Raw genomic sequence first — 71,685 nt, forward strand, 5'->3', positions numbered from 1 at the left:
CCTCCTGAACACCTACGGCACCCAATGTCACAGGAGGCCAAAAAGATCATCAAGGACAACAACCACCTGAGCCACTGCTTGTTCACCCCGCTACCATCCAGAAGACGAGGTCAGTACAGGTGCATCAAAGCTGGGGCAGAGAGACTGAAAAATAGCTTTTTTTTCTCAAGGCCATCAGACTGTTAAACAGCCATCACTAACACAGTGAAGCTGCTGCCTACATACAGACTTGAACTCATTGGCCACTTTAATAAATGGAACACTAGTCACTTTAATAATGCCACTTTAATAATGTTTACATATCGTGCATTACTCATCGCATATGTATATACTGTATTGTATACCGTCTATTGCATCTTGCCTATGCCGCTTGGTCATTGCTCATCCATATATTTATATGTATATATTCTTATTCCATTCCTTTACTTATATTTGTGTGTATTAGGTAGTTGTTGGGGAATTGTTAGATAACTTGTTCGATATTGCTGCACTGTCGGAACTAGAAGCACAAGCATTTCGCTGCACTCGCAATAACATCTGCTAACCATGTGTATGTGACCAATAACATTTGATTTAATTTGATACCGGTACCCCCTGTATATAGCTTCGTTATTGTTATTTTATTGTGTTACTTTTTTTTACTTTAGTTTATTTAGTAAATCTTTTCTTAACTCTTATTTTCTTAAAACTGCATTGTTGGTTAAGGGCTTGTAAGTAAACATTTCATGGTAAAGCCTACACCTGTTGTATTCGGCACATGGGACAAATTAACATTTGATTTGATTTTGATTTGACCTCTTGCTATCTTTTACCTCTTTCTGGTATCTAATACCAGGGTATCCCTAGGTATCCCTAGGGTATCTCTAGGTATCTCTAGTGTATCTCGTTGACCGATTGGATATCTCATACAGGTATCTCAAACCTAGGGTATCTTTGAGCGTCTAGGGTGAGCGTTCAGCACCATGCGGAGGTGTCTGATACCTGTCCCCACTCTGGGTGATGAGTCTCCTGCACGTCTCCATCTGCACGTCCAGGCCTCGCTTCATGGAACACATCTCCATGTACTCGTGCAGGTGTCGGTTCATGTCACTCTTAGCAGTGGCCAGCTCCAACTGTGGAGACGTAACGTGAGACAATCCATACTGTAAGTTTGCTGTCTGGTTTTGAAGTGTCACCACAAACATGTTGGAGTGATGAGGGGCAGGATCTTTGCAAGCGCAAAACCAAAAGGCTGCAGTCGTTTGCATAAATCTTTTTTTTCCTAGTTTGTTGTCTTCTTTTAGGTCGATTGTATTTGTACTTCCTATCGTTGCCACGGGGAACAGAGAAACTAGCAAATGAGCAAGCAAGAGGAGAGCCTCTGGAAAGACTACACTACCTTCAATTTGTTACTTCAATGCATCTTATCTACATAGGAACTCATTTCAACAGTGATTCATGTAAGCACATGGAATGGCTGACTTGTTCGTTTCCATCATCTATCATCACGTCTATGTATTTACGGCTCTGTTTACATCTCTGCAGGCTTATAAATAGCCTTATCCTGCAGCAAAGTCCTCATATTGTACAATCTGCAGGGGGACAACTGTGGTACTTAAGAGAAGGGCTTTTGTATGTTTGGGTGTGTCTCACCTCGATCTGGTCGATTGTCTCCTGATACTCCTTCTCTCTAGTCTGGAAGAGGGACTCTGTGTCCTTTATCACCTTCTCTATGGACTCCTCCTGCTGCTGCGTGGTGTGTGTGTGTGTGTGTGTGCGTGTGAGGGAGAGAAACACATTGTTTTGTGCTTATTTGCCTAATATACATGAGATAAAAGGAATGTCAATCAGTATATGGAAATGTAATATACTGCCAATCCATTGCATAAGTACAGCTCAATTCCAAAGTGTCTCTATTGCCCTGCCTCTCTCTCTGTGTGTGTGTGTGTGTGTGCTTGCTACCAGCTTATCTAATTTACACTGTGATCCACGGATCAGGACATGTCAATGTCACAGTCATACATGCAATGTTTAAAGTAGGACAGAGACACATAGACAAGGCAGCCCAACCATAAGAATAATTAATAAGCAGGAAGTACAGTGAAACACACCCTTTAACACAGTTCTGGGATCAGCGTACCTAGCCAGCTCCTAACATTAACCATTACAGTGGTAAATACAAAACTCAAAATCAGCCAGTGGCTAGTGGCAGGTATAGTGGCCTACCTCTCCCTGGGTCTCCACTGCTCCCAGAGTGTATCCTGGAAAATCCTCCCACAGCAGCAGAGTCTCCTCAGTCTCCTCCCAGGCCAAGCTGTCACAGTCGTCCTCAAACTCACACTCCCTCCTGCAATAGTATGGCTTACTAGTTATACATATATTTACATACTGAACAAAAATATAAACTCAACATGTAACGTGTTGGTCCCATGTTTCACCGGCTGAAATAAAAGATCCCAGAAATGTTCCATACGCACAAAAAGCTTATTTCTCTGATTTTTCCTGCCCGTGAGAATTTCTCCTTTGTCAATATAATCCATCCACCTGACAGGTGTGGCATATCAAGAAGCTGATCAAACAGCATGATCATTACATAGGTGCACCTTGTGCTGGGGACAATAAAAGGCCAGTCTAAAATGTGCAGTTCTGTCAAACAACACAATGCCACAGATGTCTCATGTTTTGAGGGAGCGTGCAATTGGCATGCTGACTGCAGGAACGTCCACCAGAGCTGTTGCCAGAGAATTGAATGTTAATTTCTCTACCGTAAGCCCCCTGCAACATCGTTTTCGAGAACTTGGCATTACATCCATCCGGCCTCACAACCGCAGACCACGTGTAACCACGCCAGCCAAGGCCCTCCACATCCGGCTTCTTCACCTGTGGGATGGTCTGAGATCAGACACCCAAACGGCTGATGAAACTGTGGGTTTTCACAACCAAAGAATTTCTGCACAAACTATCAGAAACCGCCTCAGGGAAGCTCATCTGTGTGCTCGTCATCCTCATCAGGGCCTTAACCTGACTGCAGTTCGGCGTTGAAACCAACTTCAGTGGGCAAATGCTCACCTATGATGGCAACTGGCAGGCTGGAGAAGTGTGCCCTTCATTGATGAATCCCGGTTTCAACTGTACTGGGCAGATGGCAGACAGCGTGTATGGCGCTGTGTGGGCGAGCGGTTTGCTGATGCGACAGTTTTCAACAGAGTGCCCCATGGTGGCAGTGGGGTTATGGTATGGACAGGCATAAGCTAAGGACAACGAATGCAATTGTATTTTATTGCTGGCAATTTCAATGCACAGAGATACCGTGACGAGATCCTCAGGCCCGTTGTCGTGCCATTCATCCGCCGCCATCACCTCATATTCTGTACATATTTCCTGGAAGCTGAAAATGTCCCAGTTCTTCCATGTCCTGCATACTCACCAGACATGTCAACCATTGAACAAGTTTTGGATGCTCTGGATCGACGTGTACGACAGCGTCTTCCAGTTTCACCAATATCGAGCATCTTCACACAGCCATTGAAGAGGAGTGGGACAACATGCCACAGACCACGATCAACAGTCTGATCAACTTAATGTGAATGACATGTGTTGGGCTGCATGAGGTAAATGGTGGTCACACCAGATACTGACTGGTTTTCTGATCCACACCCCTACCTATTTTTTTTAAGGTATCTGTGACCAACAGATGCATATCTGTATTCCCAGTCATGTGAAATCCATAGATTAGGGCCTAATTAATTTATTTCAATTGACTGATTTCCTTATGAACTGTAACTCAGTAAAATCTTTCAAATTGTTGCGTGTTGCGTTTATATTTTTGTTCAGTGTAGTTTACTGGCCGACTCTGGTCCGCTCATTGCTTACAAGTGACAGACTAGTCCTGGTGATGAGCAGTGTGCAAGCTTTTAATCCAGACCAACTCTAACAGTCCTGATTCAAATAATCATGGTCTGAAATTTAGAGTGTCTCCCCAGTTGTGGTGATTGAGACTTTATCAGACCTCGATTACTGACCATTTCCACATAGTTAGGACTCACAGCTGGTTCAGCATCCTCTGCATCTCCTCGTTGATCTGATTGGCTGACGTGCTACATGACTCCTCATCATTGCCCCTCTCGCTCTCAGAGATGCTGATTGGTTCATCCCCATCACCGCCTTTAACCGACTGGGCCGCCTGCTTTCGGGGCCGGCGAGTCAGAGTGGAAGGAGGTGTGGCCATCTGCTAGATAAAGGTGGAATAACAGTGTAATAGCAGTGTAATAAAGGTGTAATTAACATGAGTTGACCTAGAAGATATGAGTGGACTTGCTTTCACAGAATGGGTCATGCTGTAATTATACCAATCGACGATTGCTCCAACAGATCTAGAATCCGACACTTAACCATTATGGTGGTAAACGCTAAACTGATCTCATATCAGTGTCTTGGGGCTACCTAACATATAGTATAGTTAGTTGTATATAAGCAGTCCTGACCTGGAAGATCTGGATCATGTCTTCACAGTTCCTCTGCTGGGCCACATCACACAGGCGAGCCGTGATGTCGATGCGTCTACAGATGTCCATGTCCACCTTCATGGCCTTCTCCTGGATCTTACTGTCCAGATCTGACAGGTTCTGATAGAGAGAAGGAGAGGAGAGTGAGTGACCATCGCAATAGGAAATATGTGTTCCCAAATCTTATTTGTATTTTAAAATACATTTTTGAAGTAAACCGCACCAATGTGTTACAATTAGAGATGTTCTACGATTTTATAACTCAAAAGTGAGTATGGCAAAATTCCTATTCTAAGCCAACTCTCATGGGACTACTTTTGAGGTATACAAATCTCAACAACTTGAGTGAGCTATTCCAACGTTGCTATGAGGGACTTACGTTGCTCATTAGGCCTTTGAAGAGGACCAGCTCAGCTTTCAGCTGTTTCACCCTGAGAGCCAGCTCATCCTGACACACCTCACTCTCCTGGAGATCCTGTGCACGCACACGCACACGCACACGCACACACACACACACACAAAGTATGACATAACATAACTGATTAAGTATGCATAATAAATAGAATGGGTGGTGTATTGCATAGTTAATTTGTAGTTCTTTCCAGCTCAAGTTACACAATACACTATCTCTCTACTACTGCTTTCCAATCAACCCAGCTGATCTGAGGTGGAATCATAATGTTAGTGTGATGGGAAATTTAAAAATGGGGTAACCTGCAGTTCAAACGATAACAAAGCAGTCGCCCTCCAGCTTTTTAGGTACACAGCTTAGGGATGGGGGGTTCGGAGAAATGCAATCACTATCAAATTCATAGACGGTGCTATGGACACAAGGACTCGCCATCCATGAGTTCAAAATGATAGTTTTACCATGTTTTAAAGCTACACTATACAGTGTTTGTTAAAAATGACATTGTTTACCAACAATGGAGTAAAACCCACTTCTATTTTGGGTTCTGAGGGGGTTTGACTGTTGAACTAAGCTCACGAGGCATTTACATATGTTTTGTTTTTCAAGAATCAATGGCTATATGTAATTTATTAAAACATGTATGCGTAACCGATGTGAAATGGCTAGCTAGTTAGCGGTGGTGCGCGCTAATAGCGTTTCAAACAGTGAGATCACTCGCTCTGAGGCCTTGAAGTAGTGGTTCCCCTTGCAGAGGCCGAGGCTTTTGTGGCGCGATGGGTAACGATGCTTCGTTGGTTCGAGCCCGGGGCGAGGGGACGGACAAAAGTTAAACTGTTACATTGATGCTGTTGACCCGGATCACTGGTTGCTGTGGAAAAGGAGGAGATCAAAAGGGGGGTGAGTGTAATCGATGTGAAATGGCTAGCTAGTTAGCGGTGGTGCGCGCTAATAGCGTTTCAATCGGTGACGTCACTCGCTCTGATGGGTAACGATGCTTCGTGGGTGACTGTTGTCGGTGTGTGCAGAGGGTCCCTGGTTCGGGGACGGACGAAAGTTAAACTGTTACATATGTTGCCCTTTATCATTGACACAGCTAAGGGCTTACCTCCTCCAGCTCAGCCACTTTCTTTATCATTGACACAGCTAAGGGCTTACCTCCTCCAGCTCAGCCACTTTCTTTATCATTGTCACAGCTAAGGGCTTACCTCTTCCTGCTCAGCCACTTTCTTTATCATTGTCACAGCTAAGGGCTTACCTCCTCCAGCTCAGCCACTTTCTTTATCATTGACACAGCTAAGGGCTTACCTCCTCCAGCTCAGCCACTTTCTTTATCATTGACACAGCTAAGGGCTTACCTCCTCCAGCTCAGCCACTTTCTTTATCATTGTCACAGCTAAGGGCTTACCTCTTCCTGCTCAGCCACTTTCTTTATCATTGTCACAGCTAAGGGCTTACCTCCTCCAGCTCAGCCACTTTCTTTATCATTGACACAGCTAAGGGCTTACCTCCTCCAGCTCAGCCACTTTCTTTATCATTGACACAGCTAAGGGCTTACCTCCTCCAGCTCAGCCACTTTCTTTATCATTGACACAGCTAAGGGCTTACCTCTTCCTGCTCAGCCACTTTCTTTATCATTGACACAGATAAGGGCTTACCTCTTCCTGCTCAGCCACTTTCTTTATCATTGTCACAGCTAAGGGCTTACCTCTTCCTGCTCAGCCACTTTCTTTATCATTGTCACAGCTAAGGGCTTACCTCCTCCAGCTCAGCCACTTTCTTTATCATTGACACAGCTAAGGGCTTACCTCTTCCTGCTCAGCCACTTTCTTTATCATTGACACAGCTAAGGGCTTACCTCTTCCTGCTCAGCCACTTTCTTTATCATTGACACAGCTAAGGGCTTACCTCCTCCAGCTCAGCCACTTTCTCCTGGAGGTCCACTCTGAATGTATATTCTTCCTCCCATCTGTTGAAACACACACACACACACACACACACACACACAGTGATCATATAGATGAGAATGGAGATGGATGAGGAAGTCATCACCACAACATCGCACTATCATCACTGTCTCTTCTGGGCAGACAACTTCCAATTACACACCCGCTTTTAGCAGTTCAATACCACAATCACCATTATTGTCTATTTAGGCTATTCTAGTACCTCAATTTTCCCGACCATCTGTGACTGAGTGTAGATAACGTTGTCAAAGGCAACAATGTCTCACAAATAGTATGATAGTAACACTGGATCAAATCCCCAAGCTGACAAGGTAAAAATATGTCATTCTGCCCCTGAACAAGGCAGTTAACCCACTGTTCCCCGGTAGGTCGTCATTGTAAATAAGAATTTGTTCTTAACCGACTTGCCTAGTTAAATAAAGGTTAAATAAAAATGTATGTAAAAAAGTTACAAATAACAGATAGAGGCAGATGGCCTAATACCATCTCCTATAGGCTACAGTGTTGTGCTCATGCGGTTCAATTAACCAATAAGGCCCGAGGGTGTGTGGTATATGGCCAATATACCACGGCTAAGGGCTGTTCTTCTGCACGATGCATCGCAGAGTGCCTGGATACAGCCATTAGCCGTGGTATATTGGCCATGCATCACAAACCCCAGAGGTGCCTTATTGCTATTATAAACTAGTTACCAACCGTGGAGGCTACTGAGGGAAGGACGGCTCATAATAAGGGCTGGAACAACGCAAATGGAATGGCATCAAACACCATGGAAACCATGTGTTTGGTGTATTTGATACCGTTCCACTGATTCCGCTCCAGTCATTACCACGAGCCCGTTCTCCCCAATTAAGCTGCCACCAACCTCCTGTATTACCAAAATAACTAGACCAGTAAAAATAAATGTTTTGTCATATCCTTGGTATACGGTCTGATATACCACAGCTGTGAGCCAATCAGCATGAACCACCCAGTTCATTCTAAAGTTTGATGGAGTTTGTATATCCACGTTGTGTGCCTAATCTCCTTTACTCAGCTGTGTTACGGAACAGGACACCACGTAGTATGCACATAGAGCACCCTGCTGCAACACTTACTGAAGGTGAAGTGGCCTAACCCAGGAGGGTGCATGTGCCATAGTCCACGTTGCTTATACACACTGTTATCAGTCTGCTCAAGTGGGGATGCAGTGTATAGCCCTACAGTAGCCTGTTGTTAACAGTATACGTGGGTAGCCTATGCTTTAAATTCAACCTGGTCTCATAGCGTTTTGTATTATTCCGTACGTAAATCTGAGACACTCCATTTAGTATGATATGTTATGTTTCATATGGTATGTATTAAATTGTGGATGTCCATCACCCATTTCATATAATATGTTATGAATTACAAAACGCACTATATGCTACGAATTTGCAAAACTTATGATATGTTAACCTTTGGGGAGACGATCGCATTATACGCCCACCCATCCACCCAGACCAACCAGTCTTTTATCCCACAGGCCATAAACTTTCTGAATCTGCACATAAAATGAAATAATATATTTTTATTGCTGCATTTTGACACAATTAATTTAACCCTAGTAAAAATTCCCTGTCAGTTAGGATCACCACTTTATTTTAAGAATGTGAAATGTCAAAATAATAGTAGAGAGAATTATTTATTTCAGCTTTTATTTCTTTCATCACATTCCCAGCGGGTCAGAAGTTTACATACACTCAATTAGTATTTGGAAGCAATGCCTTTAAATTGTTTAACTTGGGTCAAACATTTTGGGTAGCCTTCCACAAGCTTCCCACGATAAGTTGTGTGAATTTTGGCCCATTCCTCCTGACAGAGCAGGTGTAACTGAGTCAGGTTTGTAGGCCTCCTTGCTCGCAAACGCTTTTTCAATTCTGCCCACTAATCGTCTATAGGATTGAGGTCACTCCAATACCTTGACTTTGTTGTCCTCAAGTAATTTTGCCACAACTTTGGAAGTATGCTTTGGGTCATTGTCTATTTGGAAGACCAATTTGCAACTAAGCTTTAACTTCCTGACTGATGTCTTGAGATGTTGCTTCAATATATCCACATCATTTTCCTACCTCATGATAACATCTATTTTGTGAAGTGCACCACCCCCTCCTGCAGCAAAGCACCCCCACGACATGATGCTGCCACTCCCATACTTCATGGTTGGGATGGTGTCCTTCGTCTTGCAAGCATCTCCCCCTTTTTCCTCCAAACATAACGATGGTCATTATGACCAAACAGTTCTATTTTTTGTTTCATCAGACCAGAGGACATTGCTCCAAAAATTACAATCTTTGTCCCCAAGTGCAGTTGCAAACCGTAGTCTGGCTTTTTTTATTGCGGTTTTGGAGCAGTGGCTTCTTCCTTGCTGAGCTGCCTTTCAGGTTATGTCGATTTAGGATCGTTTTACTGTGGATATAGATACTTTTGTACCTGTTTCCTCCAGCATCTTCACAAGGTCCTTTGCTGTTGTTCTGGGATTGATTTGCACTTTTTGCACTAAAGTACGTTCATCTCTAGGAGACAGAACGTGTCTCATTCCTGAGTGGTATGAGGGCTGCATGGTCCCATGGTGTTTATACTTGCGTACTATTGTTTGTAAAGATGAATGTGGTACCTTCAGGCATTTGGAAATTGCTCCCAAGAACAACCCAGACTTGTGGAGGTCTACAATGTTTTTTCTGAGGTCTTGGCTGATTTCTTTTGATTTTCCCACGATGTCAAGCAAAGAGGCACTGAGTTTGAAGGTAGGCCTTGAAATACATCCACAGGTACACCTCCAATTGACTCAAATGTTGTCAATTAGCCTATCAGAAGCTTCTAAAGCCATGACATCATTTTCTGTAATTTTCCAAGATGTTTAAAGGCACAGTCAACTTAGTGAATGTAATCTTCTGACCCACTGGAATTGTGATACAGTGAATTATAAGCGAAATAATCTGTCTGTAAACAATTTTTGGAAATTTGTGGAGTGGTTGAAAAACTAGTTTTAATGACTCCAACCTAAGTATATGTAAACTTCCGACTTCAACTGTATATGGTTGTCACTGTTTTTAATGTTGTTGTTTTATATTGTTGAACCCTGACTGCACAACAAATTTCCCAATTTGGACAATAAAGATAACTTGAACTTGAACCCTACTTTCGGTTTTGTATAAGTTGAATGTAAAATGAAGTTGCATTCTATTCTAGCTTCACACAGCACCCTGGAGACTTATTACACAAAAACTAATTGTATGTTATTGTATTGTTATGAGACAGTTGTTTTTCATGCGATCTACGGCAGATGATTGGAAATGTTCCCATGTTGAACAATTTGACCTTCTCAATAAAAGAGAATTAGAGGAAGGTGTTTCAGCTGGCAAGGCATAGAGGCTGGTGAACAGAGAGTTGACGTTGCCCTGTTGCCATTAACATTCAGACAGTGGGTTATAGGCTGTAGTGAAGGTTACTGGTGTCATTTAGTGATGTCGGCATCTTCTCACAGACGCTGCAGAAGGTGAGTGCTCGCATGCGATGGGTAGAGGGGGTGAGAGAGAGAGAGAGAGAGAGCGAAAGAGAAAGGAACAGGGAGTTTGTGTGTGGAAGAGAGAAATAGAGTGGGAGAGGGTTCAAGTGAGAAAAAGAGAGCAAGAGAGGGAGTGACAGAGAGAGTGTGAGGGAGGAAGAGAAAGTGGGAACAAGAAAAAGAGAGAATAATGTGAACAGCCGCTAGCGGCCCCACTAGCGGTCACAGGTTTCAGTTCAGTGCTGCATTGCAGGTGGTGAGACGAAACGCAGATGGGCGGAGGAGGGAGAGGGAGAGAGAGAGAGAGAGAGAGAGAGGCCATGTGAGAGAGAAAAAAACATTGTACTGCTGACTTCTCCCCAGCCAATTCAGCCCTCTCTAGATAATGTCCTATTGGATAAGAGATTGGCCAGTGCTGTTCTTTTAAACGCTGTGATTAACCATGTTTGAACTATGATCCCCAACCAGCCTATAGTGAAGCCCTTGTAATGGCATATCACTTGGGAAGTACAGGGGCAATTTGAAGACAAGAAGTAGAGTGGCTAAAACACTTCAAGGTTTACAGAGTAACCAGAAGCCTACTTATGGAGGATGATGATGCCTCTTCATTTCAACTCAGTTCTAAGATAGTAGTACTTTGGCAGCATGATCATAAGCTGGACAACCATAAAGCCTGTAATATAGCGCTGCCTTATGTTTCAAGATGCGTATGCAAATCATGTAGACCTTGCATGATGATGTAATGTTATTTTCTTGTGTTCTGGGGTGTAATTTGGTATGAAGAAAGCAAAAACACACTATGGTTGATTAGGCTCAAATCAGGCTACTGTTAGACAAGACTTTGGCAGAAGGGCACAGATGTTATGGTATCTGTAACTATAAAAAGGATCCCTGATTAGTAGAATCCGGTGTGTAATTAGAGCTGGGGGGGAGCCTGCACAACCCCTTCACTCTCCAGGAGGAGGGTTGGCCAATCCTGGGGTATAGAGACAATAAATGACATGACACATCAGGCCTACAGTTGACAATAACATAGGCTTAAAGCCCCAGGCCTTTAACTATAATGGTTAGACCGCTTCATACATACCTGCGTTTATACTCATCCCTCTCTCGTTTCACCTTGCCCAACACGTTGTACAGGGCCCGTATCTCAGGGGTGATGGTGTCGATTTGTACACCTACTCCGTCCGTTTGGGCACAAGGCACACCCGTGCATGTTATGCGCGAATCTCTCCCCGCGCCAAATCTGCGGTCGTGGTTGTAGGACCAAACCGTGCCGGGAAGGAACCGGGGAGGCGGGTTAGTAGACATACCAGTCCCAAAACGGAAATATTTCTCGTTAATGTTGGATATCGTCTCGCAAGGATCGGTAGGGGTTAATAAAGGACTGATAGAAATATGTGGAGTGAGTTGGTTGGAATTGAGGTTGCAATTCGAGTCAGTCAGAGTCGAGTTCCTAAATACTGATTTGCTGTTGGACTCAATGACGGGAGTTGTAGGCCTGTTGAGTGATGGAGAGAGAAGGCCTCCGGGCAGGTATGCAGAATTATTGACGTTCTGGAGGGGGATATGTCCGGGTCTAACTGCGATGGACCCTACGAAACCAGTCTGGACTCCCATTTCCTTAGTCAATGGCTTTTTCCTGTGTCCTTCTCCTGAATTGTCCTCATTATTTTCCAAAGCCTGCTGAAGCTGTTTCTCCAAAGCTTTATTCCGACGCTCCAGCTCATGAACTTTAGCCAAAAAGCAGCGGAAGCGCAAATTCAGGGTCTTGAGAACACTGATGTTGGAGCCCAAGTCATTACGCAGGGCCATCGCTGCGGGGGGCGGCGGCGCACGGTGCATGTTGTTCAGGTGCAGATACCCGAGTCCCGAAGGTGGCAGCGCACTAAATTCCAGGCCAGATAGCCCATCTTGTCCAAAGCCAGTGTGCTCACCCAAGATGAAGCCTGAGTCAGGTGCACCGTATGAGTCTAGGCCTGTCATGGAAGAATCCGAATTGCTGCCCATCTGGTTATGCTGCTGTTGCTGAACCAGGTACGCGTTCTCCCCCAATAACGGATTCATGCTTGCGTATGAAAATCTGAAATGTTCGAAATCCGGCATGAAAACAGACTTCTCAATTTAGCTTGAAAGCTAACTCCTGATGCAAATGATGGCCTTACTTGCTCTATCCCTAATAGCCTTGCCCTGTGAAGAGTTAGCATATGCGTCCTACCAGGACAGAATAAGATAACTGAACAAAATAAAATAATTTATAGGCTATAGGTAAAAGGTGCTATTGAACAAGTAGAATATTCCACGTCCTAAAATTACACCCGTCAGTGACTGAAAAAGCCGCAGCAATCAAGCGATGAAGGCTACCTGGCTGGCCGCAGAGCAACTACTAACTTTGGCGTAGGGATGGATGTCTGCCGAAGTAACAGTACAGTCAAGACCATGGCCAGACAGAAATAAACAAGCTACTGCGGGTTTTAACTACCGCCATGACTAGTGTAAACGCGCAATCACCTACTGCTTGGCTTGAGTAAATTCTCGACACGTTTCATTAATGTCACATTGTGTGTTTATTTTACCCTACACGTGAGTAATATCAATGGCATTATTGTCTGTAAGTCTAACTATGTCACCATTATTTCAATCAAAGATGGCTCACGGTTTAGGAGTTTTACGGCACCCTCAGCATCCCTTGGGGACGTCAGAGAGAGCCCATAATAACGTTGCCTGTAAGGTTCTCTGCTCATATTGTCTAAAAGCTATGGGCTACTGGCTTACTGAAACGTTTGGACTGTTCTTTGTGCAAAAGTAGGCCTACACCTAGTTGAAATGTATGCTACACATGCTCCATTACACAATTTCCTGTTGTTTGATCGAGGAGGGCTGAAATATGGTAAAATACATTTGATTTTATTTGACACATACATAAAAACAATAGAGAACATACTAAAAATAAAAGTTGAATGTTGTCCATTGGATCAGTGGAGAGAAGAGTGTGACTTGCTGACAGGCCACGCCCTCTTAGTGTGGATAGATGTTGCTGTTGGTCATGAATTCCTGACACATCTTGTGTAGATTCCCCCCCCCCCCCAGCACCTGATCTATGTCAATCTCTGGCCTGCCATTCACTGAAATGTCAGAGGGAATGACATATTTACTAACATCACAAGATCCTCTTCCAATAGCATTTTGAACATGTATCGTGTCCTCCCCCCCCCACAGGAATCTATCTACCCATTAAAATCAGACTGATGTGTCGTGGTGCAACTGGAAGTGGCATTCACAGTGGCAATGGAGGATGTTGCTCTTTTCTCAATGGGGGTTTTCACAGTACTGGTAGAATGGTCGGGTGTATACTGACTTGTAATTGAGGAGAATGGTGTTATCTCAAAAGTTCTGGTGGTCTTCGTTGTAGTAGAATTGTCAGGGCTAAACAGACTTGAATTTATGGATGTTGGTATCATCTCAGTTGGAGCATAGGGAAGGGCATAAATCAAAGATGTAGTTGGTCTCTTCTCAATAGTTGCTACGTTACCATGGTCCTGTCCTGAGCGAGTGAAAGGACAGACACAATCAACTTAAAGAGATTGTTTTCTACAGAAAGCCCTGTGAAGTAAACAATGCATAGAATGTGTTTGCCACGCTTCTCTAAAAACATCCCAAAATGCCTTGTCGATACTTAAATCAGACTTCTATTGCCACAATATCACTCCAGAAGATCTGTGTTCATCTACGTTCATGGAACATAACGTTTCCCAAAGATTTTTAGTATATGTCTTTACTCCCAAGCCATACATAGTTTACTTCATTAGGGCTTTCTGTAGAGCCTGTATTTTAAACAAATCGTCTGTATTTTAAATAAGTTAGAACACAAACCAATTAGGATTGCAGTAAAAACCCAGAAAGCTATCCCTTTAAGTAGTAGTTAAAGGGAGCATCCAGCCAGGACGGGTTGTGCCGGCTCAGCGCTCCTGGTCTCCAGTACGTCTCCTCGGTCCAGGATATCCTGCGCCGGCTCTACGCACTGTATCGCCAGTACGCCTTCACAGCCCTGTGCGTCCTGTGCCAGCGCCCCGCACCTGTCGAGCTAAAGTGAGCATCCAGCCAGGACGCGTTGTGCAAGCTCTACGCTCCAGACCTCCAATGTGCCTCCACAGTCCAGTACGTCCTGTGCCTGCTCCCCGGACTCGCCCTGAGATGTGTGTCACCAGCCCGGTACCACCAATGCCGGCACCACGCATCAGGCCTCCAGTGCGCCTCCACAGTCCAGAGCTTCCGGCCACAGTTCCCGGTCCAGAGCTTCCGGCGACAGTTTTCCCAGTCCAGAGCTTCCAGCGACAGTTCCCAGTCCAGAGGTTCCGGCGACAGTTCCCAGCCCAGAGCTTCCGGCGACAGTTCCCAGCCCAGAGCCTCCAACAACGGTACACAGTCCAGAACCTCCAACGACGGTCCACAGTCCGGAACCTCCAACGACGGTCCACAGTCCGGAGCCTCCAACGACGGTCCACAGTCCAGAGCCTCCAACGACGGTCCACAGGTCTACGGTCTACGGCCTTCTCAAGACGGACAGTCAGGTCAACCACGGGCACGTTGGGGGTGGGGACATGGAAGGCCATGCCGGTCAGCTTCGTGTGGGTCAGAAGGTTCAGTTAAATCTACATTCTGGGATAATAAAACAATGACAGCCCTGCCACTTGTTTTGATATACAGCTGAGGGAAGGGGCTATAATAATTTTTTTCATGCTTTCGAATGTTGAGACTCGCCCTTAGTGAAAAGGACTATACAAATCCCATCCATTATCACTATGGTCATAAAACCTCCATTACGAAACCAATGGTCCTGGATTGGTTCTTACCCATTCAGCTCGGGGATAACCTTGCTCACCGCCTTAGCGGCGCCGGTGGAGGCAGGGATAATGTTCTGGCTGGCACCACGTCCGTCTCTCCACAGCTTACCGGAGGGCCCGTCAACAGTCTCTTCTGAGTGGCTGTGACGGAGTGAACTGTGTTCTGGGGTAGGAAACAAGTGATATGGATGCTAGTCTATGCAGGGTTTTGTTCATTAGGCACCAAAAGGAAGAAAACAGGAAGTTAAAATCTGAAATTTACCATATTTTCTTTTTCTGTTGTGAGCTCCGATAAACATGACTCGGGACTCGTGCAGAGCAGAAGCATGAGGGTTGTTAGAATGTACATTAATCGAGATCTCAATGTCAGCATCAGTGCTGACCCACTTTTATCACTACATTCCAGTCCGTGTGATAATTGTGTTTTTTTTAACACAATTATCATCCGTTCTTACCATGAGACCCTCAATGATGCCAAAGTTGTCGTTGATAACCTTGGCGATGGGAGCCAGGCAGTTAGTTGTACAGGAGGCGTTGCTGTGAGGACTTGACATCATTATCAACATAATCTATTTCCTCCCACTAGGAAAAACCCAACATCATTTCAACTGTATCGTCAGCAGCACCAGGTCACTCCTCCACCCACCTTTGACCCACATTAAATCCTGCCTTTCCGAAGTAAAATAGTTTCCCATGTTACCTAATCTGAATTGTTTTCTTACCTCAAGGAGTTATGCAACTTCCATAGAATTTGAAGATAAGGCTTATGGAAAGTAAACAATGCTTAGAATGAGAGTACATGTTTCTTTACAAAACCCTTGTTGAAAACAGTTATTTTCCAAAATCTGTCAAACACAGGACCTTGTTTAGTGATATTGTCCCAAAGTTTAATTGAAGTGTGTGAGCAATTGTAGGATGTGTTTAGGGCATGTCTCATACTCGCATTCTCTGTAAGACTGGGGGATGATTTTTGTCCTGCTGGAACTGAGTGTGCGCGTCTGTCTGTTTCAGCAATTGTTTGTACATGTGACATGTCACCCTGAGGCAGGAACGTTTGTACATGTCACACTGCTCCTTTAAAATAATGTCATGGGTGGAGGGGGAGGGGCTTACCTGACAACCTTCAGGGAGTTATCGTAATGATGGTGGTTGACGCCCATCACGAACATGGGGGCATCGGCGCTGGGGGCGGAGATGATGACTCTCTTGGTACCTCCTTGCAGGTGAGCCTGTGGGGGTGATGGGTGGGGTGAGAGGTCAACGGGTATGTTTGTGTAACAACAAATACACAGCATCAAGGCTGCCTTGCTTGGTTCAGTCGCATGCAGCTGATGCAAAATCGTCAGTCTGTAGGGAAAAAATGAAGGAATCAATGTAAACAATTTACAGCATAAAAATACATGCTCACAGCATAAAAACACAATGCTCACTTGCTGCTCACCCACAACCTTATAGCCATGAAGTCTTATATATATATAAATATATATCCACCAAATTCAAGTATAGACCATTGTCAATATGACCTACTGCTAGTGAAGAGGTACTTACAGAGGCCTTGTCGATGGTGGTGAACACACCGGTAGATTCCACAACGTAGTCAGCTCCAGCCTCGCCCCACTTGATATGGGAAGGGTCCCTCCTGAAGATGGCAAAGAGGTAGAAGTTAGGATTATACCATAAAACTAGTGTTAGAATTACAGAGAAAAGGGAAAAGGAACAACACTTACTCATGGAAAACTGGGATGTGGAGGTTGCCAATGATCAGCGTGTCATTCTCTTGCCTCACTTCACTGTGTTTCCAAACACCGTGGGTGGAGTGATATTTGAACATGTCGACCTATGGAACAGTGGTAGAGAGCTGGTCAGTGATATTACATACAATCTTTAGGGAGGTGTTGAATATGTGTACAGTAAACTTGTGCACCTGAGATATTTATTGTTAAACCGAAACAGACCTGACCCACTCAAGGTCTGACTTCAGTAAAACAGGTTAATATTTCTCAATTTATTTCAATTTCCATACCTTTTATATACTGCTTTATATTTGTCAGTATATAAAGCTGTAGCCTATATAAAGTTCTCAACACTTTTGTCCAAGTCGATGAAGGGGTCTTAGATGGCAACGATATTGACCTCTCCGCACTTGACGGTGGCACGGGTCACCAGGCGTCCAATACGCCCAAATCTGTGAAGCGAAATCAGATAGTTTTACGATTAATCCCCATGTATCCATATGAACATACCAGCAGGTGGCAGCAGCCCTATACTGACAACTCTACAAGGCCTGCCAACCTTGACTGATAACAATTACTTGACATTTGCAGCCCAGAGCCTTTGTTTATGCCTAATATGGTTGGGTTTGTGCAGCGCGCTGACCCATAGAACAGACAAGTGCGGGTTGAGGACACAAATTGTAGAAGCAGGGAAGGGACAAGGCTGGTCAGTGTAACATTTGTCGTTTACCTATCCAGTAGTCTGATGTCAAGATTAATCCACGCTCCACACTATTAGTTGTGCATATCTAGCTCCCTCAACCCCAAAATAATGGAAAAGAGGAGTACCGTAAATGACATGGTGCGCATCTTGGGTAACAGGGACTTCAACAGAAGACCACTTAATGTATGAAAATAGTTCAGGAACATGGAGTGTAATTCCCCTTTAAATGCCCAGTTGCAGCATAACTTGGGGGGGTAAAGTTCAGCGGAATACATACTGTATGTACGGTATGCACCATTCCCTTTACTGTTTAACTCGAGCAGACTACTGATAGGCCCACATTAGTCAAATACTGTCAACGCTGGAGACTTAAGTTGTCACCACTCACAAACGGTTGAGACACGTCTAGACTATTCGCCATACTGCAGGCTCTTGTAGACAGCTAGTGAAACGATATAGAGAGAGCTAGATAGACCAATCAAGTCCGCCGACAGTGGAAGATCAAATCTTTGTGATTGAGGAGTCGGTGTGACGATCGTTGTTCGAACAGAACATATTGGAGCGTTGCCCAGTGACACCAAGCAGACAAACCCCCACCTAAAATGAGTCCTGCACACAAGGGTCAATGTATGGCCCAGCAAAATAGTCAAAGTATGTCAGAAAGGAGTCCGTGTACAGTATGTCAGAAACAGTGGAGGCTGCCGAGGGGAGGACGGCTCATAATGGCTGGAACGGAGACGAATGGAATAAAACTGTGAAACCAGGTATCTGATACAATTCCATCTCTTCCGTCCCAGCCATTACCACGAGTCCGCTCTCCACAATTAAGGTGCCACCAACCTCCTGTGGTCAGAAACAACACAGGGCGAAAAACAAGTGTTTGGTAACAGTTTGGTCAAAGTCATTTTGTTCTGCGCCCACTTTCCCAAAAGCTTTAAGATGCTAAGTTCATTGTTAGAACCATAGGATCCTATGGTTCTATGATTAACTTAGCCTTAAGATGCTTTTGGGAAACCTGGCCCAGGTCAATAAAGTTTAGTCCTAACTATACTCCACAAACCATTTTTCAATGGGTCAACAAGATTGGCTTTGCCGGAACTGTGAACAGTCAGCATGATCAATTAGTCAGTCATTACGAGACACATCATTTAGTTGTCATGCCGAGGTTGATCGCAGGAGTGAAATATCAAACTGCAAGGCACAGCGTTTGGTCTTTCAAGTAGGTACAGTTAAACATTCGGGTTGATTTGGGGAAAGGGCCTATGCAAACTTGAATCTTCGTGTGGCTCTGCAGTGACAGCTGCAGATTGGTCAAATAAAGGTTAGAGGGGTATGATTGGTCTGACAGCTCCTCCAAACAAGTCTCAGTGTGACCTCTGAACTTTGGCTGAGAAGCTTAGCAGGATATTATTAGATGGATAGAATAAAGGAATGTGACAGCTGAGGAGAGATACAAGAGTGTTGCAGAGAGGCGTTTGGAAAGAAGTAGAGAATGGTATTGGTACAGACCAGGGTCTTATTCATTAGGGCACAAGGTGACAAAAACAATTTGCAATGGAAAATTAAAAGCAGCATCTTATTGGACAAGTTCAGGTAAACCCTTCTCATTTCGTCCTGTTTCTAGTGAAAACTGTACAACCCAGGCTTGTGAACTTAAGAGCAAGCACCTATGGTATGTACAGTACAGAAGTGCAATGCAACCCAGGATCTGTCCTGTGATCCGATCCTGTCAATAGCCATTCCTTATGTTCTCTTTAAGATGTGCAATTTTAAATATACCATTTTAAATATGCCATATAAAAAAAAATGCCCCTTGACAGAAGCAGACACACCTCCAACTAAAAAAGGAGTCCTACACACAAGGGTCAATGTACGGCCCAGCAGTTTGGTCAGGCGTATGAACTTGATAGCAAGCACCTATGGAACGTACAGCACAGAAGTGCAATGCAACCCAGGGTATTATCTTGTCACTCGATCCTGTCAAGTCTGTCCTTCTGTTCTTTTGAAAGTAAATCATTTTAAAGGTTAATTTGCACAACAAAAAAAGCAACTTCACCATTTTTCCTGATATGGTCTAAGACCTCTGAAAGTAAAAAATTTAAAAAATACAAAAAAGAATTTAACTTAACTTGTTTTACTTTAACTGTACTTGGTTATATTATGTATGAGGCAACATTTTAATAAGTAACTAAAATCCTCTAGGTACCTCACTACATTAAGCATCACTGATTAACAGTCACTATAGAAAGAAACTAGCTGTGATAGATGCGGATCTATTTTGTGACATCTATAGAATCCCCAATAATTGTACAATCATTTCAAAGAGCCCATTTAAAATGTTTTGCTCCCCTAAAATATTCAACTATGCATGCCAGGTCATTTATTCTCTCATCTACACCAATTGTAGCCTACATCTATACAAATTGCAGTCATACAAGACAGCTATTCAAAATGCCAGGTAGGACTTCACCTGCCAAAGTGCAAATTGCCACATGTAATCAACGCATAATTGTATAATTAAATGTCAAGTTGGCTACGAAGGCATAAAGAGCTAAAGAAAAAATTAACAATTGTAAAAACATTTTTTTTTATTTTTTTTTTTTTATTTTTTTTTTTTTTTTACAATTGTGCGTTGCTCTGTCCACAATGTTGGCAAGGTGTGTTCGCAATTTATGTTCCTATAGGATACATGGACACGCCCCCGCGTGAACACAAACTCAAGTGCGCACGCCCCTTCAGAATGTCGAGTCCCAGATGGACAGCAGAGCCAATTGGTCATTGTCCCAATCGACTTTAATTTGAATTACAGAACAGGACAATCATTTGGATGACACCGCCCCACTACTGATGTGATCATCATGGCAACATTGCGTATGTAATGAACTCGATGCATCTTTGCAAAAAATAGGAAGATGGGAAATTTGTATTTAGATTGATTTGATAGTTGGATAATAATTGGATTAACCAATTGTTTAACTTTAACTTTATTTAAAGGCTATAATCTTTGGGGAAAAAAACATTTATAATCTTTGGGGAAAAAACATTTAATAATATTTTTTCCAGGGCACTGGGTGTGCTTGGCTGCAATATAGTATGTTGCAATGAAAGGCAGTTGAAAGAACATGGGATAAAGCCCAATGATAACAGTGTGTCCATCAGTTGGAATTTTGCAAAGGTAAGACCACCAGTACACTAGGACTAGTTTACAGTCAAGGGCGCTCATCTCAAATTCAGAGTATGACACTTTGAGCAGTGCTTGACTTGGGCAGGAGCTCACTGGAGCTGAGTACCGGTACCTCAAATCAAATCAAATCAAATGTATTTATATAGCCCTTCGTACATCAGCTGATATCTCAAAGTGCTGTACAGAAACCCAGCCTAAAACCCCAAACAGCAAGCAATGCAGGTGTAGAAGCACAGTGGCTAGGAAAAACTCCCTAGAAAGGCCAAAACCTAGGAAGAAACCTAGAGAGGAACCAGGCTATGTGGGGTGGCCAGTCCTCTTCTGGCTGTGCCGGGTGGAAATTATAACAGAACATGGCCAAGATGTTCAAATGTTCATAAATGACCAGCATGGTCAAATAATAATAATCACAGGCAGATCAGTTGAAACTGGAGCAGCAGCACGGCCAGGTGGACTGGGGACAGCAAGGAGTCATCATGCCAGGTAGTCCTGAGGCATGGTCCTAGGGCTCAGGTCCTCCGAGAGAGAGAAAGAAAGAAAGAAAGAAAGAGAGAATTAGAGAGAGCATACTTAAATTCACACAGGACACCGGATGGGACAGGAGAAGTTCTCCAGATATAAAAAACTGACCCTAGCCCCCCGACACATAAACTACTGCAGCATAAATACTGGAGGCTGAGACAGGAGGGGTCAGGGGACACTGTGGCCCCATCCAATGATACCCCCGGACAGGGCCAAACAGGAAGGATATAACCCCACCCACTTTGCCAAAGCACAGCCCCCACACCACTAGAGGGATATCTTCAACCACCAACTTACCATCCTGAGACAAGGCCGAGTATAGCCCACAAAGATCTCCGCCACGGCCAAATGTTCTACTGCTTGAGCTCCGGTTTTTCTTATAGAATATTAGCTCAAAAGTATTGTGGAGCTCCTGCACCTAAATATAAACAGTACCAGCACCAACTCAAGTACTGACTTTGAGAAATGAAGGGTCATGTGATGATCTGGTGCCATTTTCTATGTGATATCCTGCACGAGGTTTAGGATGCCTAATGCAGCAAGATAAATTAACGCTATCCTACATTCTGAGAATTTGGATGTAAAGGGAACTAAAGTGTTGGGGGTTCTATATTACTTATGAACCTAGGCATCAATGTTCTCGGGACCAAAATAAATCTGGAGAGAGAGAGAGATAGAAAGAGAGACATATAGAGAGCGAGAAAGCAGGAAGTGTGTGAGTCCATGTAGGAAAAAAAAAGAGGAGTCACTGGTGGTTGACATTTACAAGACCCTCTAAACCTCCATCCCCCTCCCCCATGTCATTGTCTCAGGACCAAAAGAAACCTAGAGAGAGAGAGAGAGAGAGAGAGAGAGAGAGGACAGAGAGTGAGGCCATGTAAAAAAAAAAAACAAGAGTCACTGGTGGTTGACATTTACAAGACCCCCCCCCCCCCCCCCCCCCGTTAGTGCATAACCTGAACTACCCATGCCCAGAAACACTACAATAGGAACTATAAATGCAGCATTCAAGCTTAATTTATAGCCTACTTAAGTATGGAACGCAAGTTACAATTACATACACTTAGGTTGGAGTCATTGAAACTCGTTTTACAACCACCACAAATTTCTTGTTAACAAACTATAGTTTTGGTAAGTCGGTTAGGACATCTACTTTGTGCATGACACAAGTAATTTTTCCAACAATTGTTTACAGACAGATTATTTCACTTATAATTCACTGTATCACAATTCCAGTGGGTCAGAGGTTTACACTAAGTTGGCTGTGCCTTTAAACAGCTTGGAAAAATCCAGAAAATAAAGTCATGGCTTTAGAAGCTTCTGATAGACCAATTGACATCATTTGAGTCAATTGGAGGTGTACCTGGGGATGTATTTCAAGGTCTACCTTCAAACTCAGTACCTCTTTGCTTGACATCATGGGAAAATCTAAAGAAATCAGACAGGACCTCAATGTCCTCTGGTCTGATGAAACAAAAAATAGAACTGTTTGGCCATAATGACCATCGTTATGTGTGGAGGAAAAAGGGGGACGCTTGCAAGCTGAAGAACACCATGCCAACCATGAAGCACGGGAGTAGCAGCATTATGTTGTGGCGGTGCTTTGCTGCAGGAGGGACTGGTGCACTTCACAAAATAGATGGCATCATGAGGGAAGAAAATAATGTGGATATATTGAAGCAACATTTCAAGACACAGGTCAGGAAATAAAAGCTTGGTCGCAAATGGGTCTTCCAAATGGACAATGACCCCAAGCATACTTCCAAAGTTGTGGCAAAATAGCTTAAACTTCTTGAGTGTAGGGGGCAGGATTTTCGTTTTTGGCAAAAAACGTACCCATTTGAAACTGCCTATTTCTCAGGCCCAGAAACGAGAATATGCATATAATTGTCAGATTAGGATAGAAAACACTCTAAAGTTTCCAAAACTGTCAAAATATTGTCTGTGAGTATAACAGAACTGATATTGCAGGCGAAAACCTGAGGAAAATCAAACCAGGAAGGGTTGTTTTTCCTGAAAGCACTCTGTTCCATTGGATGCCTTGCCTCCATTTAAAGGGATATCAAACAGATTCCTTTTCCTATGGCTTCCTCAAGGTGTCGACAGTCTTTAGACATAGTTTCAGGCTTTATTTTGAAAAATGAACGAGAAAGATAACATCGCGTCAGTGGATAGCTGGGTGTTCGCAGAGTTTTGCTTGCGCAGCAGAGTGGGGCAGCCATTGTCTCTCCCTCTCCTATTGAAAAAGCGACAGTCCCGGTTGATATATTATCGATTATATATTTTAAAAACAACCTGAGGATTGATTATAAAAACATTTGACATGTTTCTGTGGACATTACGGATACTATTTGGAATTTTCGTCTGCGATGTCGTGACCGCTCGAGCCTGTGGTTTTCTGAACATAACGCGCCAAACAAATGGAGATATTTTGGATATAAAAATAATCTTAAAGGAACAAAAGTAACCTTTATTGTGTAACTGGGAGTCTCGTGAGTGCAAACATCCGAAGATCATCAAAGGTAAGCGATTTAATCTATTGCTTTTCTGACTTTCGTGACCAATCTACTTGGCTGCTAGGTGTTTGTAATATTTTGTCTACTGAGAGAGATGTTCTTAAATAAACGCTTGTTATGCTTTCGCCGAAAAGCTGTATTGAAATCTGACACGCCAGGTGAATTAACAACAAGCATTTTTAGTAATTTAATTTGAATTTGGCGCGCTGCAATTCAGCTGGTGTTGATGAAAATTATCCCGCTAATGGGATGGGTGCATCAAGAAGTTTTAAGGACAACAAAGTCAAGGAATTGGTCATCACAAAGCCCTGACCTCAATCCTATAGAAAATGTGTGGGCAGAACTGAAAAAGCGTGTGCGAGCAAGTAGGCCTACAAACCTAACTCAGTTACACCAGCTGTCAGTAGGAATGGGCCAAAATTCACCCAATTTATTGTGGGAAGCTTGTGGAAGGCTACCCGAAACGTTTGACCGAAGTTAAACAATTTAAAGGCAATGCAACCAAATACTAATTGAGTGTATGTAAACTTCTGACCCACTGGGAATGTGATGAAAGAAATGAAAGCTGAAATAAATAATTCTCTCTACTATTATTCTGACATTTCACGTTTTTAAAATAAAGTGGTGATCCTCACTGACCTAAAACAGGGAATTGTTACTACTATTAAATGTCAGGAATTGTGGAAAAACTGAGTTTAAATGTATTTGGCTAAGGTGTATGTAAACTTCTTGAGTCGCTATGCCTCACTCCCTCGTTCCTCACAAGCTTCCTCATGTTTTACTGTCCGTTAAGAATACCTGTTTAGACCCCTGGAATGGCACAGCGGTGTACTTGAGGCGTCACTACAGACCCGGGTTCGATCCCAGGCTGTGTCACAACCGGCCGTGAACGGGAGTCCCATAGGGCGGCACACATTTGGCCCAGCGTCGTCCAGGTTAGGGTTTGGCCGGGGGTGCTTTACTTGGCTCATCGCGCTCTAGCGACTCTTTGTGGCGGGCCGAGTGCCTGCAGGCTGACTTCGGTCGTCAGTGTTTCCTCCGACACGTTGGTGCAGCTGGCTTCCGGGTTAAGCGAGCGGCTGTTACGAAGCGTGGGTGTTTCGGAGGATCTTTCGCCTCTCCCGAGCTCGTTGGGTAGTTGCAGCAACGAGACAAGATCGTAATTTGATTGCAATTGGATATCCCGAAATTGGTTAGGAAAAGGGGGTAAATAAAATAATTATAAAAAAGTATAAAAAACAGTTTTGAGCTGTGCTGGTAAGCTCTGACACATACTTCAGCTCTTTCTCAAGCTCCCCGAAACTCAGCCTTACTGCAGAAGATAGCAGAGACATAAAACAGGGGGGTGGTGAGCTTCCCACTGTGCCCAGACGTCTAGGTTTCTAGATATAACAATAATATATTATTAATAATAATAATACCCTGGCACACAAAGTTTCTCAAAGTGTTTAAAAATCGAAGCAAATAGCAAATTCAAACATACTGTAGCATACAAAAACAGAAATATGAGATCGGGAAGGGAGGTGAAGCAGTTTGTCTTTGGAGGGACGAAGCATCTCAGCCACCTGTATCTCTCTGTAACTGTCCGTGACCTGAATGACCAGGCATCCCATCGGTCCCATTACAGCCTGCCCAGAAAATCTCCTCACCTCTCCCACTAGCTACGGTTTCCCGGCAGCAGTGCAGAGTCTCAACACCTGGCCCCCGATCTTCTGAGTGGCTCTCATAAAGTTGAGTGCACATACAACTGTACGTCTGGCATTGTTGTCCCTATTCTTATTCATTGGGTCGAGTTTGTATTGCTACCTTTATTACAGTCCTTTGTTACCTTAAAGTGGCTGTTTCTCTATTGTGCTATCGATAGTTTATTATTCAATTTCATCTGCACTTCCATGTCATACTTATTCTTCCTGTTGTGTTCGTTACATTCATGCATACAATCCTACTTCTGAGTCAGGAGGATGATTTCCTATCACAGGGTTATCACCCAGCAGAGGAATCGACGGTGGATCCAGAATTGCTGCTGGAGGTTGGACCAGGGCCAGGCAAAGATCCGGGGAGGGCTTTGGCAACCACTGCTGGTGCCGGACAAGACTCCACAGTAGAAATCTTCTAAGGTTTCCGTCCAAGTCATAATATGTCTCAATTAAAGCCAAAGGCAAATGTTTACATAGTGATTTGGATAGGGGCTATTTGGCTGAAATACCTCTGGCATCCTTTACAGTAAAAGCCTTTCAACTCCGTTCCTTCAGGGTCAGATGTTGGCAATTGCTCCAGCACCACTCTTCATACCATCACTCATGACGCATTTGACAATTGAGTTATTTAGCAGATGCTCTTCTGCAGAGCGACTTGCAACCACATAGCTTAGTCATTGCATGTAGACCCTTCTTCAAAAGGCTTGATTCGTTCGATAAAACTCACGTTTCCGTTTAACGATACACCACTTTTAGGATGTTATTTGAGCTTTCAACATCATCATGTCTCGACTACTGAACTTGGGAGAGTTTGGGGTTATTAAATTGGATAAATTGATGCGTAACAATACGACATTTGCTGCATAATCAGTGTCCCTGTGGATATTATCACTCACTGAATGGAGATGACGGATTAGACTGTAGCTTGTTCAACTTGCACCCTACAGTGAGCTTCAAAAGTATTGGGACAGTGACATATTTCTTGCTGTTTTGGCTCTGTACTCCAGCACTTTGGATTTGAAACGATTCAATGACTATGAGGTTAAAGTGCAGACTGCTACCTCTATGGATAACCCTGAATGAATCGTGAATAATGATGAGTGAGAAAGTTACAGGCGGACAAATATCATACCCCCCCCCCCAAAAATGCTAACCTCCCCTGTTATTGGAATGGTGAGAGGATAGCATGTCTTGGGGGTATGATGATGGTGCGTCTCTTAACTTTCTCACTCATCATTACTCATGAATAATTCAGGAATATCTGTATTCATGGTAGCGTCCACATGAATGTAGAAGTGTTTAGAAACATATTCTATTTTTATGTGCGATAATAGTGTCTCCAAAATGACACAATACATGATTTACCATTCATTTCTATTGGGCACAGAATAATCTGAAACACAACCAAAGCAAACAGCAAATGCGTCCAACAGGGTTGTAGTCACAAGCTTGATGTCGTCATTGCGTGCTAGGAATATGGGACCAAATACTAAACGTTTGACTACTTTAATACATATACTGTATAAGTGAATTTGTCCCGATACTTGTGGTCCCCTAAAATGTAACGACAAAAAGGGTTGTAATTTCTAAATGGTTCACCCGATATGGACAGTCTGCACTTTAACCTCATAGTTGTTCTATCATTTGAAATCCAAAGTGCTGAGTACAGAGCCAAACTACAAGTTATAACCAATAGGGCCATGGTCTGCCCTCTTCATGGACTACAGGTTATAAACAATAGGGCCATGGTCTGCCCTTTTCATGGACTACAGGTTATAACCAATAGGGCCATGGTCTGCCCTTTTCATGGACTACAGGTTATAACCAATAGGGCCATGGTCTGCCCTCTTCATGGACTACAAGTTATAACCAATAGGGCCATGGTCTGCCCTCTTCATGGACTACAAGTTATAACCAATAGGGCCATGGTCTGCCCTTTTCATGGACTACAAGTTAAAGCCAAAATGGCCATTCTCAGCCCTCTTCATGGACTACAAGTCATAACCAATAGGGTCATGGTCTGCCCCCTTCATGGACTACAAGTTACAACCAATAGGAAGGTGGTTTGTTGGAGGGAAAGGGATGCTCAGTTCATAGGGATAGCTACATTTTTAAATTCAGTTTAACCAACAGAGTTAGCTTTGAGTTCAGGGAATACTTAAGTGAAAAGTACCGCAATTATGTTCTGTCTAGAGAAGACATTACAGTATCTATGTAGCTTTTATGTTATTTAAAATGGTTATAGTTCCCAAGTGTAAATGGTATCAACAAGCTTTTGATGAGCAATTTAACTTCACATTTCAACGTTGGTTTGGCGCTTGTAGCTTAAACGATTCAAGAGCAGTGGTGAATCCAAAATGGATTATAGCCTATGGAGCTCTTACGCAAGTGTAAATAGTGATAAATGGAATGTTTTAAGTTGGTTTGGCGATTGTGACTTAAACACTTGAAGACTAGTTACGAGCACATTTGACCCTGTTCGCTTAATCTTACATGAAATTAAAACATTCAAACAGGTTATGAGCATACAGTGCCTTCAGAAAGTATCCACACCCCTCAACTTGCAGTGTGGGCATGGGTGAATGGTGGGTTTCGATGGTGGTTGGGCCTTCTTTCGAAGCTGCCGCTTGTCTTCTGCAGCATGGCGGAGAGCTTCTTCGTACCGGGCTACTCCCTCGTGGACAGTTTTCCTCCACGTCGACCTCTTTTCCAGTGTCCTCCCAGCTGTTCAATATTACTGAGCACTGAAGCTGACATGTAATGCATCAGTCGCAGTATTCTGGCGAATTTGTCAGGGAAGCCAATTTGACAGAATCAGCCAGAGTCAAAGGCTTAAGGTCGTTTTTGTTCCTGGCAATTTTCTTGCAGTTGTGCTGTGAAGCTCATGTCTGGTGCCAATTGTGGTTTTGCAAGGATGAGTAAGTTCCTGCATACACACTGAGAGCCCATTGACAGTTGAGCAGACACTGAAGTCTGGACACCACCTGAGGGCTGGTGTGGAAAAGAAAAAAAACTGCTCCTGTGTCCGATCTTAGATTTGACCATTTATGACCGAGGCACAGGACATGAGTAAGGAAAGCTTGGGCCCTTTTTAATACTCCTAAAAAGGCGTTCTTCCCTCCCTCTCGACTCCAACATGGTGAAAGCAAAGGAAAGCTTGCACACCAATCCAGGTCAGTGATTTCTTTCCCGAAATTACCAGGAAGTGGTTTAACTTTGTGCAGTCGTCAAGCACCGCTTTTTAGCCGCAACAAGATGGGCAAAGACAACTGGTGGGACAACGGCAGTTTTATTAATGCGGAATCTGTAGCCAATTTGACAGAAACATAGCTTTAGAGAAGTATTGAATGTGGAATTTCAGTTGATTTAGTGAATTGAACCAACCCTGACCCTCATTTACACTAAACATGTAGGAAGTACTGAGACTTGCTTGGCACCCAGACTCCTTGTGCCAAACACTGCCACGCCCACAGACAATACATTTCCTACCATGAGTCTGGATCCAAGTACCTCCTTGACCTGTCCGATTTCATTCTGCTACTCTGTTCTGGATCAGTCAGGCTAGACTTACTAGATGGGTTGTCAGGTCACAGACAAGGGGGTACACGCAAGGCCATGCTGGCCGGCTTACAGGGCAAAGTTTAATTTAGAACCACACTAAGTCCTAAATTTAAACAAAGAATCCATTCAATACTGTAGTTCATCTTAAGTTAAACCCTTTTTTACAAGTCACAGCAGTTGGGTACGTCAACTACTTTAGACCAGCTGCATAGATGCCTCTCCCTATGACTGCTTTAGAATTGAGATTTCAGCCAAGTGAAAAGCAGTACACCAATCCTATCCATCACAGGTGATAAAAACCTATTAGGGACACAGTGGTCCTGGATTGGACAGCCTTAATGACACGAGTGATGTGCTATCTGGTGCGCCTCCAGCTTACTGGAGTGCCCATCTGTTCTATGGCGACGTGAACTGTGGGCTAGGGACGTTAGTCCATGCAAGGTGCTTTATTAGGCACCAACTGGAATAAAACAGATTTTTTGTTGCAAAAAATAAAGATAATCAGAATGCTGTTGAGCGCCATAACGAAAATGTGCTCTGGAAGAACGTGGACAGTTTTCACAAACGGGACCTTTATTGTCGGAGTGCAAATTAAGCCATAATGCAGTAAAAAGATACTCTTCAAGCAAAAATCATATTCAGTCCACACTAGAGGTGACGTTGAATGAAAATGTTGCCTTGGAGTTCCCTACAGGCTCTTTTTCTCTGGTGGGATGTCCATTCAGAAGGATGTGGGGGTTTGGAGTTGTGTTCACTCCTTGGAGGCCATGTGCAGACACAGGTCAACGACACGGTTGCTGTAGCCAAACTCGTTGTCGTACCTGTGGAAAAGAGAAGTTAAAGAAACACAACCATACAAATTACAGAAAAGACTATACTAATTCAATGACTGTTGTAATTCACAATTGTATCTGGGTGAGTGACACCAATGAACTGCATTCAACAATGTGGTCCAACAGAAGTCATTCATTTTCAAATTGCCCCCCCCCCCCCCCCCCCCCCCCACTTGTGTTGCATTTCACCATCCCACAATAACAGGACACTATTTAATAAGCTATTGTGTTTAATATTTTTGGCCTGCTTTAGATCCTGACAAGGTATCAACTTGTTGATAGAAAATCTAATTAAAGGGAAGTTGCGATGTTGCTCAAGGCTCTGCATTTTTTTTTTTATATATATATAATTTTATTTACACTGACCTTGGCAAGGTTATAACAGAACATTCACTGCAATGCAAATAATACACCGCTGTACATCTCTATGAAACATTGAGTCAGTGGACACCTGGTGAGAGATTGCAAGGGTGTGTAGGTTCCTGCATACATACCACGAGACCAGCTTGACAAAGTGGTCGTTGAGTGCAATTCCTGCACCGGCGTCAAAGATTGAGGAGCGGCAGTCACTGTTGAAGTCTGTGGACACCACCTGCAGGGGGGGAAGCACTTAGCGCTTAGACATTTCAGCCCGACTTTAGGCCCCGGGCATTAGAGTAAGGAAATGTTGCCTGTTCTTGGTGTGCACTACAGCCACATAGTCGATGCATTCCAGAACTAGCACAGTAGTCAAATTGTCAACTAATAATCCCTCATTCAAATCAGATGTGCTAGTTCTGGAATACATCAAATAAAGAATGGCTTGGGACTGAAGTTCAAGAACACTGATTTAGACAAGGGTTTCTCCAAACTGCAAGTTTTGGTTTTTGCCAGAGGACTAGACAGCCGACTCAGATACTTGATAAGTTAGTTGTTGGAGTCAGCTGTGTAGTGCAAAGCAAAAACCAAAACATGCATGGGGGGGGGGGGCGTCAGGTCAGTTTGGTAGACGGATTTAGACTAATCTAATTGTTTTAATCATAAGGAATAGTATACAAGTGGACACTAAGAAAAAAAAAAGACTGGGACCGAGTTACTGAGGAAATTTACCTGGTCCTCTGTGTATCCCAGAATTCCCTTCATGGGTCCTTCAGCAGCAGCCTTGATGACCTTCTTGATCTCGTCATAAGGTGCCTAAAGCAGACGACCATGTTAAAAAGAGGTAGACCATACATACATGAAGTGCCTGTTGCTGTAATGCCGGTAACGTATCCCAAACACCCAGTTTAACCCTAGTAGACAAGCGAACGTATTAAAGTGGTTGGAGACTTACAGCCTTCTCAAGACGGACAGTCAGGTCAACCACGGACACGTTGGGAGTGGGGACACGGAAGGCCATGCCCGTCAGCTTGCTGTGGGTTAGAAAGAGCAACAAGGTTCAGGAGCCACACCATTGCACAATTAAAGTATGGGGGAAAAAAAAAAAAAAAAAAAAAAAAAAAAACACACGTCACTACTAAAAAAGCACTAGGGCCATATAAATCCCAGCCTTTATCATGTGTCAAAACCTTCATTAAAGTGATCCTGATTAGTTCATACCCGTTCAGCTCGGGGATAACCTTTCCCACGGCTTTGGCGGCGCCGGTGGAGGCAGGGATAATGTTCTGGCTGGCACCACGTCCATCTCTCCACAGCTTACCGGAGGGCCCGTCAACAGTCTTCTGTGTAGCTGTGACGGCATGAACTGTGCTCTGGGGGAACCAGTGGTAGGGATGTTAGTCTAGGCATGGTTTATGGAGGGCACCAAAATTAAATGGATATGACATTCCAGAATCTATGTTTTGGAAATGTTCATCTCAATGGACTACTTTTGAGTTACGCCCATGAGTCATCGCAGACTGATATAACAAACATTTCAGAAAAATGTATAATTCATTGATATACTAATAAATGAACCAGGAGGGTTTGGATAGATTGATACACTAATTGGACAATTTGATTTTGGGCTGTAATTACCTTATGTTAACACTGATAATGTAAATGCTAAGTACACACTTTACTGAACTCCCCAAAAAAATTCCCTTTTTCCGGACCCTGTCTTTCAAAGATAATTTGTAAAAATCCAACTTCAGCTCTTCATTGGAACGGGCTTAAACACTGTTTCCCATGCTTGTTCAATGAACCATGAACAATTAAACATGCACCTTTGGAACGGTCATTAAGACAACAGCTTACAGACGGTAGGCAATTAAGTTCAGTTATGAAAACTCAGGACACTAAAGATAACTTTCTATTGACAAAAAAAGCTCAAGATGCCCAGGGTCCCTGCTCATCTGTGCGAACGTGCCTTAGGCATGCTGCAAGGCGGTATGAGGACTGCAGATGTGGCCAGGGCAATAAATTGCAACGTCCGTACTGTGAGATGCCTAAGACGCACTACAGGGAGCCAGGACAGACAGCTGATCGTCCTCGCAAGTGGCAGACCACGTGTAACACCTGCACAGGATCAGTACAGCTGAACAGCACACCTGCGGGACAGGTATAGGATGACAACAACTGCCTGAGTTACACCAGGAATGCACAATCCCTCCATCAGTGCTCAGACTGTCCACAATAGGCTGAGAGGCTGGACTGAGGGCTTGTAGACCTGTTGTAAGGCAGGTCCTCACCACACATTACCAGCAACAACATCACCTATGGGCACAAACCCACTGTCGCTAGACCAGACAGGACTGGCAAAAAGTGCTCTTCGCTGACAAGTCCCAATCTTGTCTCAAGTGGGGTGATGGTCATCGAAGGAATGAGCGTTACACTGAGGCCTGTACTCTGGAGCGGGATCGATTTGTTGGAGGGTCCGTCATGGTCTGGGGCGGTGTGTCACAGCATCAGACTGAGCTTGTCGTCATTGCAAGCAATCTCAACGCTGTGCATTACAAGGACGACATCCTCCTCCCTCATGTGGTACCCTTCCTGCAGGCTCATCCTGACATGACCCTGCAGCATGACAATGCCACCAGCCCTACTGCACATTCTGTGTGTGATTTCCAGCAAGACAGAAATGTCAATGTTCTGCCATGGCCAGCGAAGAGCCTGGATCTCAATCCCATTGAGCACGCCTGCGACCTGTTGGGTCGGAGGGTGAGGGCTAGGGCTATTCCCGTGCAGAAATGTCCAGGAACTTAGAGGTGCCTTGGAGGAAGAGTGGGGTAACATCTCACCGCACAAACTGGCAAATCTGGTGCAGTCCATGACATGCAGCACTTAATGCAGCTGGTGGCCACACCAGATACTGAATTACTTTTGACCCTCCCTTTGTTCAGGGACACATTCAATTTCTGTTAGTCACATGTCTGGAACTTGTTCAGTTTATGTCAGTTGTTAAATCTTGTTATGTTCATACAAATATTGACACATGTTAAGTTTCCTGAAAGTAAACACAGTTAGTGAGATGATGTTTCTTTTTTTGCTGAGTTTACATTCCAGTAAGTACTGCACTTCAACAAAGTCAAACACTGAAGGAAAGTCTGTTCTTACCATGAGACCCTCCACAATGCCAAAGTTGTCGTTGATAACCTTGGCGATGGGAGCCAGGCAGTTAGTTGTGCAGGAGGCATTGCTGTGAGGACATTACATAATTACTATCATACCAGCGCAAATGTTAAATAAATAAACATTGTTCAACAAATGCATTGCAGACTCAGCTTAAATGGCCTATTTATTTAAATAGTATTACCTCAGGACTGAGGGGTAGAAGTTTAAATAGAGCACAGAGATAGCATGGCTGAAACTATGTACACATTATCTTTTGGCCACAGGGAATTAACACGGCTCTTTTAAGATGCAACGAAGGAGGGGGGAACTTACCTGACGACCTTCAGGGAGTTGTCGTACTTCTCGTGGTTGACGCCCATCACAAACATGGGGGCATCTGCACTGGGGGCAGAGATGATGACCCTCTTGGCACCTCCCTGCAGGTGAGCCTGTTGTGGCAGTTGGGGTTAGAGGGAAAATTACATTGTGGAATAGCAAAGCCAGTGGATTAACCAAGCCAGACAACATTTACGCACAGAGTTTAAAAACCCCCAACTATGTTAAAAAGCAATAGTTTAGAAGTAAAAAAAGTGACTGTAAAGCGGGGCCACGGCACATGCCTACTAAAATTATAATGACTGCTCGCCAATATCCCAAACTACATAAAAATGTGACGATAGCCTTCCTACGGCTAGTGAACGGATGTACTTACAGAAGCTTTGTCGATGGTGGTGAACACACCGGTGGACTCCACAACATAGTCAGCGCCAGCCTCACCCCATTTGATGGCAGTGGGGTCCCTCCTGAAGATAGAAGTTGGGATTAAGAGCCACAAACCTATCATTCAATTACAGATATTGAATGGTTCCAAATGGTGTGAAACCCATAGGCACCCTAACATAAGTGGTCTAGACTGATCAAGCACTCCCAAGCGTCAGCCTTGGCACGCCCAAGAGTCAATGGGGCAGTTTCGCAGAACCAGGGAGAAATTACCATTGAAAGTGCTTTTTAGTCAACTTTTAAGCTTAATATGGGTGGCGGAAAGTATCCAAATGTGTAATTTGAACCAATGTACTTAAAGAATAAGGAAAACCCACTCATGGAAAACTGTGATGTGGAGGTTCCCAATGATCAGCTTTCCACCCTCCTGCTTCACTTCACTGTGCTTCCAAACACCGTGGGTGGAGTCATACTTGAACATGTAGACCTATGGAAACAGGGGCAAGTACAGTCAGGGTACAGTAAACCTGAGAAGGTTTAGTTTAAATTTTTTAAGTGTACTGCACTTAATGTAGTATAAAGTTCTCACCATGTAGTCTAGGTCGATGAAGGGGTCATTTATGGCGACAACCTCAACTTTTCCACTCTTGGCGGCAGCACGGGTCACCAGGCGCCCAATACGCCCAAATCTGAGAAGCGAAATCAGATCATTTTACAATTAATCCCCATGTATCCATATGATCATACCAGCAGGTGGCAGCAGCCCTACAAGGCCTGCCAACCTTGACTGATAACAATACTTGACATTTGCAGCCCAGAGCCTTTGCTCATGCCTAATATGGTTGGGTTGGTGCAGCATGACCAGAAGTGACGAGAAAGTGCAGGTTAGGACAAATTGGATAATCAGGTTAAAGACAGATATGTAAGCTTGGTTGGCCTGTGTAGTTAGTGACATTACCCACCAAAAGCAAATACATTTTTCCATAGTGTTTAAACTAGATTAAGCCACATTGCCATCAGTTGGGTAGGTCTAGTTTAAGCATAATGTCAGTGAAGTGTTTAGCGCAATCCACATAGGTGAAATACATTCAGTCTGATGGTTACTGTAACTTAAGCAGATTACTGACAGGACCACAGTCAAATGCTGAATGCAGGAGACTTCAGTTTCAGTAGTTGAGAAATGTTTATGGTCAATAATAAGGCATATGAATCTAGATGACACTGAAAGTACACTGGATTGTAGTCTAGACTTGTTTTCAGTCTGAATTTAAAAAGTCAGTTCTGGGCAGCTGAAGTATTAACTTCCTTGTAGATACTGTCAGCAGTCAATTAGTGCAGAGCTGTCTTGGAGTGTATATCACAATCAAGTTCACAGAGTAGATACAACTGAGGATTCACTGTCATGAATTGTGATTATGTTTAAACTCATTTGAACTTTGTCCAGTGACGCAAGCCGACACAACCCCAACTACAAGGGTGTCCTGTTCACAAGGGTCAATGTATTGACCAAGAAAAGGACTCAGTGCATCAGAACAGAGTATAAACAAAGTGAAGAACAAGTAGCCCATTTGGTAACATTAGGAGGTAAACAGTTGGTGTTCTGAAGCAAAACCCTTGTTATCCAATCCCATTAACAAGCCCTGTTCTAGTCAATTAAGTTGTCACTCAACACGTCCATGACATCGGTTGAGGGAACTGAACAGTCAGGAGGATTTATTGCACTCAGTGATAAGAATGTTTAGCTTCCACACTGTATAAAGGTCAATCAGAACAATGACATGTCATTGTTTCCGGTTTAAAATGGGCAATGTTACAGGTTGTCTTGGACTTCATGTTTATTTGAGAAAGGGCCTATCATATCCAGCTTTAATCTTTGTGCTGCTCAATTATTCAGTCATTGGACTCCCAAGTGGCGCAGCCATTTAAGGCACTCTGTGCAAGAGGTGTCACTTCAGTCCCGGGTTCAAATCCAGGCTGTATCACATCCGGACGTGATCGGGAGTCCCATAGGGCGGCGCTCAATTGGCCCGGGTTTGGCCGTCATCCTAAATAATTTGTTCTCAACTGACTTGCCTAGTTAAATAAAAAGTTACATTTAAAACTATATCAACTTACAGCCATATATTGGCCAAATAAAGGTTAAAAGGATAGGACTGTTTGGAGGAGCTCTTAGACAATCTGAGCTCTGAACTTTAACAGGGTATTATTAGATAGAATAAAGACATGACAGCTGAGAGGATTTCTACGTGAGTGTTGCAGAGGCAGTGTGACACCCAAAACTATAAATAAGTAGAGAATGGACAGGGGAAGTGTCCAGACTTGGCCTATGAACTAGTAGCTACAGTATGGCTGTCCACCACCTTTGTTCCTAAGTACACAAACTGTATCATGGGATTTGTGCAATGCAAGCCAAGGTCTCTTGTGACCTTTTAAAAACGTATTCTCTAGCTTTAATACAAAAGTCAAAATTGTGTTAAACAGTGTTAAAATATTCAAGAGTATTTAAGCAAAAGCAACTTACCCATTGATCCCAATCTTCACCATTTCGCCTGATATGGTCTAGTCCTCTGAAAGTAAAAAAGTAGTTAACTTCGTATCACAAGTAATATGAGCATAATGCAACATTTGAATGTCAGTGTTACTTAAACTAGTTTTGTCTTTCACCCTAGCAGTAGACAGCTGATTCAAATGATCAAATAGGCTATTTGGATTAGCTGTGTCGTGAAAGCAACAAAACAAAAGTCCACTAATTGGGGTCCCCAGGACTGAGTTTGAGAGACGATGTTCGTCAATCAAGTTAAAGAAAGAAGAAAATATTAAAATAGCCATGAGAATCTAGTCTGTGGCAATGAGTCATTTATTAAATGTACACAGTTGAACAGTCTTGGAAAACGTTGAAAGAAAAATGAAGCGACTAAATATGCATGCCAAAGAAAACATTTAAAAACACGATCCGCAAAGTCATAAAAGAAAACAATTAAAAACGCCAGATAAGCGTATGCCTACAATGAGTAGTGCGTAGATCACATACATGAAACTGAATTAAAATTAGTTTTGAAGGCATAACAAACTAAATGTTAAAGTACCGTTCTTGTATAGCCTCTGTCTGTCCACTTGTTTGCAAGGGGAAGCGTGGACGAGCAAAGGTGCGCTCGCATTTTATCTTCCCATTGAGTCCTTGGACACGCCTCCGCGCCCGCACGCCCTGTCAGAATGTCAAGGTCGTTGTCGCTTATCAATCGACAAGGAAGTACAGAACTAAAAACCTACACCATTAATTCGGACGGTGGGTGCATCTTGGCAAAATCATGTTTGAAATCATTTTCAGTCAAATTTTATATTTCATTCATATACTAATCAATTAAAATGATGGGTTTGGATGGATTGATTAACTAATTTGTCAATTTTTTATACGCATGGACTAAAAGCCAATTTATTATTGATCTGGCAATACATTTCTAGAGGGTGTGACACAATAGAGGTAGAGGTACCCATAAAACCTAGCATTCAAACAGGGAAATGGTTCCAATTGTTTTCCCACCATTCATTTTTCCCATTGGGAATATTAGAAACACTTAAAATAAGGGCTGTGTTTCGTGTAGGCTTGCCCTGGCGTAACATTTTGATAACCATGTAAATCTCTCTCGGACAACGCGACTTTTATAAAAATTACATCAAATGACGTGGTCAATATAACAATTTGTTCAGTACTTTTGAAATGTACAGCGACATAATTCAGAACATGGGCCATTCTTACAGTATCCTCCCTGTACACCAAGTCAGAACCGTATAATAAATAAAGGGAACATATAAGCAGACAAAGGAAGCTCTTACAATATCCAATGATTACATTTCTCAAAAACATGCTAAAGGCTACATGTGCACCACCAAGTCAGAACAGTAAGCTGAATTATGAGGGGAAAAGGGACCAAATTATTAGGGTGTAGCACATGGGCTACTAACAGCTTACAACATACACTTAGTATTACTTTCTTGGCTACAGTATACATATCTCCCTGGAATATTGCATAATTTATGCAGCAGCATACAATACCTTTTTGGACTCACCTTATTGTGCTGTGCTCACTTGAACAGGAAGGTGGCGCGGCGGTTCTTCGTGGAAGAATTTTGTCATCAAACTTTGTCATCAAAGTCTGACATTTGTGGTGCTTTGAAGACGGTTCTGACTTAGAATATGTGGACAACTACAAATACCTAGGTGTCTGGCTAGACTGTAAACTCCTTCCAGACTCATATTAAGCATCTCCAATCCAAAATCGGCTTCCTATTTCACAACAAAGCATCCTTCAGCCATGCTGCTAAGCATACCCTAGTAAAACTGACTATCCTACCGATCCTTGACTTCGGCGATGTCATTTACAAAATAGCCTCCAACACTCTACTCAGCAAACTGGATGCAGTCTGTCATAGTGCAATCCGTTTTGTCACCAAAACCCCATATACCACCCACCACTGCGACCTGTGTGCTCTCGTCAACTGGCCCTCGCTACATATTTGTGCCAGACCCACTGACTCCAGGTCATCTATAAGTCTTTGCTAGGTAAAGCTCCCCCTTATCTCAGCTCACTGGTCACCATAACAACACCCACCCGTAGCATGCGCTCCAGCAGGTATATCTCACTGGTCATCCCCAAAGCGCACATCGATCACTCCAGCGTTAATTTGCTAAATTGTAATTACTTCGCTACTATGGCCTATTTATTGCCTTACTTCCTTACTCCATTTGCACACACTGTATATATATTGTTCTATTCAATTGTGTTATTGACTGTACTTGTGTTTATCCCATGTGTAACTCTGTGTTGTTGTTTTTTGTTGCACTGCTTTGCTTTAGCTTGACCAGGTCACAGTTGTAAATGAGAACTTGTTCTCAACGGACCTACCTGGTTAAATAAAGGTGAAATAAAATAAAATAAATAAATAAAAATGTTCATATCAGCTTACCACATCATACGTTATAGCAATCTGTCCGTCGATGACTCAGTCGATGACTCAGTCCGCTCTCACACGGAGTGTCTGTGCTTGTGCACTTACGCTATCGCTGCCTGGTAGCCATGGGACATTAAACAGCGGAGAAGTTGAGCCTCGCACTTCAACGCTCTTAGTTGTTCCGGGATTTGACCCACTATGCTGTTTAATTTCTGCATCTATATCATATCGCTCTGCCTTTAAATTGGCACCCTGCCAAGGTAAGACTCAAATTCTGTTGTACTAGGCTACTTGTTTAGAGTCAAGGGGTCTCTTCTCAAATATGATGCTTTGAGACTTGGGGCATGTGACTATGTGGTGCACGTTGCTAGTGTACATCTTGCATATGTACAGTGTAGACTAGGCACACCATTGAGGAATGTTTTCAGAAACAACATTGCATGGGCCTATATGATTTTTGATCATATCCTTTCTCAACATTGACACATCCAACAGTCATCCTCTAGGATGTGTTGACTTTTCATATACCTAATTTGACAATACTTGTAGGCTTATAGTCAGCACAATGTATTGTAATGAAACGTCAGGGAGCAGGTCTCGAACTCTCGACCTTCGAGCCCGAGGTCCGCATGCTCATGCGGCAGAATCGATTTCCGCTCTTATAAACCCAGGGTCCTTACAGTATTATTACCTGAATATCCTTGCCCATATGCTGTATGAATTGAGCATTCTCTGGGATAATTTACTGCAGTCTGAATCAAATTAACTAAATAATAAATCCCACAGTTAATGAGGCTCACAGTTGATTAATGTGAACTTCTTGTGACCAATCATAAAGAGACCTGCAGAGGGGAAACAAGTGGGTGAGAGAGAAAGACATTTGTTTCCACTGGTGGTTGACATTTTACAAGACTCTCTGCCCCACTCTCATGATGTCTGAATAGTGAGGAGATCTGTGAGTGCACAGCCCAGAGCATGGCCAATGGCAAAGGTACCGCCAGTGTGCCTTTGAAAAGTGGACTTTGCCAGCTGTTTGGCATCTGCAGTATCTGCGTGCACAGTTTGGATGTCAACCCAAAGTCACCAAAAAGCTAATTTAATTCAGTCAGAGTAGTCAATTGCTCTGCATATCTGCATAGACTTCTAGCTCACAAAACTACATCTGACATAAATTTGTCAACTGTCACTACATTACCCCCTTCCTCCCCACATTTTTCTATACCAAGTCCCTCTTGATTACACTCGGCAGATGTAGTTTTGCGAATTCGGGGGATTCGGGGGATAGTGTAGCGATTGAGTTTAACTCCCTAAGGCACGTCTTGTACACCAAAGCCTTCCAACTCCATTCCTTTAGAGTAAAATGCTGGTCTTTGCTCCAGCACAACTCTGTCAAGATATCATCATTCATGTCATATAAGTTCGATAAACCCATATGCCAACTAAAATTGGCACCGTCCTTTCCGGTTCCCAATACATGACATTTTTAGGGCTGTTATTTGGGCTTTCAACATGTCTTGACTAGACTGAACTTTGGAGAATGTGGAGTGTTACAGCTGACAAATTGATGAGTAACAAAACGTAAATGGCTGCAGGATCAATACAAATCAATGTCTCTGCAGATACAGTTGAAGTCGGGAAGTTTACATACTCCTTTGCCAAATACATTTAAACTCAGCCTTTCACAAATCCTGACATTTAATCCTAGTAAAAAAATCCCCTGTCTTAGGTCAGTTAGGATCACCACTTTATTTTAAGAGTGTGAAATGTCAGAATAATTAGTAGAGAGATTTATTAATTTCGTCACATTCCCAGTGGGTCAGAAGTTTACATACACTCAATTAGTATTTGGAAGCATTGCCTTTAAATTGTTTAACTTGGGTCAAATGTGTTGGGTAGCCTTCCACAAGCTTCCCACAGTAAGTTGGGTGAATTTTGGCCCATTCCTCCTGACAGAGCTGGTGTAACTGAGTCAGGTTTGTAGACCTCCTTGCTCACACACGCTTTCAGTTCTGCCCACAAATGTTCTATAGGATTGAGGTCAGGGCTTTGTGATGGTCACTCCAATACCTTGACTTTGTTGTCCTTAAGCCATTTTGCCACAACTTTGGTAGTATGCTTGTGGTCATTGTCCATTTGGAAGACTAATTTGCGACCAAGCTTTAACTTCCTGACTGATGTCTTGAGATGCACATTCAATATATCCACATCATTTTCCTCCCTCATGATGCCATCTAGTTTGTGAAGTGCACCAGTCCCTGCTGCAGCAAAGCACCCCCACAACATCATGCTGCTACCCCCGTGCTTTACGGTTGGGATGGTGTTCTTCGGCTTGCAAGCTTCCCCCTTTTTCCTCCACACAAAACAATGGTCATTATGACCAAACAGTTCTATTTTTGTTTAATCAAACCAGAGTACATTTCTCAAACAAGTATGATCTTTGTCTCCATGCGCTGTTGCAAACCGTAGTGTGGCTTTTTTATGGCGGTTTTGAAGCAGTGGCTTCTGCCTTGCTGAGCGGCCTTTCAGGTTATGTCAATATAGGACTCGTTTTACTGTGGATATATATACTTTTGTACCTGTTTCCTCCAGCATCTTCACAAGGTCCTTTGCTGTTGTTCTGGGATTGATTTGCACTTTTCGCACCAAAGTACGTTCATCTATAGGAGACAGAACGCATCTCCTTCCTGAGTGGTATGATGGCTGTGTGGTCCCATGGTGTTTATACTTGCGTACTATTGTTTGTACAGATGAACGTGGTACCTTCAGGTGTTTGGAAATTGCTCCCAAGGATGAACCAGACTTGTGGAGGTCTACAATTGTCTTTCTGAGGTCTTGTCCGATTTCTTTTGATTGTCCCATGATGTCAAGCAAAGAGGCACTGAGTTTGAAGGTAGGCCTTGAAATACATCCACAGGTACACCTCCAATTGACTCAAATTATGTCAATTAGCCTACCAGAAGCATCTAAAGCCATGACATAATTTTCTGGAATTTTCCAAGCTGTTTAAAGGCACAGTCAACTTAGTGTATGTAAACTTCTGACCCACTGGAATTGTGATACAGTGAATTATAAGAGAAATAATCTGTCTGTAAACAATTGTTGGGAAAATTACTTGTGTCATGCACAAAGCAGATGTCCTAACCGACTTGCCAAAACTATAGTTTGTTAACAAGAAATTTGTGGAATGGTTGAAAAACAAGTCTTAATGACTCCAACCTAACTGTATGTAAACTTCCGACTTCAACTGTATGGTCACTGAATCACTGAATGGAGATGAGTTGAAATGACAACACATAGGCCTAGCTAGAGTAGCTCTCCAGCACCCCACATTTGAACCCTTGCAGTAGTTAAGTCACATAGGTGAAGTAAAGGTCAACCTAAAAATATGGCCGATAACCTTCTCATGGTCTTCCAAGCTACTGAATACACTCTACTCTGGGATGACATATCCTACCAGTCAAAAGTTTGGACACACCTACTCATTCAAGGGTTTTTCTTTACTTTGACTATTTTCAACATAGTAGAATTATAGTAAAGACATCAAAACTACGAAATAACACATATGGAATTAGTAACCAAAAAAAGTGTTAAATCAAAATATAGTTTATGTTTGAGATTCTTCAAAGTAGCCACCCTTTGACGTGATGACAGCTTTGCAAACTCTTGGCATTCTCTCAACCAGATTCATGAGGTTCAATTAACATGTGTGCCTTCTTAAAAGTTCATTTGTGGAATTTCTTTCCTTCTTATTGAGTTTGAGCCAATCAGTTGTTTTGGGACAAGGTAGGGGTAGTATACAGAAGATAGCCTTTGGTAAAAGTCAATATTATGGCAAGAACAGCTCAAATAAGCAAAGAGAAACAACAGTCCATCATTACTTTAAGACATGAAGGTCAGTCAATGCAGAACATTTCAAGAACGTTTAAAGTTTCTTCAAGTGCAGTCGCAAAAACCATCAAGCGCTATAATGAAACTGGCTCTCATGAGGACCACCACAGGAAAAGAAGACCCAGAGTTACCTCTGCTGCAGAGGATAAATTCATTAGAGTAACCAGCCTCAGAAATTGCAGCCAAGATAAATGCTTCACAGAGTTCAAGTAACAGACACATCTCAACATAAATTGTTCAGAGGAGACTGCTTGAATCAGACCTCCATGGTTGAATTGCTGCAAAGAAACCACTACTAAAGGACACCAATAATAAGAAGAGACTTGCTTGCGCCAAGAAACACGTGCAAAGGACATTAGACTGGTGGAAATCTGTCCTTTGGTCTGATGAGTCCAAATTTGAGATTGTTCCAACCGCTGTGTCTTTGTGAGACGCAGAGTAGGTGAACAGATGATTTCCGCATGTGTAGTTCCCACCGTGAAGCATGGAGGAGGAGGTGTGGGGGTGCTTTGCTGGTGACACTTCCTGTGATTTATTTAGAATTCAAAGCACACGTAACCAGCATGGCTACCACAGCAATACACCATCCCATCTGGTTTGCGCTTAGTGGGACTATCATTTGTTTTTCAACAGGACAATGACCCAACACCCCACCAGGCTGTGTAAGGGCTAATTCACCAAGAAGGAGAGTTATTGAGTGCTGCATCAGATGACTTGGCCTCTGTAATCACCCGACCTCAATCCAATTGAGATTGTTTGGGAGGAGTTGGACCGCAGAGTGAAGGAAAAGCAGCCAAAAAGTGCTCAGCATATGTGTGTACTCCTTCAAGACTGTTGGAAAACCATTCCAGGTGAAGCTGGTTCAGAGAATGTCAAGTGTGTGCAAAGATGTCATCAAGGCAAAGGGTGGCTACTTTGAAGAATCTAAAAGAAAAAAAAATATTTTGATATGTTTAACACTTTTTTGGTTACTACATGATTCCATATGTGTTGTTTCATAGTTTTGATATCTTCGCTATTATTCTACAATGTAGAAAATAGTACAAATAAAGAAAACCCCTTGAATAAGTAGGTGTCCAAAATGTTGAATGGTACTGTATATATAATAAACAAAACAATTCCTAATAATCTCCACCCATAAACACCTTCCACATACAGGTAACTGCCAAAATAAAACTAACACCAATATTTGTATTATTTAACTAGGCAAGTCAGTTAAGAACAAATTCTTATTTACAATGACGGCCTAAGAACAGTGGGTTAACTGCCTTGTTCAGGGGCAGAACGACAGATTTTTACCTTGTCAGCTCAGGGATTCGATCTAGAAACTTTTCAGTTACTGGCCCAACGCTCTAACCACTAGGCTACCTGCCGCCCCACAGTCTTAATAGGGCATTCTGCCATCATGAGCCAGAAAAGCTTCAATGTACCTTCGCATTAGTATCTGGAACTCTGGTGTCGCATCCTTCCAAAATTCTTCCATGAGAAATGTAATAATTTTGTTGATGTCGTGGAAAACGTATCAGGCACTGCTCCAGAATGTCCTATAAGTGTTCAATTGGGTTGAGATGTCGTGACCGAGACGGCTTATGGTTTACATTGTTTCTATGCTCATCAAACTATTCAGTGACCACTCGTGCCCAGTGGATGGGGGTATTGTCATCCTATGGGGGTATAGCCATTGTGGCCAAAATAATGGGCAACTGGGTCTGCCCAGCATTTTTATACATGACCCTAAGCATCATGGAATGTTACTCGCTTAGGAATTTCTCAGGAACAACACCTGTGTGGAAGCACCTGCTTTCAATATACTTTGTCTCCCTCATTCACACAAGTGTTTCCTTTATTTTGGCAGTTGCCTCTATATGCACATTTATTTTATATGATTCACTAGTGTCATATGAAAAAGGGAAGACGGACACCTTCTGGAATTTTGGAAAGCACAGGACATGCTATGGTCTATGATAGAGCAGTGATGAGACTTTTAGTCAGATTGAACACTGCACTGTTGGTGATGGGGTTTGAAATAGTACAGGGATTTAACACTTAGGGAATGGGCCAGCTGTGTACAATGTTGGACTTATGAAGTTATTTGATGTCTACCAAAATAACAGTGGGTCGAAGGAAAGAACATCTTAGAGTGATAAACTATTGGATGACGTCAGATTGATGTTGTCAATACTATCCATGCAAAGATGTGTCTATCTTTCTTAGACATCTCGCACATTGGGCCCAAAAAATATTACATGCAGGAAATACAGCAGGAATACACATGTTAAGCTAATGAAAATATAGCAACTTCTAGAAACAAATGTCATTTTACAATTATTATTATTTTTTTTAAAGCTTTATTGCTTAAATGGAAAAACACCAAAAACAGCACCCAATGTTTCAGTACAGTATTCAATTACACTTCGAATACAAAAAGTAAATGGCAACAAAATAAATGTTCATTAGTTTAACTTGAAATAATATTCTTGAGGCACCAGTCAAAACCTACTGAGCAAAGTATCAAGTAACTGAAACTTTTAAATGGTTATTCTTACAGTAATGATCAATAAGGCTCTTCATAAACACAGCCAGTCAAAGATATGCCTCTCCATAATAGAAATATACAGGACATTGTTGAATGATGTGAGTTGGGGCCTATCAAAACATCCATATATATATATATTTGAAAGTGTTAGCATCTACATTCCTTTAAGCAATTCCATTTCCAGCGCACTAATTTTGTGCAAACAACCTGCAATACAGGTCATTGCTGTTTAAGCAAATGTGCGAGAGAAATTCTGTCCAGTTTGCTTCCGACTGCATTCTGAACTAGGAGATCTAGATCTGTATATTCTCATTGAGTCAAATCTATCAACTTAATCAATGACTCTGCTTAATCAATAAATGTTCTGTCCCCCAAAAGTCTGATATGGAAATAACCAGGGGTGAATTAAGAGAACAGTTGGAAAATAAGAGTTAACACATGTGATCTGCGTGTATCAGGGCTGAATAGTGTTCAGTATAAAAGCATCAAGTAGGAGTCGCTGTTAGTCTGTCATGAAGCAACCGAGTGGCTGAGAGCCATATAGAACCACCGGCTGTAAAATAAGGGTATACGTCCCTGTATTACTCTGCATATAAAGGCATTAAAGCAACCGTCAAAAATAAAACGCAACATAATAGTCATGATTGGGGAACGTCTGTCAAATGTCCATCATTGCTTCTTTCTGTTTAACAACGAGAATTATACAGGATGGCAGACCAGCAGGACCCTAATACTGTGGGGGGGGGGGGGGGGGGGGTCGTGTTCATTAGACACTGAACTGAAGAATATGGACTGATACAGGGAAGGGCTACTCTGGACTTGTCCAATAGGAAATGCTCATTTTGGTTTTGACAATTTGCGACGGTGTGACCTATTAAACATGACCCTGCTGGGTCCATGTTAGTGTTTATGGAGGGTTTCCCCATGTTCCAATACAAACACTGAACCCTCATTTGTAAACTCTAGCGTTATGATTGTTGGTTATGATTGTCTCTGGGTTCATTTTTTCTTCCTCTCCTGAGTACACCTTGGACAGTACCTGGGTGTAAGAAATGATAGAGGAAAAGAGAAAAGAAAGGGTGAGAGATAAATGGTGATACATTCTTGGTCTTGATCTCTTCCATGTTATAGGTGAAAAATCCATATTTTCCAATCCTAAATTCCTGATTTCCATCTTCTCCTTGACTTACCATTTTCCTCTGGGTTTTGTTGTCAGCCCCACGCAGGCGAAGTGGAACCACTCAATGGAGCACTGCAATGAGTCCAACACAATACATTCTGCTTAGTATTCCATTAGTGCTGGGAGAGACTTTTAATGCTTTACTGCCCTCTAGTGGGCCAAAAGGAACTAGCCTTTATTTAGGTTTTACTTAATTCATCTTTGATTTAAGTGCCAAAAATTCCAAAGCCATCGCTCATTTCTAAACACTATTTTATAAATCAAACTTTTAGGTAAAAATCACACATTCATGTCAATGTTGTATTTTTTGTAGGAACATTCTAGTGCCCAGAAATCAGGTTATAATTTGGATCATAGTGAATAGTTGACCCAATCAGGGTTGGGGTTCATTTCAATTCCGTCATCTCAGGACGTGATGTCATTGCTTCTCTCTATGAGAAAAAAAGGGAATTGGAATGTCAGTTTCCTTCCTGAATTGAAAGAACTGACCTCAACTCTGGACCTAGTGCTCATGTACCACTAGATCGTCATTGGCAGAAAGCTGTGGACTCACGTCTGTGTTGTCACAGCCAATCATCTCTCCATAGGACACTTGGTGACACAGGCAGTAGGTGGGCTCGTTGGGGTCCACGGGCATGTCCAGCACGTCCGAGGGGTGGACGTTCCCAAAGTTCACTGTAGGGGCTGTGAACTCAGGCCTAAGGACAACAAGGGAGGACAATGGGGATGAATACTGAAAGGAAGAGATGTATTGCATCAGAAGCTGCTGTAAGAAACGTAGTGAGACCAGAACAGCACATTTCGGTTAGGTTCACGGGAGTTATTTGAGTGGAGATGAAAATGAGCTGTCGTGGTTATATCTGGTACAAAGTAGTGATGCACTGATATGACATTTTTGACCCGCTACCGATAACCAAAACTTAAAAGTTTTAGCGGCCTTTAAAGCATTCTAGTACAGCGTTGTCCATGCCGTCATTGTAAATAAGAATTTGTTCTTAACTGACTTGCCCAGTTAAATAAAAGGATACACACACATACACACACACACACACACACTGACCAAAAAGTTATTGTTGGGATTTACGTATGTAAATGTAAAACATAATCAAAACCTATTTATTTTTAAAATCTATTTTTCCTGTATTTAACTAGGCAAGTCAGTTAAGAGCAAATTCTTATTTTCAATGACGGCCTAAGAACAGTTAGACAACTGCCTTGTTCAGGGGCACAAGGACAGATTTTTACCCTGTCAGCTCGGGGATTCAACGCTCTAACCACTAGGCTACCTGCCACCCATGTTTTGTTGTTCATTTGTTCAGTCCTTTCATTCTCTACCAGGATTTCTATGGAACGCTGTTTGGGTCTTTGCATGTCAAAAAAGATATACGTCAAGTGTCAAATAACACGACATAATCTGTTTCAGTAGCTATTGTTAGCTAGCTAACTATATAGCTAGGTGTCATCATCTAAATTAACCCTAATTTAGAAGACAGTTCTTAATTGATTAAAGGTGGTCAGACCCATCTATGTAACCCGGTCTGGTCGAGCCTCACTCGCCAGATGAAGCTAGCTGGCTGCTTATAATGTTAACTTTGGGAAACAGGGTTAAGTAGCTAGCTAGCTATTTATTTTCATGGATCTGAAGTTCAATTTCAATAGGCGAACAACAATACTTAGTCACAAGGATTCAAAAATCATTGCGAAGAATATTGAAAATGACTGCAGTTTCTACTGGCCATTGTTTTCAGGCTGGTTGTAGGTACCAAGCTAAAGTTAGCTACCCCAGAAGCTGCGGCCGATCAAATAATGCTTTATTGCCAACGCGGTATTGTAAACACATCGTTTGTGGCCGGTTTGCAGACTTTTTTGTCCAGCTTAGACAGTGCTACTGAATCTTTTATGACACGCAAAGACCCAAACGGCATTCCATAGTATGTCGTGAAGCTAATAGCAGTGACGCCATTACTGTGTAACTCCGGTAGGGCAACATCTGAAAAATAGCGCACTTGGTATTGTGTACCGGTGCTCGACCAGTCGGCGAAAGTCAACATCAACCACGACAGAGAACGGTTGATTGTCAAGGGCAATGAATTCCATTATCTTGGTGTTAATGGATTTCGCCTTTGAGTTGTCTCACTGACATTTTGTTACTCTTTCAAATGACTGCTCGATCCACACAGCAGACATTGTGTGGGCTAGGTTAGGAATGCTGTGTTGCACGTGTAGCGCTACATTTTACGTGGCGTTATTACATCATGTTATATAGGTATGCACGGTAGCTTTGACATCAGTTATTAACATCGGGCTGATACCGATGTTGGCATTTTTTTTTAAGCTAATATCGTCCGATTCCGATATGTTCACAGATATATTGTGCATCCCTCGTACAAAGCATCAGCCTATGAAACGTATGTTTTAAGTGTACATACGCTTGTGTTAGTTTGACTTTCTTCTGTCCGCTTTTGGGGCTGCAGTCGTCGTCTGACTTCACCTTTAACCTTGTGCGAGCCACCTTCTTCTCTTTTGGCCCTCTGAGCTCACCTGAAAAAAAAAAAAAAAACTTTTTAGGCTATGGACACATTTGGAGCTTACCTGGGTTGTTTATGAAGCACCAAACAGAAAAAAATAGACTAATAAAATAAATAAGGAGGGACTCCCTGGACTTGTCCAATAAGAGTAAGCAAATGTTTGTTTTTGCTAAATGTTTTCCATTGCATGCCATAATGAACATGGCCCAATTCACAGCTATCTATAGGGTTGAACGTCAATGAGACAACACTAAAAAGTCACATTTGGGTTGAAGGGACAACATTGAATGAAAATGAGCACAAAGTGCCTGAACAGAACTTACTCTTGATTCCCTTACTGGAGGTTGAGTCATAGTCTGTGCTCTCAATCTTTTTCTCCTTCAGGTCTGCCTCGAAGCGGGCCAGGTCTGTGTCCAGCCTGCGAATGTGTTTGTCAACCTGAGGGGTCATAATGAGTAACAGGACTCTGACTGAGATATTACATGTAGAAATGATAGAAATCTCAACTTGCCTAGGCTAACTAATCAGAGTCGAAGCAGAAAGTAGTCAACATTTCCATTTCCAGCTGCATCAAACATGCTAATTGAGAATATAACACACATTTCACTATGTAAAGCTTACCTGCAACCTGAGGTACACCTCTCTCCAAGGAGCACCTTTCCTTTCCTCATTACTAGTATGGACCCCAAGCAGCGCTTCTATTCCCAGTCTACTGTATCCATCTTAAGGTCCTACTCACCATCTCATAGGTCTGCATGGCCAGTTGGACCTTATCATCTCCAAACTCTTTACACTTGCCATATGACTGCTGGATCTGCCGGAGCAGGGAGAGCTTCTGCTCAGAGGAGAGGGTGTGTGTGTTTGACGTGTACTCACGAGCCAAAGAGTCTATCTGCCCTTTCAGATCTGAGAGAAAGAGATGAATTAATTTATAGTCAATTGTGGATACAACCATCACATGGGCTACATGCACACTGACTTCTGACTTTAGCCTAGACACTCTGGATAAGTGTTTTCTATTTACCTGTTATGATAGCAGCAACAATCATGATATCAGATCTGTGTGAGTCTCTCACCCTCTGTCCGTGTGTCCAGGTCTCTCATAAGAGTGAAATTCCTCTGTAGCTCAAAAGGCAGATTTTCTATACCTAGAAAAACAAGGTTGTACAGTATATCACGTTATATACCGGGTTCCAAATACACCAGTATGTACCATCAGCGTCAGTGGGCTGCAACATTGCTAGCTTCTTGTGTGTGTTAGGTAACGTTACTAAAATTGTCAATGCTGGTCTATAAATATGTATAACTGTTATTGCGTAAACGTGGGGATACCACTGAATAGAACCCTACGATACAACAAAGTCATTTAGAGTCGCTCAAGAATGGTATAATTATGCACCGCTTTGTTAGCTGGCCATCTAGCTAACTTGGGTTGCAGGCGCGCTAACTTAGCTAACGTAAGTTAGCTTTCTCGCGTGCTCTTTGTCCCTTGCCCTGTGCTTTTTTATGTAGTAACGTTAACGTTAGCTGAACCAGTAACTGGGCTTCTTGTCTCCTCAAGCCCTGGTACTGGTTCTGGGAGTAGCTATGCGTGCAAGTAAAACAAAAATACACAAACAAATTCCATTACACAATATTTTAGTATGATTCTACATTATTTCACGAATAAAACATGAAAAAAGGAAACTATCTTACTGTCAAGGTAATGTTCTAAATACATTCCCGCCGCCATCTTGAAAATAATAAACAAAGGTTTTTCCGAGGTTTTTATGAGGTTTAACGGCGGTTGGCATCCAATTTGTTGCATTACCGCCACCTACGAGACTGGAGTGCAACTCCCTTATAATTTGCTTGGAAAATAAAAATACCCTACCATCTAACACTACACTCACTAATTTCAAAATTATATAAAATAAAATTAACACCACCCTACTCTACTAATTAAATGTATTTACTCCTACATCATGCCATCACCCTGAAAGGATGGGACATCACCACTTAACACATCCTGTAACTCTTCTGATGTCAAGTCTCACACACCCAAATACCTCTCTGCAGGTGCCACCACAACCTCAATTTTCTACGACTTCCATTCCATCCCTGCAGTACAGTTGATAACCATTGCTATAAATGCTAAATATCCAATCTTATTGAAACTTATATCACTTTTTGGCCTCTCCCTCTGTACTGGTATATCTCTACTACTCTCACCACACCTCCCCCTTAACCCATCTTCCTCTACTTTCTTCACTGCCTCTGCATATGACAACGTCTGCTCTACTCTAACCCTGGAAACCTCAACCTGCCTCTCTCGCTGCACCTACACTGCACCTACCACCACTTTCACTGCACCTACCACCTCCGATACTTCACCCTCATTCACTTCCATTTCTCCTCCTGTCTTCAGCTCTCTCTGCTTACACTTTCTAACGTTCTTCTTTAACAAACCATCTCCCTTTTTTCCACCATTTATATCTGACTCAAGCTCACCCTCTTCTTCCCTCTCTCTCTTAGACCTCCTCTCCCTCTCTTTTTCCCTCCATTCCTCCTCCGTTTTCCAAGTGTGTGCAGACAGGTGGAGTATACAGAAGATCGGAGTGAAGAACAGTCTTGCTACAATTATGGTGGGGATCATGACCAGTGGGGGGGAAAAGTACCTTGTTTGTGAGCATTTCTCTTTTGCCAAGATAATCCATCCACCTGACAGGTGTGGCATATCAAGAAGCTGATTAAACAGTATGATCAATACAACAAGCCCTTAACCAACCATGCAATTAAAGAAATAGAGTTAAGAAAATATTTACTAAATAAACAAAAGTCATTTAAAAAAAAAGGTAACACAATAAATAACAGTAAAGAGGCTATATACAGGGGCTACCGGTACCAAGTCAATGTGCGTGGGTACAGGTTAGTCAAGGTTATTTGTAGATGTAGGGGTAAATGTACATAGTCCGGGTGGCCATTTTATCAATTGTTCAGCAGTCTTATGACTTGGGGGTAGAAGCTGTGAAGGAGCCTTTTGGACCTAGACTTGGCGCTCCGGTACCGCTTGCAGTGCAGTAGCAGAGAGAATAGTATATGACTTGGGTGACTGGAGTCTTTGACAATGTTTTGGGACTTCCTCTGACACCGCCTAGTATATAGGTCCTGGAAGGCAGGAAGCTTGGCCCCAGTGATGTACTGGGCCGTACGCACAACCCTCTGTAGCGCCTTATGGTCGGATGCAGAGCAGTTGCCATACCAGGCGGTGATGCAACCGGTCAGGATGCTCTCGATGGTGCAGCTGCAGAACCTTTTGAGGATCTGGGGACCCATGCCAAATCTTTTCAGTCTCCTGAGGGGGAAAAGGTGTTGTCGTTGCCTCTTCACTACTGTCTTGGTGTGTTTGGGTCATGATAGTTTGTTGATGATGTGGACACCAAGGAACTTGACATTTTCGACCCGCTCCACTACAGCCCCGTTGATGTTAATGGGGGCCTGTTCCGCTCTCCTTTTCCTGTAGTCCACGATCAGCTCCTTTGTCTTGCTCACATTGAGGGAGAGGTTGAAGTCCTGGCACCACACTGCCAGGTCTCTGACCTCTTCCCTATTGGCTGTCTCATCGTTGTCGGTGATCAGGCCTACCACTGTTGTGTCGTCAGCAAACTTAATGATGTTGTTGGAGTTGTGCTTGCCCACGCAATCGTGGGTGAATAGGGAGTACAGGAGGGGAGTAAGCACGCACCCAAGGGGCCCCAGTGTTGAGGATCAGCATGGCAGATGTGTTGTTGCCAAACCCTTACCACCTGGGGGCAGCCCGTCTGGAAGTCCAGAATCCAGTTGAAGGTGGGAGGCTGAGGAGTATTTCTGTCTGAAATAAAGAAAAACTCACTGGGTGGGCCTGACTGCCAAATGGGAGGGTCTATGCCCTCCCAGGCCCACTCATGGTTACTCCCCTGCCCAGTCATGTGAAATCCATAGATTAGAGCTTAATTCATTTCTTTCAATTGACTGGTTTCCTTATATGAACTGTAACTCAGTAGATCTTTGAAATTGTTGCATGTTGCATTTATATTTTTGTTCAGTGTATATATATATATATATATACAGTGGGGCAAAAAAGTATTTAGTCAGCCACCAATTGTGCAAGTTCTCCCACTTAAAAAGATGAGAGGCCTGTAATTTTCATCATAGGTACACTTCAACTATGACAGACAAAATTAGAAAAAAAAATCCAGAAAATCACATTGTAGGATTTTTTATGAATTTATTTGCAAATTGTGGTGGAAAATAAGTATTTGGTCAATAACAAAAGTTTATTTAAATACTTTGTTATATACCCTTTGTTGGCAATGACAGAGGTCAAACGTTTTCTGTAAGTCTTCACAAGGTTTTCACACACTGTTGCTGGTATTTTGGCCCATTCCTCCATGCAGATCTCCTCTAGAGCAGTGATGTTTTGGGGCTGTTGCTGGGCAACACAGACTTTCAACTCCCTCCAAAGATTTTCTATGGGGTTGAGATCTGGAGACTGGCTAGGCCACTCCAGGACCTTGAAATGCTTCTTACAAAGCCAATCCTTCGTTGCCCGGGCAGTGTGTTTGGGATCATTGTCATGCTGAAAGACCCAGCCACGTTTCATCTTCAATGCCCTTGCTGATGGAAGGAGGTTTTCACTCAAAATCTCACGATGCATGGCCCCATTCATTATTTTCTTTACACGGATCAGTCGTCCTGGTCCCTTTGCAGAAAAACAGCCCCAAAGCATGATGTTTCCCACCCCTATGCTTCACAGTAGGTATGGTGTTCTTTGGATGCAACTCAGCATTCTTTGTCCTCCAAACACGACGAGTTGAGTTTTTACCAAAAAGTTATATTTTGGTTTCATCTGACCATATGACATTCTCCCAATCTTCTTCTGGATCAGCCAAATGCTCTCTAGCAAACTTCAGACGGGCCTGGACATGTACTGGCTTAAGCAGGGGGACATGTCTGGCACTGCAGGATTTGAGTCCCTGGCGGCGTAGTGTGTTACTGATGGTAGGCTTTGTTACTTTGGTCCCAGCTCTCTGCAGGTCATTCACTAGGTCCCCCCGTGTGGTTCTGAGATTGTTGCTCACCGTTCTTGTGATCATTTTGACCCCACGGGGTGAGATCTTGCGTGGAGCCCCAGATCGAGGGAGATTATCAGTGGTCTTGTATGTCTCCCATTTCCTAATAATTGCTCCCACAGTTGATTTCTTCAAACCAAGCTGCTTACCTATTGCAGATTCAGTCTTCCCAGCCTGGTGCAGGTCTACAATTTTGTTTCTGGTGTCCTTTGACAGCTCTTTGGTCTTGGCCATAGTGAAGTTTGGAGTGTGACTGTTTGAGGTTGTGGACAGGTGTCATTAATACAGGTAACGAGTGGAGGACAGAGGAAGTTACAGGTTTAGAAGTTAAAGAAGAAGTTACAGGTCTGTGAGAGCCAGAAATCTTGCTTGTCTGTAGGTGACAAAATACTTATTTTCCACCATAATTTGCAAATAAATTCATTAAAAATCATACAATGTGATTTTCTGGATTTTTTTTTCTCATTTTGTCTGTCACAGTTGAAGTGTACCTATGATGAAAATTACAGGCCTCTTTTTAAAGTGGGAGAACTTGCACAATTGGTGGCTGACTAAATACTTTTTTGCCCCACTGTATATATAAATAAAATACAAACACAAAATTAAACAAATAAAACATTAAAAAACAAAACCACCAAACTTCCAAAAATAAAATAAATCAAACAACTTCACTGGTAAAAAATAAACAGATCTGATCCCTGCGCAGGCCCAAGGGGAGCTTGCTGCACTAGTACCCCTTGCAAGTCTTCTGATGTCCTTAAGTGTCAAAAACGTTTATTCCGCAGCCACAATAATGTCCAGTTCCTTAGACTTCATTTGAGACTTGAACCTTACAGATTATAACTGTGGAAATGCTGAAATCTTCTTCTTCTTATTATTTGGTATTATGGCGGTCCGCAAACAAATGTTATAGGTGCAAGCCGCCACCTTCTTTATTGGCGGCCTACTATTCTGTAGTGTGAATTCATTACACTTAGTCCCTAAAATGTTATTCTGTGGATTTTATATGGAGATTGGCAACCAACTTTAAAGGGGCAATCAGCATGCATGCCTCAGGAGCTTAATTCAACTGTCGTACATCATCAGAACCTAAAATGTAAGCTTTTTTACTCCATAGTTAGTTTTTAAAAAAAAGTAAATATAGGCTCAAAACATGGTTAAACTACACTTTTGATATCATGGATAGTCAGTCCTTGCATCCATAGCTCTGTCTATGAATTTGAGAGTAGTTACATTCCTCTAGCCCTATCCCTCAGCTTTTTACCGAAACAGGGGTGGGGAGTTTGCTTTGCTTTTGTTTCAATTGCTGATTGCCACTTTAAGGTGCAGTATGGCCAGGAACTCCATGATGTATGAAGATAAATGATCCATTGCTGTTTTTGTCAGTGCCACCTTAAACTCAGGAACACTAAAAGCGGCACCTGTCTTCCTTGTTTTAGGGTCGTTAGATCCATTAGTGAATATATTCAAGAAATCATAGTACTGTGTTCTTAAATGTTCACTTACAACTGAATCTACTCCTTCTTCAACATCTCTTACCCTCTCAGGCAACCCTAGGTATATCATTGGCTGAGGGAGCAACCAAGGTGGAATATCAGGAAGAGGCTGAACTCCTTCCCAAACAATCCCATCTCTTACCTATCCAGCCAGAACTTGTATTCAGATCTCGTTCATGCTCCCAGCACTCTAGGAGCACCTTATGTGTAGGACGTATAACCTTATATCCTTGAATATATCATGGTTAATTGTTGTCATCTCAACTTTAATGGTAGTTTTCAATTGGCTCATTCATCCCCCTCCTCTCCCCTGTAACTGTTCCCCAGGTCGTTGCTGTAAATGAGAACGTGTTCTCAGTCAACTAACCTGGTCAAACAACAGATACATACAAATAAATAAAAACATCTCTCCCAACTCTACCTGCAGCGCTGCCACCGGGGAGGTCCTGACTGCTCCACAACATATCACAACATGCCTGGATTACATCAAGCTTTTTTAAAGATGTCTGAGCTGCTGATCCATACGCTACACTACCATAGTTCAGTGTTCAGATAGGAAATGAAGTTCGGGGGAACCCAGTTTCATTTTTTTTGCCTCCAAAATAAGGTTTTCATACATTTAATACATAATAAAGATTCTCTATTGCATTTAAAAAATCTAAAAAGTGAAACTATTTTATGTGGGCCTATTTTTCCCCTTCAGTAAGCAATGTTACAAACGAGATGCAATATGCATTAGTCTAAGGAACAACATAATATAAATATTATTTGAAATACATACCTTTTGTTATAGAACAGAAATATTTATATGGAATTGGCAAAATTATAAATCAATAGTAGGCCTATCTAAACCTCAGATGAAGAGGCTATTCCTCTTCATCTGAGGGATCCTGATTGATGCATATAGACCTCCTTTCTGCCATTTAACTCTGGCAAACTGTCATTTCTCCTTGTGCTGTCCTCTATGCTAGAATGGGATTCTAATCAACTCAACGGAGCCATTCAACAGCTGGCAGGAAACCAGACAGAGTGAATGGAATAATTTGGTCAGAGGATGCAGAGGAGACACCACTTGGTTTGTCCATTCGTTCATTTGTTCATTCATTCGTGCAATATCCATTTATTTATTATATGGGACACTTCAAAATTACAAAGGATTCTCGGAGTGTTTGTCACCAATAGGTGGCAGTGTACTATATTCTATCACCATCACAATTCACTGTCAGTAAAGAACCTGATGAAATGGAAGTAGTTTCCCCTACCACTGATCCAGAATCCGATATTTGTCAGTCTCCTAATGACTCTGAAAATGACAAGCACTGAGTAAGTAGCAACAAAGGTGAGATGCAAGGAATGACCAACCTATCGGGGCAAAACCACTCGTCCAACTAGAGACGCATTACTAAGAGAGACAAACGCGAACATGAAGAGGGGTCGACAGACTAACAGGCGGAGGAGGGAGGAACACAGACGTGTGCACCGTACGACATGCAGACGAGATTGAAAAGCTCTGAATTATAGAGAACACCCACACACACACTTCTACTCTTTATCCTCATCAGTTGTGCCTCACTATGTCAAGCAGGCCACCCACTTTTGTGGAGAGGTTAAACTAGAATAGCTCTTTATTTCACTTCCTCTCTCGGACTGTCTTATGTCTCACTGTCTAAGATGGTTCCAAAATATGCTGTTATTTTGCCAATCTGAAAAGCTTTCATGTAGAACAACATGACTGGTGCTAAAGCCACAACCCTGAATCTGTGTCAGCAAACGGCACCCCTTGACACTTGATTTGCTAAGCTGAGGAAAAGGGCTAGAGAAATGTAAGCACTCTCACATTTCTAGATACATCTATGGATGCAAGACCTGACAGCAACTTGAAGCTATGGGCTACATGGTTTGTTGACAAGGACTCAAATTACAACAAAACCTAAACAATGATGTAAACCATCCTTATATTTTGGGTTATAATGGTACTGGAACTGACCCTTTATATGCTTACTTACAGTAGTTTATCGTGTTTTTCTTATTTCTTATTTTTATATATTTTGTGATTTTGTTCTACCTTGCATGATTATTGACTACTGAATTATTGGGGGTGATGCTTGCAAAAAAAGCTTGAAACTTGAAATGACTATTGAACAGCAGTAAATATGGCAGATTTGACCTTAAGTCAAAGATGTAAAACATACTATCTAGGTGTGCTTTGTTAGTGTCAAATAGCCCTGTACCAAAACTTGGCACAGAAATGATGAGAAGAACACAGCTGCAGAGTTGATATGACCACTTGGTTATGTGGCAATACCCCCTTATCTGGCAATTGTCATGCCTTTGCAGCATAGCTTATTCACACAAGCCCTTAGTGAGGGAATTGAGAAATAACTTTCTTATAATTTTTAATTTCCTTAAATATGTTATTGTTTTCTTTTAACTTTTTGAGTTCGTTTTTTTTGTTAGGATCTGGAGTGAAATCTAAAAATTAAACAGTTTAGTAAAGGCAGAGGTTAAAATTCACTCCAAGACAGAGAATGTGCACGTATATGGATCGGTGGGGTGATCCACCAATGATGTCAAGCCTACCGGCCTCCCTGCCCTCTCTGAATTAGATAAAAGGACAGGGCCCACTGCTGCACAGCTCACCTATAGTGCCTGCCTACCGGCGCAACACTCTGCAACATGTTCGTGTTCCTCTGTGTCGCCTTTCTCCACAGCCTTGCTTTGGGTGCTCCTGTGCTTTACCAGGGGGAGGAGCTATCCCAAAACTCCTGCCCAATGGGCTGGTACGATTTTAACGGACGCTGCTATAAGTATGTCGCTACACCACTGAACTGGCCTGATGCTGAGTCCTACTGTTTGACTCAGGGAGCAAACCTGGTCTCTGTGCACAGTGAGGCAGAACACCAGTTCATCAAAATCCTGATCCAGAGATTCGACCCTGCGGAGAGAGGAACCTGGATGGGTCTGTCTGACATCCACGTGGAGGGGAGGTGGATGTGGTCTGACGGGTCCAAAGTGGACTTCATACCCTGGCATCCATCCCAGCCTGATGGCGGACGGAGTCAAAACTGTGTAATAACTAACCATTTTGACCCAAGGTGGAATGATCAAGATTGCAATTATAGTCACGCCTTTGTCTGCGCCGAACGTCTCTGCTAGCCAGTCATCCGTCAAGATGGAAGGGCTTCTGTCCCGAGAAGAAACCTGGTTTTCAATAAGAAATAAACACATTTGATTGAAAATACTGTTTTTATGGATTTCTTATGAAATTGAAATAGAACCAGTGTGATTGCTTTAGCTGTCTTTTCATTGTATCAAGAGGCCTTGTATTAAACAATTATGACACAAATGAAGCAATACCCACTTTTCTGTAATGGCTGTAATGCTGTCGTTGGAGCACAGACACCGTGAGTGAAGTGAGAAATGAACTTTCACAAACTTTTATGTTTTTGGTTGAAAGCCATACACGTAACATTTCCATCTGCAAATAGTGATAAATGTCAATAGAATATAAGTGCTAGTGAAGGAATTAAAATGAACTAGATGTGTGTAGAACTTCCTGTTCTGCAAAAACCCGAAAACTGTCCAGTTGTGCTGATGATGATGATGATGAATTGAACCTTTATTTAACTTGGCAAGTCAGTGAAGAACAAATTCTTATTTACAATGACGGCCTACACCGGCCAAACCCAGACGACGCTGGGCCAATTGTGCAACGCCCTATTACGGCCGGTTGGGATACAGCCTGCAATCAAACCAGGGTGTCTGTAGTGATGCCTCTAGCACTAAGATGCAGTGCCTTAAACCGCTGCGCCACTCTGGAGCACAACATTTACACAATGTTTGTATCAAACATTCACCTGATGTTGCAAGAATGTTTCCCAGAACAAATGTCATTATTACATTACCAGGGAACCTAATAAATACCGTAGGGGAACGTTCTGTGGTGATTGTTATAGATGGTGTGTTTCACAACATTTTTGTGAATTTTAGGAGAAGATTCCAAGGATATTTTCTTTAAAAATAAAACATTTTGTTATCAAAATAATTATTTGAACGTCTTTGGATGTTATCATCCTAATACTCTTCACGTTATAAATTAAAACACACAAAGCCCCTCATTTGACGGGGCGCGTCCCGGTTCATCTCATATCCGCCATTCAAAGTTGGCTTTTTTCCGTAGTCCCTTTGAAGCTTTCAAATAACGCAAAAATACCCAGAAGCTGTTGTGTCGCAGGGTCTACCTCTAATAAGAGGAAAAACCCAGACGTCAAGTTTTTCGCTGCACCAAATCCCCAAAAAGAGCCTCTCAGACGACTGCTGTGGCTCCAGTCCATCAGACGTGAGGATGCCTGAGGATCCTGGCTTCGTCACACACCTATGTGTGTGTGGTAAACCCTTCATTACAGGTTACAAAAGTCAATATTGTTTACATTAGACAGGGTGTAGATGTGTGTTATACTGTTCATTTGTGTTTTTGTGTACAACAAGGAGAGCTATACAGCTTTTTTTCCATATTCTTTCCATCAACTGTAGCTGGAAGTAATGCTATCTGTGGTACCGTCACGACCTGTACAGGTCTCCCGAGCGAAGGAGCTTACTAACGTTAGCTATCTCAAGTTCAACAATGTAATCGGTTATAAACAAGTAGGGTAGAGTGAAAGCCATCCTGAAAGTCCATTAGCTAGCTTACATTACCTGTCTAAGAGATAGTGAATTGTGTTGTGTTCGCCTGTTGTGTACACAGGATGAAAAGCTGGCCATGAATTGGGCAGGAGTCGAGCTCCCCCACATTGGCTTGGGTCTAAATTAGTGGGAGCGTGTGGTGTAACAAGCCCTAGGCTATTCGTTACAAAATAACATTACAGCCATTGATTTTTAGAAGAACATGACTTGCCAGATGCCCTCTCTTGTTTTATAGCCAGTCGTCCAAAGTGCTGTTGTCCTGCCCCCAATTGAAAGACACTTGTTCTCCAGGACTCCACTGCCACAATACTGGACGTACCCATCACATGAGACTCCAATGTAATGATTCTCCTGACAGATTCTGAAGCTGGCTCTCGCCACTTTCAACTTGCTGTGGTTTCTTTGCTCCACGATTCTATTCTTTGAACATTACTAATGTTTTCTTCGCCGTTTGAAAGGAACGTTTTCTTAAAGTTCTGAGAACATGACTTTAAATTTGAACCACGAGGAAACCTGCAGAAAAATGTTATGCTGATGTACTGAGATTCCCACAGAAGAACGTTGTTTCTTAATGTTCCCTGAACGTTGTGAGAACATGAATTCAAATAGAACCATGAGGAAACATGTAGAAAACATTATGCTGATGCAGTGAAATTCCTACCTAAGCAACATGGTTCTCAAAATGTTATGTGCTAGCTGGGTATCCTGCACCATTCCCAGAATGTTGTGGGAAGGTTATATGCAAAATAACCATAGGACAACCATGCTCTCACCAAGCTCTGAGAAACATATGGTTCTCAGAACATTATTTGCTAGCTGGGAAATGCCTTTGGAATGTGGTTTCCGGGGCATTTTCATGTACTATAGTATGGTATTTCCTACCACAGTAACTTGACCTAAACCCAAACCAGACTATCAAATATAAACAAACTTATGCAATTATAGGGGCGTTGTTGCAGTTTCACAGTAGCAATCTTTTACTTCATTACTGGGAAGAGAGAGAAGGGTTTTACTTTTATAATTAGGAGCATTATTTAGAATCAATAGCAGCGAAGAGATACAATTTACTCATTAAAATGTCACAACAGTTAGAAAACAAATACATGTTTTCTTATAAACCATCCTAATGCTGAAGATAAGGTAAAAGCTTGCAGTGGGGATATGATACAGTCAGAAAACAGTCACAATAGTCAGACTAATGTGGCAGTGCACATTGCTCACCGGCTGCAAAATGTTGCAAACGGAAGAAAACCTGTTCAAACCAGAAGGTTGCTGTCTCCATAGAGATCCTATTCAATTACTAGAGGGGGGGGAGGGGGCTATGTCATAAACCCTCAAAGTTCCAGAAGGGTGTGAAAATGGCAGCCATATTGTTCAGGGAGAAACCGAACCCAGTCTAACTGGAATGAATGGCAGTAAAGACATTATCCTTTTACTTATGCAGGAAATGAAAGGTAAGGCATGTGATGTATCAGAAAAGGTGTAATAGAATTATTGTCAACCTAAAATATTTTCATATAATTATAAGTACAGTTTATACACATTTTATACACATTTTGCGTATAAATAGCCTCTAAAATATAAATGTCTACATTTTTGTTTTCTTTGAAAGCTGTGTGCTTTTATATGATACAATATCAGTGCTTGTTGCATTTACAACTTGTGAAATCATCAACTGATTTGAGCCAGTGCATGACAATATCTTATCACAGCACTGGCAAACCAAAATGGCTGACCTTTATCCCATCATAAGAAGGTTCATGCCCATTCTAGTATTCTAATTCTATGGCTGACTCCATCTCAGCGCAGCGAAATACTCTACATCCCCATGAGAGTCCTAATGAAACCAGAGTCGTCTACATCAGTCGCCATGGGTGATGGCGTCTTCCGAACCAATAAGCTGGCAAGTAAATAAAACCCTGCTTGATTGCTCCTATTCCACCCAAAGAATTGATTGTCGCCAAGGGCAACCAATCGGTACAGGTGGGGGCCCCAAGTAGCGGCTCTCTGTCTGGATTAGTGGGTTGTCAACAGCGGCAAGGCCACCACATTCATTCTGGCTGGGCACTGTTCCACCGGGCCTGCATTCAACACAACACCTAAAGTGTCACTATGGCTATTACAGTGTGTGTTTTGAGTGGCAGTTGTGAATGCTGTGTGATTGGCTCTTTATAGCTATGGCAGTCAGTCTTGTAGTGAAATGTATAGTACCATATGCTTTGAGCGATCATGCATACGGTTGGTTTCTGATGAGCTGATGCTATGTGGAAAGGCTATTTATTTCTGTTGATGCTTCGGGGCAGCTTGAGCAACCAGATGGTAAAACAAGGGTAAGAAAAATGTATTTGGAGGAAGAAGCAGACTTGGGCTCAAATACTACTTGAAATCATTTTAAACACTTTTGCTGTGATTGATTGAGCTTGGCAGCAACAAAGGAATCAATAGAAAAGTCCCAAAAGTGTAAACCCCGCCCATATGGCAATCCAGGCAGGCAAAGCAAACGTTCAAAGTATTTGAAAGATTTCAAATAGTATTTGAACCTAGGTCTGGGAAGAACATGACTCTGTGTGAGAGAAATAACAAATAATGTAGATAAGCCTGAAAACATGAACATATGGCCATTGAGGGAAATGGAAGAATCCTAATTAGGCTACCACCATTTAACAATGACAGATTCTTCAAATTCGTTTTGGACCTCGGACAGGCTTGGAAGGCCATGAGCACAGTCGAGTTTCCCCTTAACTTTTTAAACCAAACCAAATTTCTTAATCAAACTTTACTCCAGGTTGGGCCTGAGGAAGAGCAGCTGTGGGCATGGGGATCCTAATAAAATACTAAATACTAAACCCATACTTAACCCTAATCTCAACCAATTGAAATTCCTTGCCTAAACTTAACCAATCACATTACTTGCCTAAACTTAACCAATCACAGATTTTTTTTGTTGCCATTGACGCAGAGCTGCCCTTATAACAAGACTGAATCTGGAAATCTCCAGTCTAGGATATGGATTGGATAATGCTGAGAGACGTGGTTTTTAACAAGGGAGCAGAGTGGGAGGATTAAGAAAGTGTTCCTTAGAGCGACTTGTCTCAGGCTGAGTCCCAAATGGCATCCTATTCCCTATGGGCACTGGTCAAAAGTAAAGCACTATGTAGAGAACAGGCTGCCATTTGGGACACAGCCTCAGAGTCCTCTTCCCTGCGAGAGAGCAGCAGAGATCAGATGCTTTACCTTCAGCTGTTTGAAGGCGAAGTGAACCTATTGATTAAGCTGCAGTCGCGAGTGTGGGAGGGATCGTTATTTGTCTTTGCTGTAAGCTTTTGAACCTGATGAGCCTTTTGTGGGATTTATATCAGTATGTGTGTGTGCGTGTGTGTGTGTGTGGAATGATGATAATGCCACCAGACTGTGGCCACATATTACAGTGAAGCCAAATATTTTTTTAAATACGAAAGTCCCCACAGACAAAGACAAAATCACTCAAGGTTGATAGGGAAGTAGTCCAGTTCTGTCTGTCTGTCTGTCTGTCTGTCTCTGTCTGTCTGCCTCTGTCTGTCTGTCTGTCTGTCTGTCTGTCTGTCTGTCTGTCTGTCTGTCTGTCTGTCTGTCTGTGCCTCTCTCTCTCTGTCTGTCAAAGGGAATATCTAAGTAGTGTCCTTCCATGAGACTCAGCATGTGATAGACCAACTCTTTGCCAAGAATAGGATTACCCATCAGCCCCTTCTCTTGGCGTGTCTCTTTGTGATCACCTCTCTATGACCCACAACTCTCTTCATTGAGGAAGTGATGAATACACACACGTGTGACACATGCATGTGCAAAGATAAATATGCAGACATGATGTGCATAGATAAATATGCTGACATACACAGACACACAAGTACAGTACATAACAAATGCACGGAAAGACCCATAGTCAACCAGCCAGCCAGCTAGTCAACCAGCCAGCCAGCTAGACAACCAGCCAGCCAACTAGCCAACCAGCCAGCCAGCTAGACAACCAGCCAGCCAACTAGCCAGCCAGCGAGCCAACCAGCCAGCCGGCTGGCTGTCCGGCTGGCCGACTGACTGGCTAGCCGGCCAGCCAGCCAGGTAGCCAACCAGCCAGACAAACAGCTAGCCAGCTAGCCAACCAGCTAGCCAGCCAGCCACACAAACGCATGTGCACACAGGCACACATACACGTAGACACACCCGTGGTATCCCGGAAGGTCTACCCCGGGGGTTGGTGATAGAGGGGAGGTACGTTCCGTGACGCTGGGTCACTCTGCTGGGAGTACACGGGCTGGGCACCCCGACGCTGATGGCCCCAAGTAGAGGTAATTAGGGGAGAGTGCCAACCAGCCGTGCAAGCCACATAAAAGGAGCACCATGGCACACCGTGAGGAAGACAAAGAGAGAGGCAAGGAGTGAGCCTATCGAGGGGAACGAAGCCCCCGGAGGCACGAAGCCAAATATGAGAAGAAGGACTGAGCCAACCCTATGTTATTTTGTTGTAATGTTATTTTTTGTTGCATAGTAAAGTTGTGTTTCTGACTAGATCTCTGTCTCTGTGTCCATCTCTGCACACTCAACCCAACACCCCACGGTTTACCACAACAGGTAACAAACAAGCAAGCAAACACACACACACACACACACACACACACACACACACACACACACACACACACACACACACACACACACACACACACACACACACACACACACACACACACACACAGCTATAAATAGAAACATGGCTGTATGTTTATTTCTGTATGCAACCCACGAGCATCCATCCCTGCCTCTGTCTCCCTTTCACCTCTCCTCCTCTGTCACCTTTCCTCATCCCTCCCCCTCTCTCCTAAAATACTAATTTGTGCATCTCAGTATCACCACTCCTTAAAGCGCCACTGAACACGCCGATTGGCAAGTGTGCTTTTCTGTTGCTCATTACAAAAACTAGATTTCAGTATTGGAGGAGTGTTTCCTGACTGATTAAGCCTATTTCAATTCCTCAAAATCCCCAGAATGAATCTAAAGTAACTCTAGTAATCTGTCATAAATGTTTTATGATTTTTCCAAGGATGTTTTAGTTACACAATTTTACATCTAAGGTGTTTTGGTGCAGTATTTCTCAAGTTAAAAAAAATGCAAATGTACATTGTCAAATCAAAACCCAACCTTCATTTTACCTGTTGTGATGCACGGATTTTCCTCACTTTGTTTTAGAGGAGACTGACTTCCTGTTTACACTTTGTAATCAATTTTGACACAAAGGGATTCGTAGCTTTTTAAAGGCCGTCGCGCTTTAACACGACTCACAGCGCCCGTCCTCCATCCTCCTCAGCTCCCCCTCTCTTCCTCTCCATCTGTCTCTCTCTCTCTTGGTGTTAGATGAATACTTACCCATAAGTTATTATTTGAGCTATTCTATTCTATGTTAACCAATAGATGTTTGCGTATTTTAAACATACGTTTAATCAGTTTGAACGCATTTGACATTTTTGGACAGCCAATGCTGTCAAAGCATTGAGCTCCCTAGGGGAAAAGCCAGTATTCAATGTGTGAGATTGGAGTCTGAGCATAAAATCCGAAGCAGAGGGAGTAGGAGAGAGTCAGAGAGCTTAAGGACTCTTCCATTGTCCTCCTGCCTCGCCTCATCACAATTGAATCCCATTCTGTGTTTATATGCATATTGTGTGAGTGAGATGGAGAGAGACAGAAAGAGGGAGGGGCAGAAGGAGAGGAAAACAGCTGTACTGCATTGTTAGAGCGAGAGAGAAAGAGAGGTGGGGGAAAAGATATGTACGGGACACTCATTCTTCACACCGTCAGAAGATACAGAGGACATTTCCATTTCATAGAATAGGTCAATATCTCTGCTAAATTTGTGATGCTTAAACCATTTAGAGAGTTGGGATATTAATGGCATTGAAGTAGCTAGTACTTGCTTGTCATCTTTCCCTCCCTCCATCCTCCCCTGCTCTCAGACACATTGACTTGCAGACTGACTAACTGGGATGCTCCAGCATCGCAACGCTGGACGTTGTGTGTCTCCGTGTGTGTGCCAGTGTGCTTGACGGAGGTAATGAGAGAGAGAGGGAGCGCGCGAGGGAAAAGCAGAGCAAGAGGAGGAGAGAGAGAGAGAGAGAGAGAGAGAGAGAGAGAGAGCGAGTGAGAGACGTGCACAAACGCACACACACATACGGAGCGAGACGGGAGGAGAGAAGAGGAGTGGAGAGAATGCCTGGTGAAAGGGTGGCGCTTCCTCGCTTGCTGCTTCCAAGGCCTCTGTGAGAGAGAGACACCATGGGCTGCATCGGCTCCCGGACCATCAGTAAGCAGACCCCCATCTTTTCCCCCTTCTGCTTTTCCCCCAGTGACGAGATAAATGGAAGAGGGTGGGAGTGGGGGAGGTAAGGAGGGCTCTCAATTTCTCCTCTGAAACTGTATGTACGTTTCTATGGAGACGTGTTGGGTTAACCTGGTTCAGCAGCGTCCGACCGAGGCTAGACATACAGGAGAGTTTTTTTGTTTGATCATGGTGAATGCTGAATGTGTGTGTGTGGACTAGGGAGAGATGGAAAGGCACCAGCATGACAGTGGAATTGAAGGCAGGACGTGAGACGATTTGTAGTGGACTGGAATAAGGGGTGACTCTGTTTGACATTTATATGCCTGATGGGCTGTACGACCATGTGCGGATGGCGATTGGTGTGTGTGTGTATGTGTGTGTGTGTGTGTGTGTGTGTGTGAGAGAGAGAGATGCAGAAGGTTCTGAGGAGACAGAGAGACTGAACGATGACGTTAGAGGCTGTTTACAATGATCTCAGGGGAGACAGGTGAAAGGAGAGAACGAGAGAGAGGAGAGAGAAAGCGAGCAAGAGGGAGAGAGGGAGGGAGAGAGAGAGAGAAAAGAATGATGAGAGATCCTGCTAGCAGTGTCTGCATGGTGTATTGTTGCACGTATAAATAGTGAATTTAGAGAAAGAAAAAGGAAAGAGTGAAGCAGAGAGAAAGAGAGCAGACCTCTGAATTTCATTATGGAAGAAGGACTATTAGTTTGACTGTGTGTTTGTGTGTGTGTGTGTGCGCGCACTCCCTCTTGTTTAGCTGCCCTCTTGCCTTGACATAGAGCTAAGGTAACCATTCCCTGTGTCTGAGAAAATCGCGAATGCTCCTCTCCTCTGTCGGAGTGCGTCATGCCAGCGGGTAATAAATTGAAGCATGTGTGCGGCAGCGCATTTCAGGTTAAGAGGTACTGTATAAAATGAGACACACACACACACACTCACTTGGCTGGACTATGACCCGCATTGGATGAGTCATGACCGGTCAAACCCAGGTGTGCTGCACATGTAGGTTAATTGAGGAAAGTTAACGGTGCCAGTTGTTAATATAGCCGGTGTAGCTACATTGAGGTGTATGGAGAGTTTCAGTGCTAAAACAAGTTTCATGGAGCATACTGTTGACTGAATGGAATTACATGGTCTGTGGAACTCCTACGGTCCCGTCCGGCTGTGACATAGGCAGTAGTTGATTTCACTGAGCTCGATCTCTCTCCGATTGGATAAGATATTATCGCGAGTGTGTTGCACTGTAGAGAGTATAACAGATGAATTAAAGCGGTGTGTCGTTGTTTGGGGGGATACATAAGAAGGGGGGATTGCCCTCTTTTAAACACTTGCCAGTTCCTTTATGAAAACAAATGGAGGCTCGCGGTCGGAGATGACCTTTGATTGTCATTGAGTCTGTGGAGGATGTGTAGCATGTGTATTGAGCGTGGAAATGAAAGCCAGCCCGGCGTTTTAGAGACAAATGAGTGTGCGAAATGTGTGTGTGAAAACAAACTAGGGAAGGTGTCAGTGGACGTAGAATTTGTAGCAGGAAACGACACTAGGGTTTTCCCTGTTTGCTGTAAGGGAGTTTTCCCTCTGACTGAGTTTCTCATTTCTGTCTTCATCTCTCTCTCCGTCATGGTTTGCGTCCGTAGTATTTAACACATGGGGTTTTAGAAAGATGCTGTAACTTGTATAAAATACCACTATGTTACTCCTACCAATACTTACTGCCAAACAAACAAACAAACAAACGGTTTGTCTACTAAATAGACATGCCCATGTTAGTGTGTCTTATCACATGCCATGGGCCGTTTGATATCACATGTGAACTGAGGTTGATGTCTTGTGATAAACAACAACAGCCCATTGCCCCGAGCGATATTGTTATAATAAGCATAACTTGCTATATATAGCATCGGGTATGGAGTGAGGTCGGTGGATGCGGAATGGAGGGGAGATACTTACAGTAAATATGGGTCAACAGCGCACCCCCACACCGTGTTGAGATCCTCTGGGAAAACATTCAGAGGAACCGTGCCATGTCAACAAGAGAGCATGATCTGATTCTACTGTGTCCTACTGTTATTCCGGTGAATTGCGTAGCCTGCCGAACCTAGTTCTTACAGTGTATTCCCTTATGTTCATAACGGATGTCGTTCACGATGACTGGTTGGCAGCTGTGTTTATTCCTAGACTCTGGGAGACAACAGAGCTCTTTAATAACCGTGCTCACTCAGTATTGTCTTTGTTTGTTCTGTGGTTATGTATCAAGGAAGATTAGCATAGCAATGTCAATCTCAGCAGTTTAGCTGAGTGGTTCGTCACAGGCCTTATGAGGCGGATTATGGCAAGAGGTTATTCGATTTCAAATGGGCACGTAAAATTTTATTGGCGGCGTACACATACACTGAGTGTACAAAACATTAGGAACACCTTCCTGATATTGAGTTGCATCCAATTCTGCCCTCAGATCAGACTCAATTCACCGGGTATGGACTCTACAAGGTATCGAAAGCATTCCACAGGGATGCTGGCCAATGTTCACTCCAATGCTTCCCACAGTTGTGTTAAATTGGCTGGATGTCCTTTGAGTGGTGGACCATTCTTGATACACACGGGAAGATGTTGAGCATGTAAAACCCAGCAGCATTGCAGTTCTTGACACACTCAAACCGGTGCGCCTGGTACCTACTACCATACCCCGTTCAAAGGCACTTAAATATTTTGTCTTGCCCATTCACCCTCTGAATGGCACGCATACACAACCCATGTCTCAAATGTCTCAAGGCTTAAAAATCCTTCATTAACTTGTCTCCTCCCTTTCCTCTACAATAAATGAAGTGGATTTAGCAAGTGACATCAATAAGGAATTATAGCTTTCACCTGGTCAGTTTATGTCATGGAAAGAACAGTGTCACGGATCCCTCCGGAACGTTCATAATGCACACCTGTCCCTCGTTCCCACTGATTAGTATTTGTATGTGCCCTTTGGTTTCCATGGTCTTGTCGATTATTGTTACAATGTCTGTCGGTGCGTGTGAGTACCCGTGCTGTGTGTTTTGGATTTTCGTGCCCTTGTGGATTGCGCAGATGATTACGGGTCTCGTCCCATGTGTTAATTATTGTGCGCTTGTGTTATTATTAGAGGTACTCTTCGCTCTTTTGTTTGGGTCTCAACCCTGTGTTTTGTAGACGTGTTTATTTGGTCTTCGTCCCCGTGCCTTTACATGGCACGCCGTAATTTGGGTAAATAAAAACCCCTATTAGGTGCATTACTGCACCTTTGCACCTGTCTCCCGATCCTTTATATCAGCTCGACAAACAGGTGCTCTTAATGTTTTTATACTCAAGAGTATTTTGCAGATGTTATAGGCCTTCATCAATCAATCAAATATCTGTCATTGACTTAATTTCTTGTCTTTCATGGGTGGTGAGACATTTAGCAAAGTACAGTGGCTTGTGAAAGTATTCACCCCCCTTGGCATTTTTCCTATTTTGTTGCCTTACAACCGGGAACTAAAATAGATTTTTTCGGGGGGGGGGGGGTTGTATCATTTGATTTACACAACATGCCAACCACTTTGAAGATGCAAAATATTTTTTATTGTGAAACAAACAAGAAATAAGACAAAAAAACAGAACTTGAGCGTGCATAACTATTCTCCTCTCTGATTAATGCCGTCCTTGCCTGGTCCTTGAGTTCTGGTGGGCGGCCCTCTCTTGGCAGGTTTGTTGTGGTGCCATATTCTTTCAATTGTTTTAATAATGGACTTAATGGTGCTCCGTGGGATGTTCAAAGTTTCTGATATTTTTTTATAACCCAATCCTGATCTGTACTTCTCCACAACTTTGTCCCTGACCTGTTTGGAGAGCTCATTGGTCTTCATGGTGCCGCATGCATGGTGGTGCTCCTTGTTTCATGGTGTTGCAGACTCTGGGTCCTTTCAGAACAGGTGTGTGTATATACAGTCGTGGCCAAAAGTTTTCAGAATGACACAAATATTAATTTCTGTTTGCTGCTTCAGTGTCTTTACATATTTTTGTTATGGAATACTGGAGTATAATTACAAGCATTTAATAAGTGTCAAAGGCTTTTATTGACAATTACATGAAGTTGATGCAAAGAGTCAATATTTGTAGTGTTGACCCTTCTTTTTCAAGACCTCTGCAATCCACCCTGGCATGCTGTCAATTAACTTCTGGGCCACATCCTGACTGATGGCAACCCATCCTTGCATAATCAATGCTTGGAGTTTGTCAGAATTTGTGGGTTTTTGTTTGTCCACCCGCCTCTTGAGGATTGACCACAAGTTCTCAATGGGATTAAGGTCTGGGGAGTTTCTTGGCCATGGACCCAAAATATCGATGTTTTGTTCCCCGAGCCACTTAGTTATCACTTTTGCCTTATGGCAAGGTGCTCCATCATGCTGGAAAAGGAATTGCTCGTCACCAAACTGTTCCTGGATGGACATTCTTGCTCTCTGAGGATGTGTTTGTACCATTCTTTATTCATGGCTGTGTTCTTAGGCAAAATTGTGAGTGAGCCCACTCCCTTGGCTGAGAAGCAACCCCACACATGAATGGTCTCAGGATGCTTTACTGTTGGCATGACACAGGACTGATGGTAGCGCTCACCTTGTCTTCTCCAGACAAGCTTTTTTCCCCAGATGCCCCAAACAAGCAGAAAGGGGAATCATCAGAGAAAATGACTTTACCCCAGTCCTCAGCAGTCCAATCCAACAACATGATGTTGTTCCTAGATAGAAGTGGCTTCTTTGCTGCCCTTCTTGACA

At 42.9% G+C, this 71,685-nt stretch overlaps 4 protein-coding genes and 1 pseudogene across 14 annotated transcripts in view; 1 reads left to right on the forward strand and 4 right to left on the reverse strand.

Moving 5' to 3' along the window:
- Nucleotides 1-12,971, reverse strand: part of LOC110489274 (intermediate filament family orphan 1) — a 16,505-nt gene extending 3,534 nt beyond the window's left edge. The window contains exons 1-8 of one of the 5 annotated variants that reach the window (XM_036970645.1): nt 11,474-12,967; nt 6,802-6,862; nt 4,864-4,959; nt 4,464-4,604; nt 4,026-4,210; nt 2,206-2,326; nt 1,633-1,725; nt 982-1,112 (exon numbers count right to left, since the gene is read on the reverse strand). In XM_036970645.1, coding sequence (XP_036826540.1) covers nt 982-1,112; nt 1,633-1,725; nt 2,206-2,326; nt 4,026-4,210; nt 4,464-4,604; nt 4,864-4,959; nt 6,802-6,862; nt 11,474-12,492 — 1,847 coding nt within the window. In that variant the 5' untranslated portion in view covers nt 12,493-12,967. Of the gene's footprint in view, nt 1-981; nt 1,113-1,632; nt 1,729-2,205; nt 2,327-4,025; nt 4,211-4,463; nt 4,605-4,863; nt 4,960-6,801; nt 6,863-11,473 lie in introns of all 5 variants that reach the window. The other 4 variants (XM_036970646.1, XM_036970643.1, XM_036970644.1 and 1 more) reach the window with 4 other exon arrangements.
- Nucleotides 12,972-15,235: 2,264 nt separating this feature from the next.
- LOC110487600 lies at nt 15,236-17,061 on the reverse strand (annotated as a pseudogene).
- Nucleotides 17,062-29,698: 12,637 nt separating this feature from the next.
- On the reverse strand, nt 29,699-37,406 carry LOC110489300 (glyceraldehyde-3-phosphate dehydrogenase). Its single transcript, XM_021562009.2, has 12 exons — nt 37,296-37,406; nt 36,731-36,776; nt 34,799-34,898; nt 34,587-34,696; nt 34,202-34,292; nt 33,823-33,938; nt 33,493-33,574; nt 31,558-31,709; nt 31,292-31,370; nt 31,069-31,152; nt 30,474-30,571; nt 29,699-29,967 (listed from the first exon to the last, which is right to left on the reverse strand). Exons 2-12 carry the CDS (start codon nt 36,751-36,753, stop codon nt 29,898-29,900), a joined length of 1,005 nt encoding a protein of 334 aa, XP_021417684.1. The 5' UTR covers nt 36,754-36,776; nt 37,296-37,406; the 3' UTR covers nt 29,699-29,897.
- A 7,975-nt stretch (nt 37,407-45,381) lies between these two features.
- On the reverse strand, nt 45,382-51,118 carry LOC110489314 (inhibitor of growth protein 4). 3 transcript variants are annotated; one of them, XM_021562034.2, is made up of 8 exons: nt 50,987-51,116; nt 50,368-50,439; nt 50,031-50,197; nt 49,615-49,729; nt 49,193-49,304; nt 47,317-47,461; nt 46,774-46,835; nt 45,382-46,622 (listed from the first exon to the last, which is right to left on the reverse strand). In XM_021562034.2, the coding sequence occupies exons 1-8, from the start codon at nt 51,096-51,098 to the stop codon at nt 46,583-46,585; spliced, it is 825 nt and encodes a 274-aa protein (XP_021417709.2). In that variant the 5' UTR covers nt 51,099-51,116; the 3' UTR covers nt 45,382-46,582. The 3 variants fall into 3 exon arrangements, with proteins under 3 accessions (XP_021417709.2, XP_021417710.1, XP_036827229.1); XM_021562035.2 differs by having other exon boundaries at nt 50,316-50,439; XM_036971334.1 differs by lacking the exons at nt 45,382-46,622; nt 46,774-46,835 and adding an exon at nt 46,842-47,194 and having other exon boundaries at nt 50,987-51,118.
- A 15,590-nt stretch (nt 51,119-66,708) lies between these two features.
- Nucleotides 66,709-71,685, forward strand: part of LOC110489288 (protein FAM131B) — a 21,292-nt gene continuing 16,315 nt past the window's right edge. Inside the window, exon 1 of one of the 5 annotated variants that reach the window (XM_021561986.2) lies at nt 66,709-66,888. In XM_021561986.2, the coding sequence (XP_021417661.2) occupies nt 66,861-66,888 (28 nt within the window). In that variant the 5' untranslated portion in view covers nt 66,709-66,860. The remainder of the gene's footprint in view (nt 66,889-71,685) is intronic. The other 4 variants (XM_021561987.2, XM_021561984.2, XM_021561989.2 and 1 more) reach the window with 4 other exon arrangements.

The sequence above is a fragment of the Oncorhynchus mykiss genome, chromosome 32 (genome assembly GCF_013265735.2).
Source record: "Oncorhynchus mykiss isolate Arlee chromosome 32, USDA_OmykA_1.1, whole genome shotgun sequence".
Lineage (NCBI taxonomy): Eukaryota > Metazoa > Chordata > Actinopteri > Salmoniformes > Salmonidae > Oncorhynchus > Oncorhynchus mykiss.

Excerpts from the sequence above, each read along its gene's own strand:
- LOC110489300 (XM_021562009.2), bottom strand. The coding sequence starts at position 36,753 with ATGGTGAAGATTGGGATCAATGG. Across the intron at positions 31,371-31,557 it reads GTTATCCCCGAGCTGAACGG|CAAGCTGACGGGCATGGCCT; the intron begins GTATGAACTAAT and ends TCTAACCCACAG. Across the intron at positions 29,968-30,473 it reads TTTGTCAAGCTGGTCTCGTG|GTACGACAACGAGTTTGGCT; the intron begins GTATGTATGCAG and ends TCTTTTCCACAG.
- LOC110489314 (XM_021562034.2), bottom strand. The coding sequence starts at position 51,098 with ATGCAACAAATTGGATGCCAACCGCCGTTAAACCTCATAAAAACCTCG. Across the intron at positions 49,730-50,030 it reads CCATGCAGACCTATGAGATG|GTTGACAAACACATTCGCAG; the intron begins GTGAGTAGGACC and ends ATGACCCCTCAG. Across the intron at positions 46,836-47,316 it reads TTGGCTGTGACAACACAGAC|TGCTCCATTGAGTGGTTCCA; the intron begins GTGAGTCCACAG and ends GACTCATTGCAG.